This window comes from Dendrobates tinctorius, unplaced genomic scaffold, assembly GCF_039654945.1.
Source record: "Dendrobates tinctorius isolate UK_male_01 unplaced genomic scaffold, ASM3965494v1 ptg000143l, whole genome shotgun sequence".
Lineage (NCBI taxonomy): Eukaryota > Metazoa > Chordata > Amphibia > Anura > Dendrobatidae > Dendrobates > Dendrobates tinctorius.
Genome location: NW_027361810.1, coordinates 7,733,373 through 7,805,461, shown reverse-complemented (window position 1 = coordinate 7,805,461; position 72,089 = coordinate 7,733,373). Strand labels below are relative to the sequence as shown.

Genomic DNA, 72,089 nt, shown 5'->3' with positions numbered 1-72,089 from the left:
CCGGAGATTCGGGGGATGCTAATGACACATCCCTACCCCCAGAACCAGAAGCCCCTGCATCGACAGCCCCCTGCACAGTAACCACCAACTGTTGCTGGGTCTGGGCCATCGTGCGTTGTTCCACATTGAGCTTATGGAACATTTGGGTCAGGTGCTTGACCTGATCAGCCAAGGCTTGTATGGGATCCATGAGGATAACACACACTTTTTTTTTTTTTTTTTTTCCTTCAGGAAAAAAAAAAAAAAAAACACTGAAAGGGTCAGTTATAATGTCAAGAGACACCGCACTACACTTGCTCATAGAGCCAGTGCGCGTGTCCTGAGTACAGAAGCAGTGCTAAACGAGGTACAGGAGGGATAAACAGACGGGAGGTCAGACAAAGCCAAAGGTCATACACAAGATCACAGTACAGTACCAGGGATGAGACAGAGCGGATAATCAGGGCCAAGCAGAGATCAAAACCAAACAGACATAGGAGGTACCAGGCAGAATCCAAAGCGATATCCAGAGAACAGACCGAGTCATACACAGAGAATCAAGCAACCAGAACACAGCACAAACACACTCAGGGGTCACCACACAATGCCAAGGGCAAGAGTATAACTGACAGGGATGGGAGCGTCCTGAGGCTATAAGAAGCCTCCCCCAGAACCAGGGAGAGGCCACAATCATAGCCCCAGGTGTGCAGGTAAGCCTGCATCGGGATCACAACCTTTAACCCCAGAAATGCCAGTCATCAGCACTGGTTCCAAACATTAACCCCACGTGTGCGAGTCAAACCCGCACTGAGATCATGACACACTCCATTCGTATGCAGAAGTTGCAGCGATTGCTCCACCTTCCCAACCACCGCCTCATTATCGACATTGCAACAAGGTGGAACTCCACCCTGCACATGGTTGAGCGGCTGTGCGAACAGAGGCAGACCATAATGCATTTGTGGGAGGATACACGGCCAGGCACTTTGAGAGCAGACATGGAGTTGACAGGTGTGCAGTGGTCGAAGCTGAGAGACCTCTGTAAAGTCCTTCAGTGTTTTGAGGAATGCACACGGCTGGTAAGCGCAGACGACGCCATCCTAAGCATGAGCATCCCACTTATGCGTCTGCTCATGCAAACTTTGACGCACCTTAAGGAGCAGGCGTCTGCAGCCAATGTTGATGAGGAGGAAGAGGAGGAGGGAATCCTTGATGACATTCAGCCATTGTCTGCTCAGGGACCTCTCCTGGACGAGGTGGAGGAAGAGGAGGAGGAGGAGGAGGATGATGGGGATGATTACTTAGGGGAGGAGGATGCATCTCGTGGGGCAAGTGAAAATGTTGGCGTGGCAAGGTCTGGTACAGGGTTTGTGCGTGACTGGAGGGATGTGGATTTGCCAGAAAGTGCTCCACCAACCAGCACTCGCAGTGCATCATTGACACCGGGAACATTGGCCCACATGTCAGATTATGCCTTGCAGATCCTAAAAAGGGACCCCCGCATTGCCAAAATGATGAACGATGACGACTACTGGTTGGCCAGAATCCTGGATCCACGCTATAAAGGCAAATTACAAAACATCATGCCACACGAGAACCTTGACCTAATATTGGCTAATAAACAAGCATCTCTGGTAAATCGGTTGCTTGAGGCATTCCCAGCACACAGCAGCGGTGATGGTTCTCACACGAGCCGTACGGGCCGGGGGCAGCTTGGCAGAGGTGTTCGTGGTGCACACAGCAGAAGTGGCGTTGGAGACAGGGGTTTCATGACAATGTTGTGGACTGATTTTTCAAGTACCGCTCACACAACTGGTAATACTGCATCGATGGAAAGTGACAGGAGACAGCAGTTGTCAACTATGGTTACAAACTACTTTTCCTCCCATATCGATGTTCTCCCACACAGGTCATTCCCCTTTGACTATTGGGCCGCTAAACTGGACACCTGGCCTGAATTGGCACAATATGCCTTACAGGAGCTCGCTTGCCCAGCTGCAAGTGTGCTATCGGAAAGAGTCTTCAGTGCAGCTGGATCAATCCTGACAGAAAAAAGGACCCGTCTGTCAACCCAAAATGTGGATGATCTAACCTTCATTAAAATGAACCATGCATGGGTTTCCAAGGATTTTGTCCCACCTTCCCCTGATGACACATAGGGTGACAGAAAAATGGCTTGCTTTGGTCCTCCTCTTCCTGGGACTTGAACAATTTTGCCTTTTGCATCAGCTGAATGTCCAACATCAACATATGCCACTTTCTAAAACTCCCTAACAGTGCTGCCTTCCCCCCCCATGGCCGGGGTCACCACCTAGCGCACGAAACCGTGCGAGTGCTGTTGCCCTGGACAGGTGGGTAGGCCGACTCTTGGGCGCGGGCACTGGCACAGGGTCCCTCACAGTGCAATCAAGTGTCTCTGACGGTGGTGGTGGCCTGACACCGTCTGAGCCTGCCTCCTGATATATAGAGATATATTTTGAATACACTATGCTATCCATACATGTTATCCGGGGATACGGTACCCTTTCTCACCTTTGTGCAATCACGTGTAATCCATACTGGGCCTGACACCGTCTGAGCCTGCCTCCTGATCTGTAGACATATATTTTGAATGTGTACACTATGCTATCCATACATGTTATCCGGGGACACGGTACCCTTTCTCACCTTTGTGCAATCACGTGTAATCCATACTGTGCCTGACACCGTCTGAGCCTGCCTCCTGATCTATAGACATATATGTTGAATGTGTACACTATGCTATCCATACATGTTATCCGGGGATACGGTACCCTTTCTCACCTTTGTGCAATCACGTGTAATCCATACTGGGCCTGACACCGTCTGAGCCTGCCTCCTGATCTGTAGACATATATTTTTAATGTGTACACTATGCTATCCATACATGTTATCCGGGGATACGGTACCCTTTCTCACCTTTGTGCAATCACGTGTAATCCATAAAGTGCCTGACACCGTCTGAGCCTGCCTCCTGATCTATAGACATATATTTTGAATGTGTACACTATGCTATCCATACATGTTATCCGGGGATACGGTACCCTTTCTCACCTTTGTGCAATCACGTGTAATCCATACTGGGCCTGACACCGTCTGAGCCTGCCTCCTGATCTGTAGACATATATTTTGAATGTGTACACTATGCTATCCATACATGTTATCCGGGGATACGGTAACCTTTCTCACCTTTGTGCAATCACGTGTAATCCATACTGTGCCTGACACCGTCTGAGCCTGCCTCCTGATCTATAGACATATATTTTGAATGTGTACACTATGCTATCCATACATGTTATCCGGGGATACGGTACCCTTTCTCACCTTTGTGCAATCACGTGTAATCCATACTGTGCCTGACACCGTCTGAGCCTGCCTCCTGATCTATAGACATATATTTTGAATGTGTACACTATGCTATCCATACATGGTATCCGGGGATACGGTACCCTTTCTCACCTTTGTGCAATCATGTGTAATCCATACTGGGCCTGACACCGTCTGAGCCTGCCTCCTGATGTATAGACATATATTTTGAATGTGTACACTATGCTATCCATACATGTTATCCGGGGATACGGTACCCTTTCTCACCTTTGTGCAGTCACGTGTAATCCATACTGGGCCTGAGAACGGCTGGCGAGCTGTTAAGCAAGCTACAGCACCTGTGGTTTGCACACGTAAGTTTTTCATTTTTTCAGGAATAACGGTTAGGCCTAATTCCGGAATTGCGGTTGACCTGCACTTACTGGGAAATCATCGTTCGCGGGAAATAATTGTAATCCCAGATCCCCATCACTAACGTTGTTCAGCGGGTTATCTGCACCTGTAAGCGACAAACGCTGGCCTTTTCAGTGTAGCGCACATGCAGCCACGGACATGTAAGGGCATGACACACCAGTTATTGGCCAATGTCACGTGCCAGAGCCTCACGTGTCCCTCTAGTAAGCCGGACTCGGACCGCGGGGCATGACGGAGTCTCGTTCGTTAACGGAATTAAGCTTGCAATGTGTGCATCTTTTTTTGTTGCTTGATGGTTGAGGTTGCCCATGTTGAGTCAAATTACGCCGTAGGCTCCACTCCTGGTGGTGCCCTTCTGGACATTCCTTTAAGGTTCAGCTTTGCAACCATACTGCCCACGTAAAACAAACACTTTGCCTTCATGAACGCTGTTTGGAGGGTCGTGACTCGTGGGAATAACGCCGCCCAATCAGTTAACCTGCTAGAGAGATCCTTCGTTGCTCCCAAGCATGACATCACACTCCCTAGGAGGAAGGTAATGCCACTGTGGTGACCGTACTCCTGGGGGCGACAGAAGTGCACTGATGCCCAGCCACTGCTCGATGAATCTGCTGGTACATTGACCCAGACCACTACATTCCCCTCGCACGCTACACGGCCTGAATCTGACCCTGATGAAACTCAGGTTACCCTTCCCATATACAGTTCCATCTTACACGGTGACAAAGAGGAAGCTGCAGATGAAAGTGCAGGTTCGGCCCACTCGCCATCAGACACACCACCGTACTATCAGGGGCCCTGTGCCAGAGCCGTCGCCAACGAGTGGGCCCCCCCTGCTTGCTCAGGATCACAGCACTTGCAAAGTTGAAATGCTGTGCAGTGAGATGGAAGATGGGGACGACGAGGAGTCCAGACAAGTACAGGGATTCCCTAGCGAGGAGACTTATTTGATTGTTTTCAATGTTGGGACAGCAATTTTTGGGGAGCACTATACTCTGGAGAATGATAGATGGGGCCCACCATACACTGGAACATTCCAAAGGTGGACATCAGACACTGGAGCAGCATTTACAGGGCCCATTATACACTAGAGCATTAGAAATGGGGCCCATTATGTTTGGAGCATTATTTGGGCCCATAAGACAGTGGAGCTTCATCCATGGGGACCAACATATACTGTAGCATTATGTGGAGCTCATCATATACTGTTTCAAACATTATATGGGACCAATGATTCTGTATGGAGAAATAGATGGGCCTTGTCATGAGATGTAAAAAGTGAAGTATTTTTCATTGTACTATACCGCTATTTCTCTGCCGTATCGGAGCATGATGAGTTGTGGTATGTGTTAAAGGGGCGCTCTTTTGCCCAGGGCACATGAAAACCTTGAGCCAGCCCCCCCCCACAACTTTAGCCAAATAACCCCCATTTTTCAGTGCGTAACTTGTATTATGAAGTTAATTAAGGTTGACAAGCTTAAGTAAGAAGAATTTATGCTTTTGGCATTCAAATGGGCACTGTAGGTGAGTTTCCTGTCCTCCTCTCACTGCCGACTTTAATTCCCCATTGACTTACATTGGGTGTCGTGTTTCAGTTGGACCCCGACCTTTCCCTATAGTCGGCCGATTTTGCTCGACCCGACTTTTGGAAAAGTCGGGTTTCATGAAACGAAACTCGACCCTAAAAAAGCAAAAGTCTTTTTTGCGGTGCAGCTCTACTGCTGCCACTTTTGAATAGACTTTATCTCTGCTACCTGCAATTAACCTCTTCCCGTAATTAACCTCTCAGATGACAAACTTGTCCCAGCTCCACAATCCAGATGTGAGAATCAGCAGGCGACTTACCGTTACTTGGGGGCGGAAAGTTTCAGTAACGCACCTGTTTCATGGTGAAGGAAGAGAGCAGGATCGTCTGACAACTATTAGCACATGGATCAAGAAATGTCAGTTCTCATTTACACATCCAGGACTCATTGCTCTGTAATACGCTTTTGCGTCGAATGGATTTTTAGGACATGTTCATATGATGCATTTTTGCCATTGTTTTTTCTGCATGTTTTTCAACGGTAAAAACCCCCCAGCACTATAGAATAACAGAACAGCAACTGCGATTTCTGACATCTCAAGCACATACTGCTTATTTTTTCCTTGAGGATTGAGCCCCCTGTAAAAGAAGAGGATAACAGACCAAATTCAGTGGGACTTTCCTTTTCTCCTCTTCATGTCCAGGGAACACAGAATGTTTATTGGTCATTGATACTTTTCTCCTTTGCTTGATGGTTGCTACGCTGAAGAGTCACAGAATCTTGCCAGTTCCACTGCAGACATACTGGTGTGCAACCCATAACCCACACCGAAGAAAACCTCTAATAAGAGTGGAACCCGGGTCACTGTGCAATCTGTACAGCAGGTGCCACATCGCAGGACCGCGTTAGGCCTCTCTCACACATCTGTCTCTCTCCCTCTCTCACTCTAACTATCTCTCTCACTCTCTATCTCTTTCACTCTCTATCACTCTCACTCTCTCCCTCTCTGTCACTCTCACTCTCTCCCTCTCTGTCACTCTCACACTCTCCCTCTCTGTCACTCTCACACTCTCCCTCTCTAACTCTCTCTCCCTCTCTAACTCTCTCTGTCACTCTCACTCCCTCTCTCTCCCTCCCTCTCTCCATCTCTCCCTCTCACTCTCTCTCACTCTCACTCTCTCTCACTCTCTCTCACTCCTAAAACTGAGCATGCCCGGAATAATTTCTATTCCCTACAATTGCTGCAACGGATCCGTCAAAAAAGGATCCGGCGTATCGGTTTTTCACAATCTGCGCAGGATCCATTTTTTTAACATTTTGACAGATTGCTACTGATTCTAAAAAACTGATGTGTGAAAGAAGCCTTACTTCAACTCCTCCACTTAGAACAACTGCTTCCAAATTCCCCCAGTATGCCTCCGTCTGCACGAATAATCCCACCAGTTCCCTTCATCTGAGGCGTCTGGAGAACTAAAAAATATTATTGCATCACTTTGTTACTTCTTTGAGATTACTTTACACTTCGAAAGCTCTTTCTGTAGCTGCCAAGATGCCATCACCTTCATAAATGATCCCTCCTGCACTCCTCATCCCAGGACTGGTCGGGGCACTAATTATACTATTGCATCACCTTGTTAATATTTAGCTCTGACAACTGGGTTCCTTCAACTGGGAACGTTCTTCATGCTGCTTTTAGGCTATGTGCACACGCTGCAGATTCACTTGCGTTTTTTTCTGTGCGGATCCGCAGGTAAAATGACCTGCGGTTTATCTGCGGATTGGCCAGCGGTTTTCCCCTGCGGTTTGACACCTGGACAATGGAATAGGTGGCAAACCGCTGCGGAATCCGCAGAAAGAATTGACATGGCTATTATTTCTGCGGATTCAAAACCGCAGCTTTTCTGCAGTGAAAAAACCACAGCATGTGCACTGCGGATTGTAAATCCCATAGACTTACATGGTACTGTACACTGTGGAACTGCTGCGGATCTGCAGAGGCCAAAACCGCAGCAGGATCCACAGCAGAATCCGCAGCGTGTGCACATAGTCTTAAGATTCCACCATAAATGATCCACTAATGCAATAAAATGATTACATTGTATCACTTCTTTACAACTCGGCTTTCTTATGAGACTGGGCCCCATAATGCACCCAACTCATAGTTTGAGGTTTTCTTCTCTTGGCTCAACAGAACAGGTAAAATTTGTTTTGTAAGTTCTGCAGTTTTCTGATCAAGTCTTATCAGGGACATCTGGGCAGCAGTCTGAACACGCCCGAGCGCAGAGCGCACTGCAGTCAGGCGTATCAAATCTTTGAAACTATAACTTAGCTGAGCCATAACATCACGACAGACTGCGATTCCTGCAGCGATAACACCGAGTTCAATGCAGCAAATGATGTAGGGCTGAACGGAATTCCAGAGAGATGATATATAGAGTTTACAGGATATTTATAGAAGGAATTCTGCCCCTGAAGATTACAGAAAAAATCACTGTGAAATGAGAAAAGCAAACAAATGTTATCACCAATCGAGGCAGCATTGATCTACCGCCACTACATTATGTAAAGGGGAAAAGTACTGAATGATACATGAAGCGTACAGCTCACAGATGTATCAAGAAGATCAGTAGAAAATTATTATTTTATTATATATACGGTATATTATTTTAGGTAATTTCTGTGTTATGGCGCCTAAACAAATCAGAGAGTTTTGAGACTTCAGATCTCTCCAGCGCTTTGTTTCCAGCCATTTCTGGTGGCTTCTGAAGTATTGTTGGGGTATTTGTCCTGCTGGAAAATCCATGACCTAGGATGTAAAACCAGCTTTCTGACATTGGGCAAAACATTGTCACCCAAAATCCTTTGCTAATCTTCAGATTTCATGATGCCTTGCACACAGTGAGGGCCCCCAGTGCAAAAGGCAGGAAAACAACCTCAAAACATCGATGAGCCTCCACCGTATTGGACTGTAGGTACTGTGTTCTTTTCTTTATACGCCTCATTATGCTTTTGGTAAACAGATTGATGTGCTTTACCAAAAAGCTCTATCATGGTCTCATCTGTCCACAGGATGTTTTCCCAGAAGGATTTTGGCTTTCTCAAGTACATTTTGGCAAACTGCAGTCTAGCTTTTCTATGTCTCTGTGTCAACAGTGGCGTCCTCCTGGATCTCCTACCATAACGTTTCATTTCATTCAATTGTGGAAGAATTTATTGATCTTTAGGTATACTATGGCCATGCGCCATATTTTATGGCATTGATCTCCTGCCCTTAGGGTTTGCGATTCTCATCTAGGGTTACTATATATGATTTTGGTTCTGTTCTATCTTCGCATATTATTGTGAACCTTTAACCCTTATACATCTTTGGGATTCTTTGTTTTCCCTCATGAGCCATATTTTGGAAGGTTTTTTGATTCGTATATTTAATATTATATCCCATGTATGCCTTGTTTCAATTTGTGCTTTTAGCAGGTAACCCTGAGTGGTTTTAACCTTATGTGTTTATTTGTGTTTTAATATCACCTTTTTTTCACGATTGTGTGTCAATAATGTTTTTTCATATGTTTTTTACTCAATTTGGTGTAGTGTGCATACTTACAGTAGTGCTTTCCTTCTTTTCTCCTTTGCAACTTCATTACTACTGGTTTTGCACCTCCCTTGATTGATCATCTTATTTAGTGCGCCTGGATCCATCTCATTACCTGAATAGTTCGCAAAGACACTGATGAACCCTGAGCTTATGGGACAGCTTGAATTTCTTTAGAACTCGACTGGGGCTGCTTATCCACTCTCTGGGTCATCCTGCTTTGCAACTTTTCATCAATTTTTTTTGCTGTCCCCATCCAGGGAGATTATCTGCAAAAATAAGGGTTGTAAACTTCTTTATAATGTCGTACACTATGGAAAAAGGAAACAGATCTCTGGGGATAGCGTGAGATTATTTATATTGTTCAACAATCTCGGTTCTCAAGTACGGATTAGCGGATCCATGGAAGTTTGAGTTCTGGTACCTGACCCAAACTTTAGTCCAAAGTTCAGTTCGGGAACCAAAACATTACTCGAAATTGAACCTGAACCCGAACCCCATTAAAATGTACGGGGACCCAAACTTTGGAGCTGTAAAATTTCTTTCTCAAGGAACAGTATTAAACTAGTTATATTCTTGTACATAGGGGCAGTATTATAGTAGTTATATATTTGTATATAGGGAGCAGTATTATAGTAGTTATATTCGTGCACACAGGAGCAGTATTATAGTAGTTATATTCTTGTACATAGGGAGCAGTAATATAGTAGTTATATTCTTGTACATAGGAGCAGTATTATAGTAGTTATATACTTGTACATGAGGGCAGTATTATAGTAGTTATATTCTTGTACATAGGAGCAGTATTATAGTAGTTATATTCTTGTACATAGGAGCAGTATTATAGTAGTTATATTCTTGTACATAGAAGCAGTATTATAGTAGTTATATTCTTGTATATAGGGGGCAGTATTATAGTAGTAATATTCTTGTACATAGGGGGCAGTATTATAGTAGTTATATTCTTATACATAGGGGCAGTATTATAGTAGTTATATTCATGTATATAGGGGCAGTATTATAGTAGTTATATTCTTGTACATAGGAGCAGTATCATAGTAGTTATATTCATGTATATAGGGGCAGTATTATAGTAGTTATATTCTTGTACATAGGGGGCAGTATTATAGTAGTTATATTCATGTATATAGGGGCAGTATTATAGTAGTTATATTCTTGTACATAGGAGCAGTATTATAGTAGTTATATTCATGTATATAGGGGCAGTATTATAGTAGTTATATTCTTGTACATAGGAAGCAGTATTATAGTAGTTATATTCTTGTACATAGGGGGCAGTATTATAGTAGTTATATTATTGTACATAGAAGCAGTATTATAGTAGTTATATTATTGTACATAGAAGCAGTATTATAGTAGTTATATTCTTGTATATAGGGGCAGTATTATAGTAGTTATATTCTTGTACATAGGGGGCAGTATTATAGTAGTTATATTCTTGTACATAGGGGCAGTATTATAGTAGTTATATTCATGTATATAGGGGCAGTATTATAGTAGTTATATTCTTGTACATAGGAGCAGTATCATAGTAGTTATATTCATGTATATAGGGGCAGTATTATAGTAGTTATATTCTTGTACATAGGGGGCAGTATTATAGTAGTTATATTCATGTATATAGGGGCAGTATTATAGTAGTTATATTCTTGTACATAGGAGCAGTATTATAGTAGTTATATTCATGTATATAGGGGCAGTATTATAGTAGTTATATTCTTGTACATAGGAAGCAGTATTATAGTAGTTATATTCTTGTACATAGGGGGCAGTATTATAGTAGTTATATTATTGTACATAGAAGCAGTATTATAGTAGTTATATTATTGTACATAGAAGCAGTATTATAGTAGTTATATTCTTGTATATAGGGGGCAGTATTATAGTAGTTATATTCTTGTACATAGGGGCAGTATTATAGTAGTTATATTCTTGTACATAGGAGCAGTATCATAGCAGTTATATTAATGTATATAGGGGCAGTATTATAGTAGTTATATTCTTGTACATAGGGGGCAGTATTATAGTAGTTATATTCATGTATATAGGGGCAGTATTATAGTAGTTATATTCTTGTACATAGGAATCACTATTATGGTAGTTATATTCTTGTACATAGGAGCAGTATTATAGGAGTTATATTCAAGTACATAGGAGCAGTATTATAGGAGTTATGTTCTTGTACATAGGGGGCAGTATTATAGTAGTTATATTCTTGTACATAGAGGCAGTATTATAGTAGTTATATTCTTGTACATAGAGGCAGTATTATAGTAGTTATATTCTTGTACATAGGGACAGTATTATAGTAGTTATATTCTTGTACATAGGGGCAGTATTATATTAGTTACATTCTTGTACATAGGGACAGTATTATATGTTATATTCTTGTACATAGGGGCAGTATTATAGTAGTTATATTCTTGTACATAGGAGCAGTATCATAGTAGTTATATTCATGTATATAGGGGCAGTATTATAGTAGTTATATTCTTGTACATAGGGGGCAGTATTATAGTAGTTATATTCATGTATATAGGGGCAGTATTATAGTAGTTATATTCTTGTACATAGGAGCAGTATTATAGTAGTTATATTCATGTATATAGGGGCAGTATTATAGTAGTTATATTCTTGTACATAGGAAGCAGTATTATAGTAGTTATATTCTTGTACATAGGGGGCAGTATTATAGTAGTTATATTATTGTACATAGAAGCAGTATTATAGTAGTTATATTATTGTACATAGAAGCAGTATTATAGTAGTTATATTATTGTACATAGAAGCAGTATTATAGTAGTTATATTCTTGTATATAGGGGGCAGTATTATAGTAGTTATATTCTTGTACATAGGGGGCAGTATTATAGTAGTTATATTCTTGTACATGGGGGCAGTATTATAGTAGTTATATTCATGTATATAGGGGCAGTATTATAGTAGTTATATTCTTGTACATAGGAGCAGTATCATAGTAGTTATATTCATGTATATAGGGGCAGTATTATAGTAGTTATATTCTTGTACATAGGGGGCAGTATTATAGTAGTTATATTCATGTATATAGGGGCAGTATTATAGTAGTTATATTCTTGTACATAGGAGCAGTATTATAGTAGTTATATTCATGTATATAGGGGCAGTATTATAGTAGTTATATTCTTGTACATAGGAAGCAGTATTATAGTAGTTATATTCTTGTACATAGGGGCAGTATTATAGTAGTTATATTATTGTACATAGAAGCAGTATTATAGTAGTTATATTATTGTACATAGAAGCAGTATTATAGTAGTTATATTCTTGTATATAGGGGGCAGTATTATAGTAGATATATTCTTGTACATAGGGGCAGTATTATAGTAGTTATATTCTTGTACATAGGAGCAGTATCATAGTAGTTATATTCATGTATATAGGGGCAGTATTATAGTAGTTATATTCTTGTACATAGGGGCAGTATTATATTAGTTACATTCTTGTACATAGGGACAGTATTATATGTTATATTCTTGTACATAGGGGCAGTATTATAGTAGTTATTATAGTAGTTATATTCTTGTACATAGGAGCAGTATTATAGTAGTGATATTCTTGTACATAGGAGCAGTATTATAGTAGTTATATTCTTGTACATAGGAGGCAGTATTATAGTAGTAATATTCTTGTACATAGGGGGCAGTATTATAGTAGTTATATTCTTGTACATAGGACCAGTATTATAGTAGTTATATTTTGTACATAGGAGCAGTATTATAGTAGTTATATTCTTGTACATAGGGGCAGTATTATAGTAGTTATATTCCTGTACATAGGGGCAGTATTATAGTAGTTATGTTCTTGAACATAGGAGCAGTAATATAGTAGTTATATTCTTGTACATAGGGGCAGTATTATAGTAGTTATATTCTGGTACATAGGGGCAGTATTATAGTAGTTATATTCCTGTACATAGGGGCAGTATTATAGTAGTTATATTATTGTACATAGAAGCAGTATTATAGTAGTTATATTATTGTACATAGGGGCAGTATTATAGTAGTTATATTCTTGTACATAGGAGCAGTATCATAGTAGTTATATTCATGTATATATGGGCAGTATTATAGTAGTTATATTCTTGTACATAGGACCAGTATTATAGTAGTTATATTCTTGTACATAGGAGCAGTATTATAGTAGTTATATTCTTGTACATAGGGGCAGTATTATAGTAGTTATATTCTGGTACATAGGGGCAGTATTATAGTTGTTATATTCCTCTACATAGGGGCAGTATTATAGTAGTTATATTCTTGAACATAGGAGCAGTATTATAGGAGTTATATTCAAGTACATAGGAGCAGTATTATAGGAGTTATGTTCTTGTACATAGGGGGCAGTATTATAGTAGTTATATTCTTGTACATAGAGGCAGTATTATAGTAGTTATATTCTTGTACATAGAGGCAGTATTATAGTAGTTATATTCTTGTACATAGGGGCAGTATTATAGTAGTTATATTCTTGTACATAGGGGCAGTATTATATTAGTTACATTCTTGTACATAGGGACAGTATTATATGTTATATTCTTGTACATAGGGGCAGTATTATAGTAGTTATATTCTTGTACATAGGAGCAGTATCATAGTAGTTATATTCATGTATATAGGGGCAGTATTATAGTAGTTATATTCTTGTACATAGGGGGCAGTATTATAGTAGTTATATTCATGTATATAGGGGCAGTATTATAGTAGTTATATTCTTGTACATAGGAGCAGTATTATAGTAGTTATATTCATGTATATAGGGGCAGTATTATAGTAGTTATATTCTTGTACATAGGAAGCAGTATTATAGTAGTTATATTCTTGTACATAGGGGCAGTATTATAGTAGTTATATTATTGTACATAGAAGCAGTATTATAGTAGTTATATTATTGTACATAGAAGCAGTATTATAGTAGTTATATTATTGTACATAGAAGCAGTATTATAGTAGTTATATTCTTGTATATAGGGGGCAGTATTATAGTAGTTATATTCTTGTACATAGGGGGCAGTATTATAGTAGTTATATTCTTGTACATGGGGCAGTATTATAGTAGTTATATTCATGTATATAGGGGCAGTATTATAGTAGTTATATTCTTGTACATAGGAGCAGTATCATAGTAGTTATATTCATGTATATAGGGGCAGTATTATAGTAGTTATATTCTTGTACATAGGGGGCAGTATTATAGTAGTTATATTCATGTATATAGGGGCAGTATTATAGTAGTTATATTCTTGTACATAGGAGCAGTATTATAGTAGTTATATTCATGTATATAGGGGCAGTATTATAGTAGTTATATTCTTGTACATAGGAAGCAGTATTATAGTAGTTATATTCTTGTACATAGGGGCAGTATTATAGTAGTTATATTATTGTACATAGAAGCAGTATTATAGTAGTTATATTATTGTACATAGAAGCAGTATTATAGTAGTTATATTCTTGTATATAGGGGGCAGTATTATAGTAGTTATATTCTTGTACATAGGGGCAGTATTATAGTAGTTATATTCTTGTACATAGGAGCAGTATCATAGTAGTTATATTCATGTATATAGGGGCAGTATTATAGTAGTTATATTCTTGTACATAGGGGCAGTATTATATTAGTTACATTCTTGTACATAGGGACAGTATTATATGTTATATTCTTGTACATAGGGGCAGTATTATAGTAGTTATTATAGTAGTTATATTCTTGTACATAGGAGCAGTATTATAGTAGTGATATTCTTGTACATAGGAGCAGTATTATAGTAGTTATATTCTTGTACATAGGAGGCAGTATTATAGTAGTAATATTCTTGTACATAGGGGGCAGTATTATAGTAGTTATATTCTTGTACATAGGACCAGTATTATAGTAGTTATATTTTGTACATAGGAGCAGTATTATAGTAGTTATATTCTTGTACATAGGGGCAGTATTATAGTAGTTATATTCTGGTACATAGGGGCAGTATTATAGTAGTTATATTCCTGTACATAGGGGCAGTATTATAGTAGTTATGTTCTTGAACATAGGAGCAGTAATATAGTAGTTATATTCTTGTACATAGGGGCAGTATTATAGTAGTTATATTCTGGTACATAGGGGCAGTATTATAGTAGTTATATTCCTGTACATAGGGGCAGTATTATAGTAGTTATATTCTTGTACATAGGACCAGTATTATAGTAGTTATATTCTTGTACATAGGAGCAGTATTATAGTAGTTATATTCTTGTACATAGGGGCAGTATTATAGTAGTTATATTCTGGTACATAGGGGCAGTATTATAGTTGTTATATTCCTCTACATAGGGGCAGTATTATAGTAGTTATATTCTTGAACATAGGAGCAGTATTATAGGAGTTATATTCAAGTACATAGGAGCAGTATTATAGGAGTTATGTTCTTGTACATAGGGGGCAGTATTATAGTAGTTATATTCTTGTACATAGAGGCAGTATTATAGTAGTTATATTCTTGTACATAGAGGCAGTATTATAGTAGTTATATTCTTGTACATAGGGGCAGTATTATAGTAGTTATATTCTTGTACATAGGGGCAGTATTATATTAGTTACATTCTTGTACATAGGGACAGTATTATATGTTATATTCTTGTACATAGGGGCAGTATTATAGTAGTTATATTCTTGTACATAGGAGCAGTATCATAGTAGTTATATTCATGTATATAGGGGCAGTATTATAGTAGTTATATTCTTGTACATAGGGGGCAGTATTATAGTAGTTATATTCATGTATATAGGGGCAGTATTATAGTAGTTATATTCTTGTACATAGGAGCAGTATTATAGTAGTTATATTCATGTATATAGGGGCAGTATTATAGTAGTTATATTCTTGTACATAGGAAGCAGTATTATAGTAGTTATATTCTTGTACATAGGGGCAGTATTATAGTAGTTATATTATTGTACATAGAAGCAGTATTATAGTAGTTATATTATTGTACATAGAAGCAGTATTATAGTAGTTATATTCTTGTATATAGGGGGCAGTATTATAGTAGTTATATTCTTGTACATAGGGGGCAGTATTATAGTAGTTATATTCTTGTACATGGGGCAGTATTATAGTAGTTATATTCATGTATATAGGGGCAGTATTATAGTAGTTATATTCTTGTACATAGGAGCAGTATCATAGTAGTTATATTCATGTATATAGGGGCAGTATTTTAGTAGTTATATTCTTGTACATAGGGGGCAGTATTATAGTAGTTATATTCATGTATATAGGGGCAGTATTATAGTAGTTATATTCTTGTACATAGGAGCAGTATTATAGTAGTTATATTCATGTATATAGGGGCAGTATTATAGTAGTTATATTCTTGTACATAGGAAGCAGTATTATAGTAGTTATATTCTTGTACATAGGGGGCAGTATTATAGTAGTTATATTATTGTACATAGAAGCAGTATTATAGTAGTTATATTATTGTACATAGAAGCAGTATTATAGTAGTTATATTCTTGTATATAGGGGGCAGTATTATAGTAGTTATATTCTTGTACATAGGGGCAGTATTATAGTAGTTATATTCTTGTACATAGGAGCAGTATCATAGTAGTTATATTCATGTATATAGGGGCAGTATTATAGTAGTTATATTCTTGTACATAGGGGCAGTATTATATTAGTTACATTCTTGTACATAGGGACAGTATTATATGTTATATTCTTGTACATAGGGGCAGTATTATAGTAGTTATTATAGTAGTTATATTCTTGTACATAGGAGCAGTATTATAGTAGTGATATTCTTGTACATAGGAGCAGTATTATAGTAGTTATATTCTTGTACATAGGAGGCAGTATTATAGTAGTAATATTCTTGTACATAGGGGGCAGTATTATAGTAGTTATATTCTTGTACATAGGACCAGTATTATAGTAGTTATATTTTGTACATAGGAGCAGTATTATAGTAGTTATATTCTTGTACATAGGGGCAGTATTATAGTAGTTATATTCTGGTACATAGGGGCAGTATTATAGTAGTTATATTCCTGTACATAGGGGCAGTATTATAGTAGTTATGTTCTTGAACATAGGAGCAGTAATATAGTAGTTATATTCTTGTACATAGGGGCAGTATTATAGTAGTTATATTCTAGTACATAGGGGCAGTATTATAGTAGTTATATTCCTGTACATAGGGGCAGTATTATAGTAGTTATATTATTGTACATAGAAGCAGTATTATAGTAGTTATATTATTGTACATAGGGGCAGTATTATAGTAGTTATATTCTTGTACATAGGAGCAGTATCATAGTAGTTATATTCATGTATATATGGGCAGTATTATAGTAGTTATATTCTTGTACATAGGACCAGTATTATAGTAGTTATATTCTTGTACATAGGAGCAGTATTATAGTAGTTATATTCTTGTACATAGGGGCAGTATTATAGTAGTTATATTCTGGTACATAGGGGCAGTATTATGGTTGTTATATTCCTCTACATAGGGGCAGTATTATAGTAGTTATATTCTTGAACATAGGAGCAGTAATATAGTAGTTATATTCTTGTACATAGAAGCAGTAATATAGTAGTTATATTCTTGTACATAGGGGGCAGTATTATAGTAGTTATATTCTTGTACATAGGGGGCAGTATTATAGTAGTTATATTCTTGTACATAGGACCAGTATTATAGTAGTTATATTCTTGTACATAGGAGCAGTATTATAGTAGTTATATTCTGGTACATAGGGGCAGTATTATAGTTGTTATATTCCTCTACATAGGGGCAGTATTATAGTAGTTATATTCTTGAACATAGGAGCAGTAATATAGTAGTTATATTCTTGTACATAGGAGCAGTAATATAGTAGTTATATTCTTGTACATAGCGGGCAGTATTATAGTAGTTATATTCTTGTACATAGGGGGCAGTATTATAGTAGTTATATTCCTGTACATAGGGGCAGTATTACAGTAGTTATATTCTTGAACATAGGAGCAGTATTATAGTAGTTATAGTCTTGTACATAGGGGCAGTATGATAGTAGTTATACTCTTGTTCTTAGGGAGCAGTATTATAGTAGTCTTATTCTTTTACATAGGGGGCAGTATTATAATAGTTATCTTGTTATATCTAGGGAGCATTATTAATTATACACTTTCCTTAGGGTGCAGTATTATAGTATTTTTGATTATTTTATGTGCAGGTCAGTTTATTTTTGTCCATTGCTCACAGTTTCCCTCTTGTTAATTATGTCACTTATTATACGTCAGGTTTTGCCCAGATCGCCTGCTTTGTCTTTGCTCTTCGTGCTTTCTGTTATTTCACTCATTATGCTCACAAGTCGACGTCTTTATTAAGGACTGGATAAAGTTTTCATTAGAGTGAATTTTTTATAGTGATTTTTCTCCAGATAGGACCTTGGAGGCAGCACGGTGGCTCAGTGGTTAGAACTGCAGCCTGGAGTCCTGGGTTCGAATCCCACCAAGGACAACATCTGCAAGGAGTTTGTATGTTCTCCCCATGTTTGTGTGGGTTTCCTCTGGGTACTCCGGTTTCCTCCCACACTTCAAAGACATACTGATAGGGAATGTAGATTGTGAGCCCCATCGGGGACAGTGATGATAATGTGTGCAAACTTTAAAGCGCTGCGGAATATGTTAGCGCTATATAAAGATTATTATTATATTTAGAGCATTTAGTTGATTGACATTTTATGCTCTATTGCCGTTATTATCAGCTTTGATTGGAGTTGTAATCTCATGTGATTATTTTGGACTAATCTTGCGGTTTTGGGCAGTTTATTAGCGATAGATCTTCGTGTCTCTCATTGAGTGATTTCCTGCAAAGTTCAGCTGATACAAAATAATTACAATCTGACCGATTCCTCCAGTTTGTGATTTTGGCGCCGCGACCTTGAGAACGAACTTTCTGTGTACAAAGAACATTCTCGCTGATAACTTTCACTTTTTCACACATTTTCTTTGTTTTTATGTTGTCGCTGGTAACACAATTAGTAGCGAGTGACGAAATATTACAGAGGAGCTGGAAATCATGACTGGCCGCAAAAACACCTATAGGTGACCCTAGTAAAGGTTCTTGTACGTTCCATCTCCTTACAAACTACCAGAGTTTGCTGCTTCTTCCTGATGTTTTTTCTCTTCCCACTCGCTTCTTGGTGTGCACCAATCTGAGCCATTTCTGCTCCATTTTTCACAATATGCAATCTCATGGACAGAAAAATAAGCTGCAGCTGCATCTCCCTCCTCCGTCTCCTTTCTGGTTCCTAATTACTAGTTTTTTGTAGACTGACAAACAGAGATGAGAAAATCGATTCAGTGTGAATGGAATTTATCTTGGATTTAAAAAAAAAAAAATACTATAATCTGAACTTTTTAGCAATTCAGTTTTGGCCACCATTTTGCTGGATTTCACCCACATACTTATCCCTTCACTGCCGATCCTATAATAGGCTCATTTGTATTTTTCTTCTATTTAATTTCTTCCATAGAAATGTTAGAACTGGAAGGGACCTCCGGGTCGTCGTGTCCAACCCCCTTCTCAATGCAGGACTCACTAAACCATCCCAGTCAGATGTCTGTCCAGCCTCTGTTTGAAGACTTCCATTGACGGAGAACTCACCACCTCTCGTGGCAGCCTGTTCAACTCATTGATCACTCTAACTGTCAAAAAGTCTTTTCTAATATCTAATCTGTGTCTCCTCCCATTCAGTTTCATTCCATTGCTTCTCATGTTTCCATGTACAAATAAGAATAGTGATGATGCCTCAACACTGTGACAGCCTTCAGGTATTTGTAGACAACTATTAAGTCTCCTCTCAGTCTTCTTCTTTGCGGCTAAACACACCCAAATCCTGCAACCAGTCCTCATAGGACATACTTTGCAGTCCGCTCACCATCCTTGTCGCTCTTCTCTGAACTTGCTCCAGCTTGTTGATGTCTTTTTTTTTTTTTTAGAAAGTGGTGCCTAGAACTGGACACAGTATCCAGATGAGGACTGACCAAAGAGGAGTAGAGGGCAATAATGGCTTCATGTGATCTAGACTCTATGCTTCTCTTAATACATCCTAGAACTGTGTTTGCCTTTCTTGGTGCTGCATCACACTGTTGACTCATGTGCAATCTGTGATCCATTAGTATACCCAAGTCTTTTTCACACGTGCTGTTGCTTAGTTCTATTCCTCCCATTCTGTAGATGTAATTTTAGTTTTTCTTGCCCAGATGTAGAATCTTGCATTTCTCCCTGTATAAATACATTTCTATTAGTCGCTGCCCATTGTCCACACTTATCTAGATCCTTCTGAATCCTTTCTCTGTCTTCTCTAGTGTTAGCTATCCTTCCTAGCTTTGTGTTGTCTGCAAATTTGATTAGTTTACCTTCAGTTCCGATATCTAGATAATTTATAAAAATATTGAACAATAGTTTTTCATTTACTAGGACCCACATGACTACGGGTGGCACAACACGCGTTTATGAACACCGGTAAAGTATGTGGTACCATGACACCATGGAGTCATAGGAGACACAGCAGGAAAGTACCAGAGCCGATCATAGGACCGTCAGCAGGACAGGTACGGGAGGGCCGAGGAGAGGTGAATATAAGAATTTTTTTAAAACCTTTTAACCTCTTTAATTTTTATTGATGTAAATTAATTTTCCTTAATGAAAAAAACAAAATTTCCCCAAACTGAATTTTGGGAGATTTGCTTAACTCTACTTAAAACGTGTTTTTTTTTTTTTAAATATTTGCAAAATGCCTTAGGCGGAAAAGTGAAAGGCGGCTGGAAGGTGAGGAAGATGATGACTGATACGGAAAGTCATACATTCTCCATTAGGGTAAAGACCACATTGGAAGCAAACTGCTAGGTTATCAGTAGGACACGCCATCAGTTTCTTATCAGTGTGGACCCCACTAATTCTTACACTGGGGGCTCCAGCCGTACATTCATTCTCAGGATCAGCGGTGATTCCTGGAGTATGGACTGGACGCCCACCAATCAAAACGCCATGGTGTAGGAAAGCCCCTTTGAATATTGCTCACTTGACATCTTTGCTTTCAGGACCATTGGGGGATCCCAGTGGTTGGACCCCAAAAATTAGCCTTTTAGTGTAAATAGTTTGGGCTTTTTTGTATGTCAGGGGCAGGTAAATATTCTGCAAACACGTCTTCCCACGCAAAGGCATAGAAATGGAAAAAATATTAGGAATTTGAGGCAGATGTTTCCACTTCTTAACTTCTTTCATAGCTGGACTCTTAATTGCTCCTCGTAAGAGGACGGCATCCGCGGGCCCCTCCAAATGTCAGAAGGAACAAAGGTTTAATAAAGCTTCAGGCCCATGAAACGTTTTTTGGCCTCTGGTCCAGGGCTCTGATCTCCAGATGTGTTCTCGCTGTTGGACGCGGCGCAGCGCTGCTCGCACACAATAGTAACGTCGCCCCTCGCGGTGTAACTGACAAATGGCGCATTTAATAACACTGTGGCACGAGTGCTGACTGCAATGCCAACCTCAAATTACAAGTGTGGACAAAGTGAAATAACACGTAATCAAACCACATGGTGCCGAGAGAGCGGCCAAGAGGAGACTCGCAGCGGGTGAACCATGATGGATCCCCCAAAATAAATGCTATTTTCTCAGTGTTTGCTCAGGATCCGTTTATGTTTCCAGGAGTCTCGTGCTCTGAGGTTCTAACATTAAATGGAGCAGAAATGAACGTCGCACGATGCAAAAATCCACCATTGTGTACGCCCGCTTGTAACACAGGCCGTATGGAAGAATTATAATGCTATGCACTCGTGTACGCTCACTGCATCCACACACACATGCACACTCACTGCACGCTAACATCTACTACCTACCTCCATACACAACACATAATGCCAGCAGAAATATGCACTGTACATACAGACAGGGCCGGCTCCAGGTTTTCGTGGGTCCCAGGTGAAAGAGTCTAAGTGGACCCCATTAACACATATCACAATTCATGATACATAGATCCGAGAAATATAGATACAGTAGAATGCCAAATATTTCACTGACTTCTCACATTACATGAGTGATATCAATAGCTCAGAAACCTGACAGTATAGACCTCCATACAGTATAATGGGCACCATATATTGCTCCATACAGTATTATGGGCACCACATAGTCCTCCATACAGTATTATGGGCACCACATAGTCCTCCATACAGTATTATGGGCCCCACATAGTTCTCCATCCAGTATTATGAGCACCACATAGACCTCCATCCAGTATTATGAGCACCACATAGACCTCCATACAGTATTATGGGCACCACATAGACCTCCATACAGTATTATGGGCACTACATAGACCTCCATACAGTATTATGGGCACCACATAGTCCTCCATACAGTATTATGGGCACCACATAGTCCTCCATACAGTAATATGGGCACCACATAGTCCTCCATACAGTATTATGGGTGTCACATAGTCCTCCATATAGTATTATAGGGTCACATAGTCCTCCATACAGTATTATGGGCACCACATAGTCCTCCATACAGTATTATGGGCACCACATAGTTCTCAATACACTATAATGGGCACCATATATTGCTCCATACAGAATAATGAGCCCCATATATTGCTCCATACAGAATAATGAGCCCCATATAATGTTATATACAGAATAATGAGCCCCATTTACTGATCCATACAGAATAATGAGCCCCATATATTGCTCCATACAGAATAATGAGCCCCATATAAGGCTCCATACAGAATTTTGAGCCCCATGTATTGCTCCATACAGAATAATGAGCCCCATATATTGCTCCGTACAGTATAATGGCCCCATATAATACTCAATACAGAATAATGAGCCCCATATAATGCTCCATACAGAATTTTGAGCTCCATGTATTGCTCCATATAGAATAATGAGCCCCATATAAAGCTCCACACAGAATAATAAGCTCCATATATTGCTCCATATAAAATAATGAGCCCCATATAGTGCTTAATACTGAATAATGAGCCCGATATAATGTTCCATACAGTATATGATGGTCCCCATATATTTCTCCAAACATTAAAAAAATGAAATCCTCCCCTCCCCTCGCTGGCTGCTGCTCTGCTCAGGACTCTTAGCGTCGCTGTCTTCCGGCTCTCTGCACCGTGACTGATCAGGCAGAAGACGCACACTAGTCATCACACCCTCTGACGTGAACATCACAGTCAGGAGACGTGGAAGACGCCGCAGTGGTGGAGTGAGGAGAGGTAAGTATCGCAAGCGGGGGGCACACTCGTGGGCGCTGGCACCGGGCTGCCAGAGCGCTCCATTGTCAGCCGACGGTGAGTGGGTCCCCTGCCTGCTCAGGGCCCCGGCACTTGCATGGGTGCGCCGGGTGCTGACACCAACCCTGCATACAGACACAGATGCATCCCCTGAGTAGGCATGCTCGCATATGAATACTCAGTGTATGTATGCACACATACCCACACTCAACATATAAGTAAATGTACAGACACCAATTATATAAATGCTCACACTCACTATACAGTCATGGCCAAAAGTGTTGGCACTCTTGAAATTGTTCCCTAAAATGACTGATTTTCAAGGACTGCGTTAATTCCACATTTTATACTAACAATGAGGAGCCATGGAGGAATGGAATTTCTGTCTATGGGGCTGATTTGGGAGCCCCCTTCTTCGTTGTGTCCATCGCAGCTGCGTTATCTGCATCTATGGTATTTTTATGCCCTTGCACCAATGTAACCTACAATGTTTCAGACATTTTCACTTTTAAAAAAACAGTAGAATAATTTCCCACAACCCGGCCGAGCTCTTCCCTCTTCCTCTCCATTGTCCGATGTCAGCCCTTTTGATATATGGATCTGTTTTGCTTGCGGTGGGTACTCCATCCTGCCAGAATACCAATGTTGTGGTTAACATCTAGAAAGTCTTGGAAGGAAGAAATGCTGGATAATTAGTACGTGGTCAGGTCCAGGTCACCAGGCGGGCAGCTCACTCAGTTCACCCATTGGCTCAACTAATCGGTATCATCTACCTGCCAATGATTGCATTAAATCCAGCTCTGGAGGATAATAAAGCCCGAGACCCGGGACACAGTATCTGAATTTCTGGAAAGGGCCAGATTTGCAGCTGCTCTGGCACCATTGGCTACAGACCGTGACATCTCCGAGGTGCACTCATTGCAAAGATGGGGTGCCATTTCCAAGGTGCACTCATTACAGAGATGGGGTGCCATTTCGGGGTGCACTTATTGCTGAGATGGGGTGCCATCTCTGAGGTGCACTCATTGCAAAGATGGGATCCCATCTCCGAGGTGTACTCATTGCAAAGATGGGATGCCATCTCCGAGGTGCACTCATTGTAAAGATGGGATGCCATCTCCGAGGTGCACTCATTGCAAAGATGGGATGCCATCTCCGAGGTGCACTCATTGCAGAGATGGGATGCCATCTCCGAGGAGCACTCATTACAGAGATGGGGTGCCATCTCCGGGGTGCACTCATTACAGAGATGGGGTGCCATCTCCGGGGTGCACTCATTACAGAGATGGGGTGCCATCTCCGGGGTGCACTCATTACAGAGATGGGGTGCCATCTCCGGGGTGCACTCATTACAGAGATGGGGTGCCATCTCCGGGGTGCACTCATTACAGAGATGGGGTGCCATCTCCGGGGTGCACTCATTGCAGAGATGGGATGCCATCTCCAGGGTGCACTCATTGCAGAGATGGGGTGCCATCTCCGGGGTGCACTCATTACAGAGATGGGGTGCCATCTCCGGGGTGCACTCATTACAGAGATGGGGTGCCATCTCCGGGGTGCACTCATTACAGAGATGGGGTGCCATCTCCGAGGTGCACTCATTACAGAGATGGGGTGCCATCTCCGGGGTGCACTCATTGCAGAGATGGGGTGCCATCTCCAGGGTGCACTCATTGCAGAGATGGGGTGCCATCTCCGAGGTGCACTCATTGCGGAGATGGGATGCCATCTCCGGGGTGCACTCATTGCTGAGATGGGATGCCATCTCTGGGGTGCAGTCATTACAGAGATGGGATGCCATCTCCGGGGTGCACTCATTGCAGAGATGGGATGCCATCTCCGGGGTGCACTCATTACAGAGATGGGGTGCCATCTCAGGGGTGCACTCATTACAGAGATGGGATGCCATCTCCGGGTGCACTCATTACAGAGATGGGGTGCCATCTCCGGGTGCACTCATTGCTGATATGGGGTGCCATCTCCGGGTGCACTCATTGCTAATATGGGGTGCCATCTCCGGGTGCACTAATTGCTGAGATGGGATGCCATCTCCGGGGTGCACTCATTGCTGAGATGGGGTGCCATCTCCGGGTGCACTCATTGCTGAGATGGGGTGCCATCTCCGGGTGCACTCATTGCTGAGATGGGGTGCCATCTCCGGGTGCACTCATTGCTGAGATGGGGTGCCATCTCCGGGTGCACTCATTGCTGAGATGGGGTGCCATCTCCGGGTTCACTCATTGCTGAGATGGGATGCCATCTCCAGGGTGCACTCATTGCAGAGATGGGGTGCCATCTCCGGGGTGCACTCATTACAGAGATGGGGTGCCATCTCCGGGGCGCACTCATTACAGAGATGGGGTGCCATCTCCGGGGTGCACTCATTACAGAGATGGGGTGCCATCTCTGGGGTGCACGCATTGCAGAGATGGGATGCCATCTCCGGAGTGCAGACGGGTTGCACTCGCCACCAGAGAGCTATTATTGTAATGGGGGCAACCACCACTAGGGGAGGAAGATGGAGGGTCCTAACGGGCATACAGTGGGTGAAATAAGTACTGAACGTGTCACCAATTTTCTAAGTTAATCTATTTCTGAAGGTGCTATTGACATGAAATTCTCCCCAGATAGTAACAACCCGTTCAATCTACACTGGAAAGAAATCACCAAAGATGTCCATAACTTTTGTGTAATAATGATAAATGACACAGGGAAAAGGTATTGAACACGTTACTGAAATCTAATTAACTTTGCACAAAAGCCTTTGCTGGTGATGAAACATCAAGACGCCTCCTGTATGGAGAAACTAGTCGCAGGCATTGCTCAGGTGTGATTTTGTCCCATTCTTCCATACAAACACTTTGTACATTCTGAAGCTTCTGTGGCTCCTTCTTTGACCTCAGAGCTTTAGTTCCTTCCGGTGATTTTCTCTTGGATTCAGGCCCGGTAATCGGCTCGGCCGTTCTAGCAGATTTATTTTCTTTCTCTGAAACCAATAGAGAGTTTCCTTGGTCGCATGTTTGGGATCATTGTCTTGCTGAAATGTTCACCCTTGTTTCATCTTCATCATCCTGATAGATGGCAGCAGATTTTTATCCAGAATGTCTTGGTACATTTGTCCATTCATCCTTCCTTCAATCAATCACTTGAAGTTTGTCAGTGTCGTATTCTGAAAAACAGCACAACACCATGATGTTCCCACCTCCAAACTTCACTGTTGGTATGGTGTTTTTAGGGAAATATACAGTGCCTTTTGGCCTCCAAACATGGTGTGTATTATGGCATCCAAAGAGTTCAATTTTTGTCCCATCTGACTAGATTATATTAGTATTACTACGAAATATGTGTTATTTAAATACACTTTTGCTTTTTACTTATTTAGTTACAGCAGGGTTTTTGCTCATTTTGTCTCTTGTAGGTTTTGTATGCCTTATGGCCAATGTGAACATGCGTTTATGTGCTACATGTATACCAACCCTAACCAAGTTCAATTTTTGTGTTTATGCTGCAAAATAGCCTGACACTGTGATGCCCCCACCTCCAAGCTTCACTGTTGGTATGGTGTTTCTGAGGTGATATGCATAGCCTTTTGGTCTTCAAACATGGATTATGGCACCCAAAGAGTTCACTTTTGGTCTCATCTGACCAGATTATATTCTCCCAGTATTTCACAGACTTGTTTAAATGTTATGGAGCAAACTGTAAATGCGCTTGAATATACTTTTTGTTCAACAATAGAATCTTGTGTGGTGAGTGTGCATACAGGCCAAGGAGGTTGTGTTGTGAGTGTGCATACAGGCCATGGAGGCTGTGTGTTGAGCGTGCATACATTTTCTTTGAACAATTGTACCTGCTGATTCCAGGTCTCTCTGTAGTACTCCACAGGTGTCCTTGGCCAGGGTCGGACTGGGGTGTGTAGGGCCCACCAAGGGAATTTTAGGGGCCCACCTACAGTAATGTACAACTCAACATTTAGGCTTTGAGACTGCAGAATTACACCATGGGTTCTTTTGCCGTATATCCCACGCCAAATCTGCATCATTTCAGCATCCTAATTCTACTAAAAGCTGCACCGTTGCTCCTATGCTGCAGATCTTTCCGCACTACGATTCATTTAATCCTTTAGGGCCGCAGGCCTGTTTTCACCTTAATGCCCAGGCCATTTTTTTGCAAATCTGACCTGTGTTACTTTGAAGTTAAAAAGTGACCCCATTTTGGAATCTACACCCCCAAGGATTGACGTAGGGGGTATAGTGATCACTTTGTCCCAACAAGCGTTCCATGGTAGATGCTACACAGCCCAGCCAATCGAAGCGTTCGTATCTGCAGGGGGGGCTAAAATTCGCCCGGACCAGCCAGGCAGCGTTGCTGCCTGCTGGTCTTAGCAGCGAAGGCCTCACGGTACCCGTGCGATTAGCTGCGGGGACCGACGGAACCCCTCGCCGTACATTAGTACAATAGTGGACATTTTAATTTAGAGACTTGGAAAAAAGATGTCTGAACACAAGGATGTCAGCGCCATCACCGCACATACAAGAACCAAACAGAAGAATCCAGAAGAGGGATCATTATTGGCAATGGCAGGCCTGGCATAGCATACAGTACACCACATATCCCTACATACAGTATTATGGGCACCGCATAGTCCTCCATACAGAATTATGGGCACCGCATAGTCCTTCATACAGAATTATGGGGCACCACGTATCTCTCCAAACAAAATTATGGGCACCACATAGTCCTCCATACAGAATTATGGGACACCATGTAGTCCTCCATACAGAATTATGGGCACCACATAGGCCTCCATACAGAATTATGGGACACCACGTATCTTTCCATACAAAATTATGGGCACCACATAGTCCTCCATACAGATTTATGAGACACCACATAGTCCTCCATGCAGTATTACGGGCACCACATAGTCCTCCATACAGAAATATGGACACCACATAGTCCTCCATGCAGTATTACGGGCACCACATAGTCCTCCATACAGAATTACGGGCACCGCATAGTCCTCCATACAGTATTACGGGCACCGCATAGTCCTCCATACAGTATTACGGGCACCACATAGTCCTCCATACAGTATTACGGGCACCGCATAGTCCTCCATACAGTATTATGGGCACCGCATAGTCCTCCATACAGTATTACGGGCACCGCATAGTCCTCCATACAGTATTATGGGCACCGCATAGTCCTCCATACAGTATTATGGGCACCGCATAGTCTTCCATACAGTATTATGGGCACCGAATAGTCCTCCATACAGTATTACGGGCACCGCATAGTCCTCCATACAGTATTATGGGCACCGCATAGTCCTCCATACAGTATTACGGGCACCGCATAGTCCTCCATACAGTATTACGGGCACCGCATAGTCTTCCATACAGTATTATTGGCACCATATAGGCCTCCATACAGTATTATTGGCACCACATAGGCCTCCATACAGAATTATAACATTTCATTACTGATCCTGAGCTACCTGCTGTATTACTTTCCAGAGCTGTAGTTCACATCCGTCTCTCCCCTTTGGGATGATAGAATGTACAGCTGCAGGAGCAGCGCTCCCCGTGACATAGGAGTATTACAGCTCCAGGCTGTGTAACCTGTGCATTTACCCTCCCACCCCCTGTAATTACTCAGCGCTCCCTCCTGTGCTCCTCCGGTTGGTGCACGGCTTGTAGGAATGACTGTATAATCCTGGGACCTTATAAGATGAGAATTTCACAACCCGACTAGCGCTCAGAAAACGCCCAGCGGAGATTCAGGCAGCGAAACCTTCATGCAGGATTATCCAGCCAACCAGACATGGATTTGCAGTCAGTTCACCAGCCTCATCAGGTCCGCTAATGCAGGCACATTGGAATGTGAATTCTGCTGATAGATTTCCTTGAAGTTATACTGACACTGACGGCCATTTCTTGTGTACAGCGCAAAACATATTGTGGCCTGTACAAAACTCAGGTGCATGCAGAGCGTAGCGGCACAGAGAAGAGAGCGTTGGCACAGGCAGAGAAAGAGAAGAGAGCGGCGGCACAGGCAGAGGAAGGGTATGTGCACACGTTGCAGATTTGGATGCGAATCCGCAGCAGTTTTCCATGCGGTGTACAGTACCATGTTATCCCATGGAAAACCAAATCCGCTGTGCACATGCTGCGGAAAATTCTACGCAGATTTGTTGCAGTTTATTTTCTGCAGCATGTCACTTCTTTGTACGGAATCCGCAGCGTTTTTACACCCATTCCATTATAGGAATATGCAGGTGTAAAAACGCAGGCGAAATCCGCACAAAATCTGCACTAAATCTGCAGGTAAAGCACAGGTCATTTTACCTGCGGATTCAGCCAAATCCGCAGCACAATCCACAACGTGTGCACATACCCAAAGAGAAGAGAGCGGCGGCAGGGAAAGGGCAGAGCGCAGCTGAGGGGACAGGGCAGAGCGCAGGGACAGGGCAGAGTGCAGCTGAGGGGACAGGGCAGAGTGCAGGGACAGGGCAGAGCGCAGCTGAGGGGACAGGGCAGAGCGCAGGGACAGGGCAGAGTGCAGCTGAGGGGACAGGGCAGAGCGCGGGGACAGGGCAGAGCACAGGGACAGGGCAGGGCAGAGCACAGGAACAGGACAGGGCAGAGCGCAGGGACAGGACTAGGTGACGCCATATTATGTAGGATATGTAAATTGAAACAGGCGGGGGATTAGTTATAAAAGGAGGGTGAAGCTAGGGTAAGAGGGCATGTATCCATATTGAATATTTGCCCATGGCAGCATAAATTGTGCTCAGCTTTCTCAGCTTTAGGTATTCTGAAAATGCGTATGTCTAATAAATGAGATGTGACAATAGGCGCTTATGTGGTGTACAGGAGTCTGTTATTCTGCAGCGTGTAAGTTGCAGGCACTGACAGAAAAGTTAGGCGGTGCTCACGTCTGTCCAGACCTTCCACATATCTGTACTGTTTTTCAGTCATGCAAATGGAAACAGAGGGGACAGAGGCACTCACCACCTCTTCTAGCATGTCTCTTGCAGCCCCAGGCCGGTGCTTATTCCATCTTCAATCTCACCGCTGTTCTACTTCCTGCTTTCAGCGTCCACGTGGTTCACCTGAGCCGCTCATTACATATGCGCATATGTAATGAGCCGCTCATTACTTATGCGCATAGGTAATGAGCGGCCGCTGAATACAGGAAGATAGAACATCGCTGAGATTGAAGATGGAATAAGCACAGGGGGCTGCAAGAGACATGCTAGGAGAGGTGACTGTGATTCACAGGTACCAGCAGCTGGGCCGTGAGCGGGCTTGTTCAGTGACATTCATGGTCGGGCGGGGCCCACCGAGGGATCCAACGGTACCTCGGTGGGCCAGTCCGAGCCTGTCCTTGGCTCTTGGACAACTCTTATAAGTCATTTCACTCATTTGTCCGAAATATTACGGGGAGCATCTGGTCATGCCCGGTTTATGGTGAAATTACGTTTGTTCCATTTCTGGATTATGGCCCCAGCAGTGCTCACTGGAACCTTCAGTAGTTTAGAAATTCTTCTGTAACCAATGCCATCAGGATGTTTTACAACAATGAGGTTGTGAAGGTCTTGAGACAGCTCACTGGTTTTACTCAAAATGTGATGTTTTTTGTCTGGCACCATAGGAATGAGACACCTTTTTATTAGCCATCAAATGAACCAGCTGATATTATTTGTCACTAAGTGGCAGGATTGTTTTCTAATTATTGCTAGATTTCATCCGGTGTCAGGACTTTCCAGTGCTTTTTGTTCACCTCTTTCTTCATGTGTTCAATACTTTTTCTCTGTGTCATTTCTCATTATAACACATAATTTATGGACATCTATGGTGACTTCTTTGCCTGTGTGGATTTCATGGGTTGTTAGTGACATCTGGGGAGAATTTCATGTCAATAGCACCTTCAGTAATAGATTTACTTAGAAAATTGGTGACTTGTTCAGTACTTATTTCACCCGCTGCATGTAGCACCATCTCTCACCTCATCCGGCTTTATTAATCAGATTTTTATAAAAAGACATTTTGATGTAGAGCATCCCTATCGCCTTAAATTGAGGAGACAGACTGTAGTTGGAGCATACGGTGTATACAGAATCACAATGTTATCTAAGGACACCAGACGTATCCAGATAGCATGGAATCCCCTGCCCTGACACACGTCATTTTACCATCCAAGTTACAAATTCTTGCAGACAAACATCTCTGTTTTTCTGGGACCTTCCTCGCTGACCCTAATTAATCCATAGCTTAACCAGTCCCATCATTTTAGCGCTAAGAATAGTTCCCAGAGCCACACGCTGCAGCCGCACAGACGCTCTTTGTGGGCTTTCATTTTTGTTTATTGTGTTTTGCTGGTAACAACTAAACCAAAAATGCCAACTCTGCCTCAAAGGGCAAAGTCATTTCAGGATAAATCAATAGTATAAACAAATAGAAGAAACTTTATAATATATTTCATTAGAGAAATCTTTCCCCTCTTATGAGCCCCTTCTCTTACCGCTGTCTCCTGCACTCATGATTTATTTACACTGAAAACTGAAAATCTTTCTAAGGCCTCGTTAACACGTCCTGGTGATTCCTGGTGAGGAAAAACCAATACTGGTGAGATCCGTAGTCCGTGTCTGTATGTACGTATGTGACATCAATGTGACATGTACCAGCGCCTGGGAAAAAAGCAGTACAGTTCGCGCTGATCCCATTGCCACTTGGTCTCCCTGAGATTTGCGACCAGGCAAATATGATGAGAGTTGTATTCAGCACCCACTGTGTCCATCCTGTGGAAAATAAAGAATTAAATTAAAGAAAGGAGTGGGCTCCCGCACAATTTTCATAACCAGCAAAGGGAAAGTCGACAGCTGGGGGCTGATGTTAATAATCTGGGACAAGGGACAATATCCCAAAAGGTTCCCAGGCTATTAATAACAGTTCACAGCTGTCTGTTTAGCCTTTCCTGGTGAATTTATTGGGGACCCCAGAGAAAAATGAAGTAGCGTCCCCCTATAAATTCAAACCAGCAAAGGCTAAACAGACAGACGGTAGCATCATAATTGGTGGAGGAAGGTTGAACGTGATGGACCGAGGTCTTTTTTCATCCTATGTAACTATCATAGCAGCTAATCTGCACCCATTAGCTAAGAAACAACTAAAAATTAGAGAATAAAGTGAATAACTAGCAAAAGTAATATAATTACCAGAAATATTATCAGAATAAACTAACTATTTATGGTCATTATAGCTATTGTTCAGAAAAACAACCAGTGTTTTTACAGCAGAGCTGTATCAGTGTGCAAGCAACAGAGCTGTGTGTAGTAGAGCTGTGTGTGCAGTCTGCAACTGCACCTAGAATTACAGAGATCACTTCATGCAGGCCGTAGTCATCATAAGTACTGTGAGAACTCAGCAGAGAGGAGATTATCTATCTATCTATCTATCTATCTATCTATCTATCTATCTATCTATCTATCTATCTTCTCAGGGATGTTATTCTGTGTAACGCCATATCAGCATGGGTTTATGAGGAATCGCTCCTGTCACACCAATCTAATCAGCTTTTATGAAGAGGTAAGCTATAGACTGGACCAAGGTGAGTCTTTGGACGCGGTATAACTTGATTTTTCCAAAGTGTTTGATACCGTGCCACACAAGAGGTTGGTACACAGAATGAGAATGCTGGGTCTGGGGGAAAATCTAAAAATATTAATAATCTTTATTTATATAGCGCCAACATATTCTGCAGCGCTTTACAGTTTAACAGTTCCAAACATGTCATAAGTAACAACGTTAACAATACAACAATTAAAGCAAAATAAGCCGCCCCTGCTGGTGAGAGCTTACAATCTACAATGAGGTGAGGGAGATACAGAGTACAGGTGTGTATATACAATGGTGTATTTACAATGAAGGTCCAGCCATCTTGAGGGAGTGAGGGATGGATGGAGATAGTGAATGGGCTACACACACACACTTACACATAGAATGACGTTGATTAGTGAATGTGATAGGCCGCTCTGAACAGATGTGTTTTGAGGGAGCGCCTGAAACTGTGCAAATTGTGGTTAGTCCTAAATTCTTGGGGTAGAGCATTCCAGAGTATTGGCGCAGCGTGGGAGAAGTCTTGGAGTCGGGAGTGGGAGGTACGGATTAGGGCAGAGGTTAGTCGAGAGTCGTTTGCAGAGCACAGCGGTTGGTTAGGCCGATAGACAGAAATGAGGGAGGAGATGTAGGGGGGTGCTGCATGTGGAGAGCTTTGTGGGTGAGAACAAGTACTTTGAATTGGACCCTATAATGAATGGGCAGCCAGTGTAAGGACTGGCGAAGAGTGGACATGTCCGAGTACCGATTATCCAGATAGATGACCCTGGCTGCTGCATTAAGGATGGACTGGAGAGGGGATAGTCGAGTAACGGCGAGGCCAATTAATAGAGCGTTGCAGTAGTCTAGGCGGGAGTGGATCAAGGTGACAGTGAGGGTTTTTGTTGTTTCCATGGTGAGAAAAGGGCGGATTCTAGAGATGTTCTTTAGGTGTAAGCGGCAAGAGCGGGCAAGAGATTGTATATGGGATGTGAAGGAGAGATTGGTGTCAAACATAACAACCAGACAGCGCGCCTGCTGCCGGGGTGTTATTGTGGTACCACCCACGGAGAAGGAAATGTCAGATTTAGGGAGGTTAGTAGACGGCGGGAGCAGAAGTTCAGTTTTGGAGAGGTTGAGTTTCAGATAGAGAGCGGACATGATGTTGGAGACTGCAGACAGAAGTCAGTGGCGTTCTGTAGTACAGCGGGGGTAAGGTCGGGGGAAGACGTGTATAGTTGTGTGTCATCAGCATAAAGATGGTACTGAAAGCCAAATCTGCTGATGGTCTGTCCAATTGGGGCCGTATAGAGAGAGAAGAGAAGGGGGCCAAGGACTGAGCCCTGAGGTACCCCAACAGCAAGAGGAAGAGGAGATGACATGGAGCCAGAGAACAAAACACTGAAGGAGCGGTCAGAAAGATAGGAAGAGAACCAGGAGAGAGCGGTGTCCTTAATGCCTAGTGACTGGAGCCTAGAGAGTAGGAGATGGTGGTCAACAGTGTCGAAAGCAGCAGAAAGGTCAAGAAGAATGAGCAGAGAGTGGTCACCGTTACATTTTGCTGTCAGAAGGTCACTGGTCACTTTGATGAGTGCAGTTTCAGTCGAATGTAGGGGGCGGAAGCCGGACGGTGACGGGTCTAGGAGGGAGTGAGTAGAGAGGTAACGGGTAAGGCGGGAGTAGACTAGGTGCTCCAAAAGTTTAGAGATGAAGGGGAGATTGGAGACTGGTCTGTAGTTGTTTCTGTAGGATGGGTTGAGAGCGGGTTTCTGTGTAAATGTGTGTAAATGGGTAAGTAACTGGCTGAGTGACAGAAAGCAGAGGGGGGTTATAAATGGTATATTCTCTAACAGGGTCGCTGTGACCAGTGGGGACCGCAGGGGTCGGTGTTGGGACCTGTTCTCTTCAACATATTTATTAATGATCTGAAGCTGAAAAGAGGAGGAAGAAGCCGATCATATAGTCCAAAGATAAATAGTTTATTTATTGAATACAGGTAAAAATAACTGGACAATAAGCAATGAAGGATTAAAATTAGACAAATGCTAAAAGAGACGCACAACACAGGGATATACAAAAAAGGTCCGCTCAGATGTCAAAATTATAAGAAAAAATACTAAAGATAATATACACACAAATGCACAAAAATAGATATAGATGAACCAGTAGCAAATTGAGTAAAGTGCTAAGGCTAGTTTCACAAATGCGGATGGAGGAGCTGCGGACTTCCTCCGTGAAGCTCCGCCCCCTGCCGTACCTCCTCCAGTCAGCTCCGCCTATGGCCGCATACTTCTGCATGCGGCCTGTGTACCTATCTTTAGCATTGGGTACGCAGGTCGTGCAGCTGTATGCGGAAGTATGCGTTTTGACGATGCAGCGAACAAAACAAATTCCAACATGCTGCGTTCGGCGCAGGTCGCCGCACGATCAAAACGACGCTTGCGGAGGCATCCGCATACAGCGGCACGACCTGCGTACCCAAAGCTAAAGATAGGGTACGAAGGCCGCATGCAGAAGTATGAGGCCGTAAGCGGAGCTGACTGGAGGAGGCGTGGCAGGGGGCGGAGCTTCACGGAGGAAGTCCACAGCCCTCCACAGCTCCTCCGTCCGCAAATGTGAAACCAGCCTAAGTGCAATGTAGCAAAGGATCAACAATGAAAACAGTGTTGTATATGAAGAAAAAAAAATAAAAAAATCCAAATACCAAGTGGTGCCAAAAAATGATAATGCTATGTAATAAATAATGTTGCTATAACATTGGAAACTGTGTATGACATAAGGGGATTAAAGCGACATGATAGCAGCACTAGGTGGAAGTGTATAATAACGTGCTATGAAAACATAAAAGAATTTGCAAAACAGTAAGACCCCTGACGAAGGCAGCGTGCCGAAACGTGCGTTGGGGTGGACGCCATCCAGGAGCTAACGTGCCACACTACCCTGCAAGTGATTGCCTACCTTGGTCTTACTATTTTGCACATTCTAACTATGTTACTATCTAGGAATCCAAGAAGCAGGAACAGCACACCAGTTTTTCAGAGTGAACAAGAGCTGTTTATTTAGGAAATAAGTGCGATGATTCGGTTCAAAAAGCGAACCTTTTCCAAGCAGTGAACATGTGTCAGATGCCAAGTATTTATAGGTTGCACAAAATTTACAATTGTTAACAAAATAAAAGTGAATAAAACAGAACCCCCTAACATAGAGAGTATTGTGGTGTAGTGACCACTGTGTCTGCTAGGGGGCACTGTGTGGATGTCCCAAGAGAGAGGATAAGTGGCAGAATTCTGAAAGACCGTTATGTATCTCAAGGTGGGTGGCCTTGAGATGGAGACTGATGTGTGTTGATCAGCAGTGATATTGCTGAAGTGCTGTGTCAATGTGTCAGGGAGAAGCCTCCAGGTAACTGGGGAGACGGGCGGGCCCAGTTATAAAACAATCATAGTCCCTTCGGTTTATTCAGCATCATAAACCATCACAGCAACAGAAAACAGCATATAATCAGCATAGCGTCCATTACAGAGTTTCCTGTTGTGAGTTCATTCTCTGGTTCACCAGTTGTGAGTTCTCCTTCCAGACTCCCTCTGGTGGTAACAGGAGGTAGTGAGGCTGATTTGATCGGTGGAGATCTACCACCTGAGAATGAGGATGACGATTGGACCTCAGGAGTCTCAGATTGGATTTAAGACAGCCTACGCCCTATTCAGTTGCTGGTGATTCCTTCTGGCTTGTCAGCTCTTGGTTTTCAGCTCTGTTCCAGTCATCTAAAGCTAAGTTTTTCTGCTAATGTTCACACTTGATTTTGTTGTTCTATTCAGTTGTTTGTGTGGTCTGCCAGCCCCGGCTGGGGGCTGTGCTGAATTTCCACTCTTATTTATCAGTATTTTGCCAATTTTCTTTTTGTCCCTTACTAGTTTGGCCTCTTTTTGCTCTGTCTCAGAATATTTCAGAGTGCTGATATAGTGGGAGAAGTCTAGTGACTTCAGGGTTAATTTTGCTATCAGAAGTGTTGGACATTATTTTTGTAGGTTTTTTTGCAGGTTGCAGACAGTGTCTTTCCTTTCCTTTCTAGTTAGTTTGTGCCCCATCGTTTGCTCAGCCTATCTAGCTGCCTGTGTTTGTGCTTTCATCTTGTTTCACCGTCAATACATGTGTGGGGGCTGTCTATTCCTTTGGGGTCTGCTTTGGGGCAGTTAGTTTTCCCCTTTACATGCTTCAGGCTTATTTAGTCCTCCGGCTGTGATGAAGCGTCTAGGAACATCGTAGGTACGCTCCACGGCTGCTGCTAGTTGTGTGGTAGGATCAGGGATCTGCAATCTGCTTAGTTACCAACCTCTCTGGTTTTCTGTGACTGTTTCTCCTTGGTGACCCATTCATAACAGTTTCCCTCTGTTATCCTGTAGTCATATAAGTTATACACTGTTCAATGTGCAGGCTTCCGAGCACCAAGTTATCTCACCCTGTCAGGGTTTCATCATGCTGCTTCACCATGCTGCACACATTCATTCCCTCCAGTGAACTATCAGGCACACGTCGCCATTACTAGCAGCCACTTCACAGGCTGTTAGCCAGGAAGCCCCATCTCAGCGGGACCTTCCACACTGGACCAACCGCTACCTCACAATTGGTGGAGGTATGCAGGCATTATTGTAGCCTTGTTGCTAGGAGCAACGGAAGAGGACTGGAAAGTTTTGGTTGCTAAGGGCAACGGTTTCCAAAAAGCGCATGTTGCAGTGCTGGCAATGCTGAGCCAGGAGGGCTGACGGTTGTGAAAGCCATATGATATACTGACAGCAGGTCAGGAGAAAGAGACTGGTGATTGCTAGGGTGCCTCTGCAGAGAAGAGGAACCCGAGGACCTGTGTGGCCGACACAGGTAACGGACAGGTGTTCGTGTTGTACTGACCTGGTCAGTGAGAAAGGTCCTGGAGGGTCAGTGTTGGGATGTTCTGGGAGAAGAATTGGATCCCTGGAGCTCGTGGTATGACCTTGGACCTGGTGAGGTGTGAGTGTTGGCCAGTCTCAGGCGGAGACGGATGTCCTGAAGAGCACCCGCTGAGCCCTGGACCTGGTGAGGCCAGTGTGTTGGGAAACCCTGGGAGGAGGGTGAAGAGCGCCCGATGTGCCCTGTGTGTTGGATGGTCTCAGGAGGAGATGGAACGTCATGAATAGCACACAGACACGACACATGAGTTTTGTGTGTTTTTTTTTTCTTCTTTTCTTGACTCAGCCTGCGGTGGCTCAGTGGGAGTCAAGAAGGTGACAAGTGGCTTGCTGTAACTTGGTGGCGTTACGAAGGGGACAAGTGGCTTCCGGTAACTCGGTGGGGTTCCGAAGGGGACAAGCGGCTTCCTGTAACTTGCGGGGGTACGAAGAGGACACCAGCAGCGGTGTGTGAACAGCAGCCGGTGGTGTCAGTGATCAGTGACAGCAGGAGCTGTGGTGGTGCCAGCAAGCACTTGTGTGGTATCGTAAGAGACACAAACTGTGTGGTGTGAACTGTGCTCTGAGAAGACCGGTATAACGGACATGGGGAGATCCCGAAAGGGGGTGGAGTCCCAGAAGTGGGCAGTGACCCAAATTGGGGTTGTAGCCCAAAAGGGGGTGGAGTCCCAAATTGGGGTGGTAACCCAAAAAGAGGTGGAGTCCCAGAGGGGGCGGTGACCCAAATTGGGGTGGTAACCCAAAAAGGGGTGGAGTCCCAGGAGGGGGCGGCGACCCAAAGTGGGGTGGTGGGCCAGAAAGGGGCTGAGTTTGAAGAAATTATAGCACTGGGTACCTCAGTGGGTATGTCTGGGGAACTGCAGTGTGTGTGTATGACTTGGTCAGAATGTAGGATATCCTTTCCAGATAGTAACGATGGGCCGCAGGTGTGTACTGTGATGATGCGCCGGAAAAGAGTCTCTGGTCGGCTGGACTCAAAGAGTCAGGTGACTCTGACAGGAACTTCGCTCACTTTCTGGCTGACCGAGAAAATGGTCCAGGTTCGCTGTAAACATGGGGTCATGGTGATCTATGCGGTAGACAGAGTAATGTTTGACCCGTCCCATAGCGTTGAGTGCCAAGTGGGCGGTATACCACCAGACTTAGTCTATGCCTTGGAGAGGGGCCGGGACTTTGTTTTGTTTAATGATGTATGGTCGGACAATGGAGACGTTTAAACTCTGGGGCCAGCAGATATTGAGACGGTGACGGCTCCTGACATGGATAGGTCAGAGGTAGAACTGACCGGAAGAAAAGGTACATCTGCCCAACGTATGGACCTGACGTCTCGTGACATGACGGATGGTGGGCTGGGAGATGAGACGACTGGACTAGACACACAGTCAGAGGGTGACTGGAGGGTTCACTCGACTGATAGGGCTGACCCAGTGGTATCCATTGAAGATATAATTAGAGAAGTGGTGGAGCGACACGTGATGGCCAAAAAAGAACAAGACCATGAGATACAGTTGATAAAAGAGACAGTGGAAGAACATCTCGAACGAGAAAGGGTCCTGAGACAAATGGCCGAGCACAGGGTGGAGGGGCTCGAGAAAGAAGTCTTGGAGCTCAGAGGTCACCTGTCAACGTGGCAAAACGTGAACAAGACCCTTAGGGAAGAGATGGAAGAACTCAGAGGAGTAGTAAAAGGTCTTCGGCAGGAGAGGAAGTTGGACGAAGACTTACCGCGGGTGAGCGCGAGTGATAACAAGACGGAACTGCCATTATCCATCTTGGCAAAGGGTCGTGAAGAAATAAAATCTTGTGAAGTTGGTGAGCAACGAACGGAAGAAGACAGTCACCCAGTCGGGTCAACTGTAGCGAGGGAAGTGTCCGTGGTATAGCCAGAGTCTTCTGTCCAGAAAGAGAGCAAGACCACGACCTTCAAATCTGCCTGTGCGGAGGAAGGTGTACATGAGGCTTTCAAAGAGGCGGTCAAGGCGTGTAAGGTGCACTGGGTACCTGAGACTCAGCAGTTGGTGATATCAGCCAGAGAAGATACTGCAAACCGGGTAGCTGTCCTGAAAGAGATGCATTTACAATGTCTCCACACCAAACAGCTGGTCAGGCGGAGTAATATGAAGGCTGCTCGACGCCAAGAGTTAGCGAAGGAGGCTATGGATCGGCTGGGTTTGCGGAAAGATGTGGTTCCGGTACCCAAAGGGCTGATTGGGAGAATCATTGGAAGATTCGGGAAGGTAATGCAAGACCTTGTAAATATCTCTGGTGTGGTGAGGGTGAGGATCCCTCCTGATGATGAAGACCAGGTATCCAGTGAAGAGGGTAGGATTCCCATCATGGTGGTTGGCTCCGTGAAGAGCCTGAGAGACATTCAGATGCTCGTGGAGTATCGAGTGGGGTACCTGCAAGAGATTGAGCAGTTGAGGCTGGACCGTCGGTGAATCAATAAAGAGGTACGGAATACCAGGTGGCGGCCGCCTTCAACCCAAGATGTAAGGACCCGAACGGTTCCTCCAAGAAGTGACATGGCAGATGGCCGAAGAGTGTCAGCAAGTGGTAGTTCAACTGGCAGGATGACGTTGAGAGACCATAGTTCCTGTGAGACGCTGAATGAGTCAGACTCAGGCCAGGCAGTGGGCATAACTAAGACTTATGACCGTACTGACCGGGGGAGCTGTTCGGGGAATGGAACAAAGGGAGAGGAATGTGGTGACTAAACAGTGTCTGATGACGCAGACAGGCTGTAACTGGAGGGCCAAAGATCAGGGCCGGTATTCTGACCGCTGGGGGCGGGGGAGGCCTAACGTAGAGATGAGGCTGTATGACAGATGGAGACGGCTCTCTTGACCTGTGGGGCAAGGTGTAATGAGTGCCCGGTCTCGAGATCCTGGTGTAATGTTGTGTGTTCAACCCCACAAGTTTGAACAGAGGGGGGATGTATGTGGTGTAGTGACCACTGTGTCCGCTAGGGGGCGCTGTGTGGATGTCCCAAGAGAGAGGATGAGGGGCAGAATCCTGAAGGACTGTTATGTATCTCAAGGTGGGTGGCCTTGAGATGGAGGCTGATGTGTGTGTTGATCAGCAGTGATATTGCTGAAGTGCTGTGTCAATGTGTCAGGGAGAAGTCTCCACGTAACTGGGGAGACGGGCGGATCCAGTTACCTACAAACCCACCCTGGGGGTGTGTTTAAGGACGCTGTTGCATAGTGTCTGTGAATGGTTCAAGGACCTGTTATGAGGTCATAGCCATGTGACCCGGTGGGCATGGCTACGGACCATATATGGTGGCCAGGGTAGGTCACATGTGGTGAATGCTGGTGGGTCGCCCTCGCACACCCAGGGCAGCGGGGTACTCGGTATCGGGCCGGTTTCGAGGCAGGAATGTGTCACAGCAGCGGTGACCCAGTCCATGGCCCTGGGCGCCCAATATCAATGGCGGTGATGTTAATGGTGTTAAAGTTTATATGAATAGTTCGTGACGCCACCCGTGGTGTTTGGCAAGTAAGATGGTAAGCCAACGCTGCATGCAGATCCGCTGGGACTGATGGTGTGGTGCAGCAGAGATGGTATAGCTCCCAGGTGGAGCTGTAGTCCCAGGGCAGTGTAGGTGCAATGGATGAGGAGAGGCGCAGAATGGTATAGATGTTGTTACTCAGGTGTAGTGGTGCTGGAATAACTGGAGGACACCAGAGTATGCGGTTCCAAAGCTTTACTCACTGTTTGCAGTTCACACAACTGCCTGCTTCCGTACCGTGTTCTCCAGGTCAGGGCTCCAGCCAACCTCCAGGCAGGATAGGATTCTCCCTTCCACACTCCGCCAACATGTACCTTCCTGAACGACTCCTCCAATGCGCCTTTAGGGGCGAAGCACTCCAGTACTTAGTTACCCTGGAATGCCTCTCTCTAGGTGTTCCTAGTCTTTACTTGTATGACAGACAGCTGTAGCCTGCTTCGGGGACTCCTCTCTGCGTCCCGGCTCACCATCCAGTTGCTGTCGTGTCCCAAGTCTATGATGGGAGCAAAGCGTTAGCGGCTCACTACTCCTCCGGTGTCTGTTGCCGGACATAAAGATCCAATCAACCTCGGGGACCGGGCCCCGGCCTTTGTGCTCTCTCTCTTTCTCAACCTGCTTCCCACCGTCCTTCTATTCTCCTTCGTTCCGATCTGTTCTCTCTCCCTCTTATGGAAGGTTAGGTTATCAATCTTATCAGTCTCTTTCTCTGGTCTTTCTCGTGCCAGCAGCCCAGATCACTGGGACCTGCTGCAGCACGTCCCTCAGACACCCATCTTCTCTCTCCTCCAACCATCTAACCACTAACTTTCACTCTTCCCACTCTTTTGTATCATCTCTCTCCACCCGCCTCCCCAGCACATCTCGTGTTACGAAGCAGGGTTCCACGAGGGGTGCTCTGCTAAGCCTCAGCATAAAGCTGTTAGGTGGCCCCACTGAACTATCCTGTGTGTGGAATGCAGGTGTGGAACGTGGTCAGGAGTTCCCAGCCTACCTGGATGGTGGGGCACTACACCTTAGGAGAAGGTGCAGTACCTCTGTGGCGACTGAAGCCTCAGGGGCGCCACACTGGGACTTGGTTGGTCCAGTGTGGAAGGTCCCGCTGATATGGCTGTGAGTAATGGCGACGTGTGCCTGTTAGTTCCCTGGAGGGAATGAATGTGTGCAGCATGGTGAAGCAGCATGAGGAAACCCTGACAGGGTGAGATTACTTGGGGCTAGGAAGCCTGCGCATTGAACAGTGCATAACTTATATGACTACAGGATAACAGAGGGAAACTCTGTAATGGACGCAATGCTGATTATATGATGTTTTCTGTTGCTGTGATGGTTTATGATGCTGAATAAACCGAAGGAACTATGATTGTTTTATAAAAAACCCGTGCCGGATCTGGTTTTGTGGCTGCAAGCGAGTGATCCCCTACGTGAATGACAGCGCTACCTCACAGTATATAAAAAGTGCCAAGTGCCATTCAAGTTCATATAGATACAGTAAAGTGCAATATATTCTCATCAGTGTGATGGTTTGCATACAGTACACATTATAATATTAATTAGTGATTAGTGTCCAGATGCATAAGATTATTAAAATAATCAGCCCAATGGCTTACCCCATAAGCATATGAAAAGATGTGCTGGCCGGCATCCTGCGGCATCAAAACGCGCATGACAGGAAGGAAAACAGAAAACAAAAAGCGTTTCATAGCGCATGCGCAGTAAGAATCCAGATTACTTGAACGCCATCTTCATTCAGGGCGAATATGCGTTCAGAGAGAGAAAAGTCGCACCTGCGCAGCAGCAATGCACAAGAACGTGCCGTTTTCACAATGAGCAAAGAAGCATTATACAAACAGATGGGATATGACGAGAAATAGTAACATAATATAACATTCCTTATATGATAAAAAGCATCAAGAAAGATTGTGCTGATATATTATATTAGAACATTAACCCCATGTAAGGTGGATGAACGCAGGTGTAAACAGGTGCACCCAAACAGGCAAGAACACCCCCCATTTGCTGGGGTTGGTAACGCTCCGTGAGAAGATGAGGGAGACACAGAACCTCGTCACAGGTCCGTATCTCGACCCCCAGACTCCAAATGGTATATAAATCTTCTATCCTGACTTGTCTTATTGACATCCTCTCTCTTTTCTCCTTTTTTTACAGACTGGAGTTTTGTCCCATGACTTGCCCCATTAATAACACTGACAAACAGCGGCACTATTGTTCTGGATTTTTCTATGAAGGATTTTACATTTGGGATTATTTTCTGAGAATTGTAAAAATATTCCCCTGTCATGGTTGGCTCTGAATTATTTGGTGTCTAAAGAGGGAAGCATTACACCCATTTGGAGTTTTGGGGTTGAGATACGGACCTCTGACGAGGTTCTGTGTCTCCCTCATCTTCTCATGGCTTGATAAAGGCTCTGCATGAGCCGAAACGTCGCCAACCATGTGGGTCTGAAATAAGCTAATTATGCAAATTGTCTCTTCAGAGAGGAAGAGGACTAGAACTCTAGTGCCACCTATTGGAGGTAGCAATCCTAAAAGTCAATGTTGACCCTTTAACGAGCCTTGTTACATGACTTAAGATAAATTGGATATCGGTCTGAAATAAAAAACATTTTTTCTATTTTCTTACAATGGAGTGCTGCCTTCAATTTTTTCATGTATCTATATATCTATTATCTATCAATCTATTATTTATCTATTATCTATCTTCTATCAATTATCTATTATCTATATATATCTCTCTATTATCTATCAATCTATTATTTATCTATTATCTATCTTCTATCAATTATCTATTATCTATATATCTCTCTATTATCTATCTACATGTTGCATTTCGTTGCAGTTGGCTCAGCGCTGAAATGACGCAATCGGAGGCATCCGCATACACTCGCATGGCCTGTGTACCCAATGTTAAAGATAGGTATGCAGGACACATGCAGACGTAGGCGGAGCTGAATGGAAGAGGTACGGCAGTGGGTGGGGCTTAATGGAGGAACCACGCAGCCCTCCGCAGCTCTGCCCAACGCCAGTGTGAAACCAGCGTAAGTGATTTGTCTTCCAACCATTTCTCATGGCTTAAAAGGAATCTGTCACCAGAAGTTGCAGGCCTATGTAAATGTCCTTGGTCCGGTCTAATGGGCGGTGTTTCTTCTTCTCCACCCCATCCGTGGCCTCAGTCCGCGCTCTTCTCCGGTATTCTTCTCCATCGTTCGCACGTGTGCAAAGCAATCTTGCTTCACGCACGCGCCGTATGCTTTGCCTAACTGCGGGCAAAGCCGAAAATCATTACTGCGCATGCGCCGGTACACTATGTCCCAGAACACAGCAAAATATTTTCCGGACATAGTGCACCGGTGCATGCGCAGTAATGATTTTCGGCTTAGCCCGCAGTTGGGGAAAGCATACTGCGCGTGTGCGAAGCAAGATTGCTTTGCGCACGCGTGAACTATGGAGTTGACCTTCTCTAATACCGGCAAAGATCGCAGACGGGGGCCACGGATGGGGTGGAGAAAGAAGAATTGAAATACTGCCCATCGGACCGGACACAGGCCATTTACATAGGCATCCAACTTCCGGTGACAGATTCCCTTAGTGAAGCAGAGCGACTCCCTTTCTACTTTCGGACAGAATGTAGTGGCATTGCAACTTGTATTTTAAAAACTTAAAAAAAAAAATATTACAACAAGACATTTGTGCATGGGGTGGACGGGGTGACGTCTCCTGTTCTCTGAAATATATTGAGCGGGGTGAAGAGTTTCCGGATAATTCTGATTTACGGTAGATTATGAGCCGTCCTACGTGAATGTCCTGGAATACGTCAGCTGCTAATTCTAATAAATACAGGCTATTGTGTAGTAAGAGAAGCTTTAAGAACATCCAGACTGTTTACACTTTATTCCTGCTCACTTTTCTGTGCTCGTTTCAGGAAATGTTGTAGCTGACACTCTCTAAATCAACACCTTGCTCTCTCCAAGAATCCACTACAAAGTAACCAGATGGACATCACCTTCCGTGGGGAACCGCCTGGACCCCTCACTCCTGGTTTTATGGTTCATTCGGACCTCTCTCATGTGGTTGTGATCCACGTCCTGTAATTCTCTGCACGGCCGAAAAACCATTCATTACAAATAAATAGGATTTCATTACAGGGGATGACGAGGAAAGCAATGCTGTCCATAGATAAATCATGTCATGCCTGCCGTGTGATGTCACTGCTCAGCATGTGCTAGGAACATCAGGGGTGGAGAGATCAGTGATCTCATTATTATCACAGACCGGATTACTATGGCAGATAACAGGTGTGTATAGATCCCACAGGATCCACCATTGTCCAATCACTGGTGGTGTGAAGGAGAGAATGGCTAATGAAATCAATTATTAACCTTACATAAACCAGTTCAGATATGATGCGACAAAATGGCGTCTATATCCGGGAACGTCCTGGAAGGAATCCATGGAATGTGAAAGTGGAGACACTGAAGACCATATATGGAGTGGAGTTGGCATGGATCTATCATAGACTGACACCATAGTTGTTTTCCTGTCTGTTACACGATTCTTTGTTCTACTAATAACATTCAGCTGTGTGCCAGCTTTTGCTGAGAGAGGAGCACATATCTGACTTCTGTGTGTCCGATATATTCTTTCCGCTAAGCATGCACTCGGCTCATATTGAGGTCAGGAACAGGCAATCACTAAAGGTCTCACCTTAAGACATCACCCTCACTGTGTCACCTCAGCTCTTCTGCTCCTGACACAAAGCACACTCACTACTCTCCCCATAGTAGTTAATAGGTGGCTTTCCTGAAAGAGAATTAATTTCCCTTTAAATTCTTGGATATTTCTATCTTCAGAAAATGACCCGTTGCTTATATCAGGTTTATGTGCTGTGACATCATCTATTGTGTTATCTACTGTATATAGAGGTGGTATCAGTCATTATACAGAATGAGGAGGTGAGCTGTGACATCCACTATTGTGTTATCTACTGTATATAGAGGTGTTAACAGTCATTATACAGGAGGAGGGGGTGAGCTGTGACATCAACTATTGTGAACGGTGGATCCTATGTTACCTACTGTATATAAAGGTGTTATCAGTCATTCTACAGAATAAGGAGGTGAGCTGTGACATCCCCTATTGTAAATGGTGGATCCTACAGTATGCTATCTGCTGTATATAGAGGTGTTATCAGTCATTGTACAGGAGGAGGAGGTGAGCTGTGACATCACCTATTGTGACCGGTGGATCCTATGTTATCTGCTGTATATAGAGGTGTTATCAGTCATTCTACCGAATGAGGAGGTGAGCTGTGACACCACCTATTGTAAATGGTGGATCCTGTGCTATCTACTGTATATAGAGGTGTTATCAGTCATTGTACAGGAGGAGGAGGTGAGCTGTGACATCACCATTTGTGAATGGTGGATCCTGTGTTATCAGCTGTATATTGAGGTGCTATCAGTCACTGTACAGGAGGGGGAGGTGAGCGGTGACATCACCTATTGTGAATGATGGATGATCCTGTGATATCTACAGTATATAGAGGAGACTTGTAGTGATACGTCACTGTATAGGAGGAGGAGGTGAGCTGTGACATCACCATTTGTGAATGGTGGATCCTGTGTAATTCTGCCTCTGGTGATATGATGAGCAAAAGGAAAACTGTTCCTGAAAGGACAGGAAGGATGAGTTTAAACGTGATCAATGTTAAACTAGCAGGATTGCTAGAATTTTTAAATAAACATCATGTTTGTAAATATTATGTCTTATTGAGCTGTAGGAGTGAATGTAGTGAGCAATGTATGAACTGTACTGCGGACGTTCTGACTGCAGAAAGATATTTCTATTATCTGCCTCTGGATTTATAGGACTGGCGCTGCCCTTCACTGTGATCCGGAGGAAATGAAGAGTTCTCTCCCCGGCCCTCGCGTGCCCATCACATACTGAGAAGTGACAAGAAGTGTGAGCCTTTGACTTTCAATCCATGTAAGAAACAGATGAAAATGATATGACTTCACCTAGTATAACTATCACACGATGTAAGCCATACATTAAAGCATTGACTCCTATAAGAAGATGCCTGAGGTCCTGCACCCTTCCTTGTGGCCTGTATATAGGACATATATATATATACTCGTGCTGTAGCCTTATGGCTGTAGTTTCTGCTCAGTATCGTGTGTCTATAACGATGGGTTCAGTGCTGTAGCAAGAGGGACGGTAAGAAAACCTCCCGGAGACGCTTCCAGCCCAATGATGGTATTTTCCTTGCGGTTTGCGATCGGGTCGGAGCCGTGGAGCAGGATTATATTGGTTGTGACAGGTCGGTGAAGAGAAGATCAGGGGTTTGGGCGACCAAACAATTACAGCTAATAGAAGCCTGAAACGCTTCGAAAGATGATTCACCCCAACCGAAAAATGCCCAAGCTACCATAGTGGGCTTCCGACACCTGAATTGATCCGATATTGGAACGCCCGGCACAGGGGTTCACAAACTTGTTCTTACCCATGGATTACTTTGGTATCAAAACATAAAATGCAAATACGTCCCACGATAACAGCAGGCAGCTCTTCTGAAATACTCTGTGCTGCTGAGGGACCCAGATACCTCTGGTAATTCACTGGGTTGAAGGTTCTGCTTCAGATCGCATAAATTAGATTTTTTTGTTCCATGAAACTAATTTTTTCTCCCTTTTCTTGCAAAAATCGTATTTGCATCCACAAGATCACCGACTATAAAAATCTCAACAAGGTACAAAACTTGGTAAATGGTTTTCTAGTATTCACCCTCACTTACAGCCTGCTTAACACTCCACAGCTGCATTCATAGTTCTGCTAGTCCTTAACTGCTTTGCTAAGCTCCTATAATGCAGAGGTCGCTATCCAGAATACATTAATGACACCTCATCGTCACAGAGCATACACTCAGGGGCGTACAATCATGGGGCCCCATAGCAGAAATACTAATTCGGCCCCTCCACCCCAAAAAAATATTTGGCGGGGTCACAGAGGAGCATATCTCACAACTTAGAAGCCTTTACAAAGTAATTTTCCTCCTTCTGAAACCCTAGATTCCCCTTTCGTTGCATCCATAAAGTATGTTGTCAACAAAAGTGCCCCCAAACACTATGATACCCCCAGTGTGAATAGCTACACAGTACCCTCCACATGCACAGTATGATAACCCTGTTGTACCCCAACTCGACTCCCACAGCAAAGTATGGTGATCCCATCACAGTATCATCCCCAAACTGTGACCTTCACACAGCCTTCCACAAACCTTCACATTATATAATTGCTTGCATACAGTATAATGGCCTCGGCATAGCCCTCCATAAAGTATAAAGGCTCCCACATAGCCCTCCAAGTATTATAATGCCCCCACACAGACCTTCTTATATTATAATGGCCACCGCATAGCCCTCTGTACAGTATAATAGCCCTCACATTACCCTCCATATAGCATAATGCGCCCCATAATACTTCATATAGTATAATGCACTCTCCATAGTCTTTGATATAGTATAATACACTCCCCATAATCCTCCATGTAATATAATGCACTATCCATAGTCCTCCATGCAGTATAATGCACTCCTCATAGTCCTCCATACAGAATAATGTACTTCCCATAGTCCTCTGTACAGTATAATGCACTTGCCGTAGTCCTCCATACAGTATAATGCACTCCCCATATCTTCCATATAGTATAATGCATCCCCCATAGTCCTCCATATAGTATAATGAACTCCCATAGTCCTCCATAGGAACCCCCATAGCCCTCCACATAGTATAATGAACTCCCATAGTCATCCGTATAGTATAATGCACCCCCATAGTCCTACATATAATATAATTCACTCTCCATAGTCCTCCATATAGTGTAATGCACTCCTCATAGTCCTCTACATAGTACAATGCTTTTGCCATAGTCCTCCATATAATATAATGAACTCCCCATAGTCCTCCATGCATTATAACGCACTCCCCATATTGCGCCATACAGTATTATGGCCACCACAATTAAAAAAAATGCAATATTCACCTCCCTTTTTTGTTCCCCTGCTGCTTTGGTCTCTGCAGCAAGAGTTCTGAAGTGCCGCACATCTCAGCGCAGTGGGCGTCATGCAGTGACGTCATTGCGCCCACTGCAATGAGATGTTAGATAACGAGGAAGAATGATGGCGGAGGAAGCGTAAGCTAATGCTGCCTCTTTCATCATTACTTTCAACTGTATCGGCATCATTGAAGTGCGATGACAGGCATAGGTCCCCTTGGCCCGCTGGCCCCATAACAGTCATGCTGCTTTTGGCTGAACACCACTGTACACAAGGAGGAAACAATTTGGGTTTTATACATAATCTCACTTAGGAATAGTCGTGGATCAGTAATGTAATGTGTGTACACAGTGACTACACCAGCAGAATAGTGAGTGCAGCTCTGGAGTATAATACAGGATGTAACTCAGGATCAGTAATGTAATGTATGTACACAGTGACTGCACCAGCAGAATAGTGAGTGCAGCTCTGGAGTATACTACAGGATGTAACTCAGGATCAGTAATGTATTGTATGTACACAGTGACTGCACCAGCAGAATAGTGAGTGCAGCTCTGGAGTATACTACAGGATGTAACTCAGGATCAGTAATGTAATGTATGTACACAGTGACTGCACCAGCAGAATAGTGAGTGCAGCTCTGGAGTATAATACAGGATGTATCTCAGGATCAGTAATGTATGTACACAGTGACTGCACAAGCAGAATAGTGAGTGCAGCTCTGGAGTATAATACAGGATGTAACTCAGGATCAGTAATGTAATGTATGTACACAGTGACTACACCAGCAGAATAGTGAGTGCAACTCTGGAGTATAATACAGGATGTAACTCAGGATCAGTAATGTAATGTATGTACACAGTGATTACACCAGCAGAATAGTGAGTGCAGCTCTGGAGTATAATACAGGATGTAACTCAGGATCAGTAATGTAATGTATGTACACAGTGACTGCACCAGCAGAATAGTGAGTGCAGCTCTGGAGTATACTACAGGATGTAACTCAGGATCAGTAATGTATTGTATGTACACAGTGACAGCACCAGCAGAATAGTGAGTGCAGCTCTGGAGTATAATACAGGATGTATCTCAGGATCAGTAATGTAATGTATGTACACAGTGACTGCACAAGCAGAATAGTGAGTGCAGCTCTGGGGTATAATGCAGGATGTAACTCAGGATCAGTAATGTAATGTATGTACACAGTGACTACACCAGCAGAATAGTGAGTGCAGCTCTGGGGTATAATACAGGATGTAACTCAGGATCAGTAATGTAATGTATGTACACAGTGACTGCACCAGCAGAATAGTGAGTGCAGCTCTGGAGTATAATACAGGATGTAACTCAAATCAGTAATGTATGCACACAGTGACTGCACCATCAGAATAGTGAGTGCAGCTCTGGAGTATAATACAGGATGCAACTCAGGATCAGTAATGTAATGTATGTACACAGTGACTGCACCAGCAGACTAGAGAGTGCAGCTCTGGGGTATAACACAGGATGTAACTCAGGATCAGTAATGTAATGTATGTACACAGTGACTGCACCAGCAGAATAGTGAGTGCAGCTCTGGAGTATAATACAGGATGTAACTCAGGATCAGTACAGGATCAGTAATGTAATGTATGTACACAGTGACTGCACCAGCAGAATAGTGAGTGCAGCTCTGGAGTATAATACAGGATGCAACTCAGGATCAGTAATGTAATGTATGTACACAGTGACTGCACCAGCAGAATAGTGAGTGCAGCTCTGGAGTATAATACAGGATGCAACTCAGGATCAGTAATGTAATATATGTACATAGTGACTGCACCAGCAGAATAGAGAGTGCAGCTCTGGGGTATAACACAGGATGTAACTCAGGATCAGTAATGTAATGTATGTACACAGTGACTGCACCAGCAGAATAGTGAGTGCAGCTCTGGAGTATAATACAGGATGTAACTCAGGATCAGTAATGTAATGTATGTACACAGTGACTGCACCAGCAGAATAGTGAGTGCAGCTCTGGGGTATAACACAGGATGTAACTCAGGATCAGTAATGTAATGTATGTACACAGTGACTGCACCAGCAGAATAGTGAGTGCAGCTCTGGAGTAAAATACAGGATGCAACGCAGGATCAGTAATGTAATGTATGTACACAGTGACTGCACCAGCAGAATAGTGAGCGCCGCTCTGGGAAAAAATACAGGATGTAACTCAGGATCAGTACAGGACAACTAATGTAACATTTATACACAGTGACTGCACTTAAAATTTGAAGACTACAGCTCTGGAGTATAATGCAAGTGAATATACATCTAAGATTTAGTCTTCTAATTTTTATGTACCTTGATCACTTAATTGCTGTTTTCTGCCTGTTTAGCACTACTTAGTCTTGAGTATCCGATGTACTTTATTTAATGAATTTGACTCTATTGATGTCAGTTTAAATATCAATAAACAAAAAATTATGCAGATTTTACATTTAATATGAAAAATGTAACAACTAAAATATATGTGAACGCCGGCTGCAATATACACAATATACTCTAGAGGGAGCTCTTACCCCGTCATATGAAGTTTCCTTTTCTGCTGTGTCATTACTTTTCTGAGTGCAGCTCTTGCAGGCTCCTGGCGCAGAACTCCACAGACCCTTCACTGGGAGACTCCACCACCTCTCAATGCAATAATTCACATTAAAAATGTAAACCCCTTTTACATGAATCTTCAATTGCATGAATGTCTCATAACGGCACCAGATCTTCATCATTCACTGCTCCCCTCACCGACTTTGAGGTGTTCAGGGTTTCATTACCCTCTCGGTTTTTTCCTATCCCAGTTATTATTATTATTTATTTATATAGCGCCATTGGTTCCATACAAATTACAGATATCACTTACAGTAAACAAACAATCACAGACTGATACAGAGGGGAGAGGACCCTGCCCTTTCGGGCTTACATGCTACAGGATGGTGAGGAAGGAGACAGTAGGTTGAGGGGTTGTAGCAGCTCCAGTGATGGTGAGGCAGTAGCTCCAGTAGTGGTGAGGAGGTAGCGGGGTCATTGCAGGCTGTAGGCTTTCCTGAAGAGGTGGGTTTTCAGGTTCCGTCTGAAGGATCCGATTGTGGTTGATAGTCGGACGTGTTGGGGCAAAGAGTTCCAGAGAATAGGGGATATTCGGGAGAAGTCTTGGAGGTGGTTGGGTGAAGAGCGAATAAGTGTGGAGGAGAGAAGGAGGTCTTGGGAGGATCGAAGATTACATGAGGGAAGGTATCGGGAGATTAGTTCAGAGACATATGGGGGAGACAGGTTATAGATGGCCTTGAAGGTCAGTATTAGTAATTTGAACTGGATACGCTGAGAGAATGGGAGCCAGTGAAGAGATTTGCAGAGGGGAGAAGCAGAGGAGTAGCGAGGAGAGAGATGAATTAGTCAGGCAGCAGAGTTAAGGATGGACTGGAGAGGTGCGAGGGTGTTAGCGGGGAGACCACAGAAAAGGATGTTGCAGTAGTCGAGGCGGGAGATGATGAGGGCATGCACAAGCATTTTAGTAGAGTGAGGGTTGAGGAAAGGATGGATTCTGGAAATATTTTTGAGCTGGAGGCGACAGGAGGTGGAGAGAGCTTGGATGTGTGTTTTGAAGGACAGGGCAGAGTCAAGGGTTACTCCGAGGCAGCGGACTTCTGGTATGGGGGAAAGTGTGATGTTGTTAATTGTGATAGGTCAGGTAAGGAAGATCTGTGAGATGAGGGAAAGATGATCAATTTAGTTTTGTCCACATTGAGTTTTAGGAAGCGAGAGGAGAAGAAGGAGGATATGGCTGATAGACACTCCGGGATTCAGGACAGCAGAGAGGTGACGTCTGGGCCTGCGAGGTAGATCTGAGTGTCGTCAGCATAAAGGTGGTACTGGAATCCGTGGGACTTTATGAGTTGCCCCAGACCAAGTGTATAGATTGAGAAGAGTAGGGGTCCTAGAACAGAGCCTTGGGGGACTCCAACAGAGAGAGGGAGGGATGAGGAGGTAGTGTGGGAGTGGGAGATGCTGAATGTGCAGCCAGGGCTGCCACTAGGAATTTTGGGGCCCCATACTGGCAAAATTTTCAGGGCCCCCTTGAGACTCCACCCCTCAAACTGTCCACAGCCCCACCGCTCTCTCTTAGAAAAATTCCACTTCTCACCAATCACACATTAACAGTTCCCATCTCCAGATCACACACATAGCCAGCAGCTCTTGTTATGACCAAAAGATTTTTTAAATCTGCCACCACAAGGTAGACTCTTTTGGCTGAGCCCTACTCTACTCTAACCTATTAAACATTTGCTAAAATATCCAATACAATTTAGGTATATTTTTTTATTTATTTTTCAATTTTTAAAATGACCAATAATATCACATCCAAAGGGACAAATACCACCACACCATGCCCAGACACCATATTACCACCACATGGTGACCAATAATACCACATACAAGGAACGAATACAGCCATACCTGTTGTGAGTTCATTTTCCCCTATCTTTCTGTCTGTGTTAGTGTTTTCATCTTGCTTCACCGTCATTATATGTTGGGGGCTGCCTTTTGCTTTGGGGTCTGCTCTGGGGCAGTTTAGATTTCCCCTTTCTTTCTTTAGGCCTATTTAATTCTCCGGCTGTGATCGAGGGGTCTAGGGCAACGTAGGAACCCCCCACGGCTACTGCTAGTTGTGTTGATAGGTTCAGGGGTCTGCAATCCGATAGCTGCCAACTTCTCTGGTTTTCTGGACTTAGCTAGCATTTCTGTTTTTGCCTCCTACGGTGACTCAATCATAACACATACCATGTCCAGACCACATATTACCACCAGTGACAGAATAATAGCACATACAAGGGACAAATACCACCACACCATGACCAGACCACATATTACCAGCACATGGTGACTGGATACTACAATACTGATCATTAATAAAAAAACATATTACTATCACCATAAGTGCCATTATACACAGGAGATCTGTACTTAGTATGTACTGTCTGTGTACACGTAATACAGTGATCACCAGTGACATTATACACAGGAACTCTGTATTTAGTGTCAGTGTACAGGTAATACAGTGATCACTGGTGACATTGTACAAAGGCACTCTGTATATAGTGTATAGTGTCATTGTACAGGTAACACAAACTCACCAGTGATGTCTCTAGGTGAAGTCCTTCATCTTTGCTTTTCATCTTTCATCCAGCACAGATCGCCATCACGTCTTCCAGCCAGGGCTCGTCTCTGCAGGAAATAACACAGTTATCTAGAGCTCCACTTGCAGAACACATTACTTAATTTTTTTCCCAACTTCTACACTACACCAGATGAAGAAAAAAAGGCGACATAGTGTCGCTCTGCACAGTAACAGAACCTCCCCTCATTTAAAACAGTATCCTCAAAAAAATAAAATAAATACATCATTGCAGTAATAATATCCCTTAATTAGCCCCTATGGTAATAATATCCCCCATCCTGGCTCCAGCCATATTTTCTCTCATCCTGCCCTCATGAGTATCCATTCTGCCCCCACATGATCTCCAGATCCTGCCCCATCTGTCTACATCGTATCCATCCGGCCCCATGATCCTGCACCATGTGTCTCCCATCCTGCCCCCTGTGTCTCACATTCTGCCCCCTCCTGTGTCTCACTGTCACATTCTGCCCCCTCCTGTGTCTCACTGTCAATTCTGCCCCCTCCTGTGTCTCACTGTCACATTCTGCCCCCGTGCCTCACATTCTGTCCCCTCCTGTTTCACTGTCACATTCTGTCCCGTGTCTCACTGTCACATTCTGCACCCTCCTGTGTCTCACTGTCACATTCTTCCCCTTCTTGTGTCTTACTGTCACATTATGCCCCCATGTCCATTCTGACCCCGTGTCTCACATTCTGCCCCATGGTCATTCTTCCCCCTCATGTGTCTCACTGTCACATTCTGCCCCCTCCTGTGTCTCAATGTCCCATTCTGCCCCCTCCTGTGTCTTACTGTCACATTCTACCCCCATGTCTGCATACTGCCCCCATGTCTTGAATTCTGCCCTAACGTTCTGCATTCTGCCCTCATGTCTCACATTCTGCCCCATGTCCATTCTGCCCCATGTCTTGCATTCTGCCCCCTCATGTGTCTTACCGTCACATTCTACCCCCATGTCTGCATACTGCCCCCATGTCTTGCATTCTGCCCTAACGTTCTGCATTCTGCCCTCATGTCTCACATTCTGCCCCATGTCTCGCATTCTGCCCCCTCCTGTGTCTCACTGTCATATTCTGCCTGCCCCATGTCTTGAATTCTGCCCCCATGTCTTGCATTCTGCCCCCATCATGTGTGCATTCTGCATCCATGTGTGCATTCTGCCCCCATGTCTTGCATTCTGCCCTCATGTCTTGCTTTCTGCCCCCATCATGTCTGCATTCTGCCCCCATGTCTCGTATTCTGCCCCCATGTCTGCATTCTGCCCCCATGTCTCACATTTTGCCCCATGTCTTGCATTCTACCCCATGTCTTGCATTTTGCCCCCGTGTCTAGATATTTGCCCCTGTGTGTCTCCAATCCTGCGCCCTGTCTCCATATTTGCCCGTGTCTCCAATCCTGCCCCCTGTCTCCATATTTGCCCGTGTGTCTCCAATCCTGCGCCCTGTCTCCGTATTTGCCCCTGTGCGTCTCCAATCCTGCGCCGTCTCCATATTTGCCCCTGTGTGACTACAATCCTGCCGCTGTCTCCATATTTGCCCCTGTATGTCTCCAATCCTGCCCCGTCTCCACATTTGCTCTTGTGTGACTCCAATCCTGCCCCGTCTCCATATTTGCCCCTGTATGTCTCCAATCCTGCCCCCTGTCTCCATATTTGCCCCTGTGTGTCTCCAATCCTGCCCCCTGTCTCCATATTTGCCCCTGTGTGACTCCAATCCTGCCCCCTGACTCCATATTTGCCCCTGTGTGCCTCCAATCCTGCCCCCGTGTCTCAATTCTGCCAGGGATACATACCGCCCCTTTCAAAAATAAAAACTTTCTTCTTACCTGACCTCGATCCTGTGCTGAAGATGGAGCTGCTGCTGTGTGAGCTGAAAGGACCTGTGGTGACGTCATCGTCATGTGATCAGGGGGCAGAGCTGATCAATGCTGAAGGCCTGTGATAATGATGACGTCACCACAGGTCCTTCAGCTCTTCTCTATCTTTCAGATGTCGGGCGCTGTGGCGGCTCTGCTGATGTGTGCCTGCCCGGCGCCCCTATGACGCACAGCACTTGGGGCCCGATGACTGGCAGCACAGGAGCGGGGCCCCTGATCTGCGGGCCCCCTTCTGTACTGCTGTTCATCGGGCCCCATACAGCAGTAAGGGCTGTCATGCCCTGATGGCGGCCCTGTGTGCAGCTGGAGAGATATGAGGAGATCCAGGGTAGGGCGAGGCCTTTGATGCCGAAGGAGAGGATCTGTAGTAGGAGGCAGTGGTCAACTGTGTCAAATGCAGAGGACAGACCTAGAAGCAGGAGTATAGAGTATTGTCCGTTTGATTTGGCTGTATGTAGGTCGTTAGTAATTTTGGTCAGGGCTGTCTCAGTGGAGTGATGGGGGCGGAAACCAGATTGTAGATTGTCAAAGAGCAAGTTAGATGAGAGGTGGGAGGAAAGTTCAGTGTGGACGTGCTGCTCCAGGAGTTTGGAAGTGAATGGGAATAGCGATTTTTGTTGATAGTTGGGTCGAGGGTTAACTTTTTAAGGATAGGCGTGATTGTGGCATGCTTGAAAGCAGAAGGGAAGGTACCGGACATTAGCGATAAGTTGAAGAGGTGGGTTAGGAATGGGATAAGTGTGGTGGTGAGGATGGGGAGGAGGTGGGATGGGATGGGGTCGAGAGCACAGGTGGTGGTGAGGTGCGATTTGGAGAGGAGACTATTAAGCTCCCCTTCAGTGATGTTGGAGAGGGAGGTTATATCAAACCCTCACAGTATATCATGTTCATATTTATAATGCTTGCAGGCAGTCAGAAAATAAATCCGCTTGTTAAAATGCCGTGTTGCCCCTAAATGAACTGTAGTAATAAACTTCACATAATACTTGCAATGTTTATTTTACTTCACTACTGAGTTATATCATTTGTAACTTCCAGCGACGTCCAGAGCTGCGCTCATAATGCAGCTGGCTTCTTCAGACTAGCTGTTATCAAGCATTATAACTGGCTCCTCTGTGAGATCATTGTCTGTATAGGTCATGTTCTGGAGCGGGATGGAGGATACAATGTGTTGACACTTGGATCTGAGACTGCGATTGCAGCTTTGGATGTGATTGGAGTATAAGGCTTGATTTAGATTAAATATCAGTAAAAAGAAGCAAATTTTTCTGAAATGTAATATTAAGGATTTGCACATGAGGGAGAGGAGCGCTCTGGCTCCTATGTCAGTGCTAGGATGAGCCTCATCAGCAGGAACATTAATCATTGGGTCATGGGGAGACCACGTCGTGACATCGCCTTAAATTCCATTTATCCTTTTCTTAGTCTTTAATGGAGGCGATGGCATCGGTAATTAATAACACTGAAGTCTTGCACTTACCTTGAGTGCAGACTCGTCCTGTATAGGGCGGATCAGGTACAGATGGACCATATGTTCCTACTTTAATAACTTGGAATAAGTACAAGACTCAGCAAGATTCTCATCAGTAGCAGAAATAATCCCGGTTTTCTCTCCTTTTATCATTCTTTCTACACAGTCACAGTTTTCTCCAACACCCATATTGCGAGGGCAGCAGCGGGGCAGCAAAATGGTGATTTCAACTTAATGAGAAATTCTTCACATACAGCCAGTACGCTGGATGCTCTCAGGCTGAGTGATTTAATAGGACCTTAACTGGTCCCAAATGCAAGTTTTGGAGGTGCTGTGTACACTTCAAGCATACCCTGTCATGACATGCGAAATACACTATTTGTGGCCATTATATGACATATACTTCAGATTTCATCAGTTTATCACTCTGCAGACTCTAGCTCTAATTTTCAGTTGTCTTTGAGTTATTGGGTGGAGACCAGCTGCTATGATGTCTCCCAGAGAAAATCAGACATGAGGGATTCCGGCTCTATCTCTATGTAGCACATGTTCACAAGCACCAGCAAGGAGGCCATTATACTGTGAAACGTAACTGTGAGTTCACTACTGTGACTAAATAAAAACTTGAAAGCAACAGCATGGAGGACAGTATATAGCTGTATTGAGCAGTGTACCTGTACATCCAGCTCTGGTGTGAGATAAATCTTTATAAGAAAGCAGCAGCAAGGAGGACATTATACTGTGAACTGTAACTGAGTTCACTACTGTGGCAAGATAAAAACTTGAAAGCAGAAGCATAGAGGACAGTATATAGCTGTACTGAGCATTGTACCTGTACATCCAGCTCTGGTGTGAGCTAAACCTTTATAAGAAAGCAGCAGCAAGGAGGACATTATACAACAGCATGAAGACATGTAGTTGTGTAGCCAGGTCTGGGGTGAGTTAAAACCCTTACTAGAAGCAGCAAAATAGAGGACATTATATTGCATCTCTGAGCAGAGTAGCTGTGTATTCAGCTCTGGGGTGAGATAAAGCATTTATCAGAAAACAGCTGCACGTAGAATATAACTACGCTTTATAATGTAAGGATGAATCTGAACAGCTGACACTTGAAATTCATAGCTCCCTGTACTGTGACTGTGGCCTGCGCTGGAGACAGACCACCATGTAGTGTATGGAACGGTGGTGTACTCCGTGCAATGATTCCTTACAAAGTTAGATAAAGCAGAGCTGCAGTGTAAAGCATAAGGAGCCAACCTGGGGATCTGATGACACTGGAGCTGAACTCTCCTACTAAATATTGAGGTCAATCTGGAGTCACCGATTATAGCTGCCTCCTAGTGAAGCTACAAGGGCTCCAGCTCTGTAATGGTAGTGATCCTCCAGCGGTTGTGAATTCCCTCTAATAAATCCCTATAAGAAGAAGTTACAAAAGTACAAAAAAGAAAACAAATGATACAAAATTCCGAGAACTGAAACTTCTGAGAGTTTTAGGGTGAAGGGCTGTTTCATATGTGGACTTCTGTCCTGCAGTCTGTTCTGTAAGACTAATGAGATCGTAAGATATAATTTGCCATCTATATGCCGGTGATACAGTAACGTACAGCGCTCCCCTCCCCGTCACAGCTCCCTCTTTCATCTGTAACATTACACATCGACTTATATCCATTTATTTCTGGACATTATCCAATAATCTGAAATGAAATCCAGTCGAGACGGCATTAATCATGTGCTGTAATCTCCCTGCTCTCCAGACTCCTCTCTAACAACTGATCACAGAGCAATCCCAGGTTCAGATCTGGAGAAGAAATTGCCTTTACAGGGTTCATTTACTTACGTCCCTACAGACAGAGGGCTGCGGCTCTTTACATTCACATATTTCCCAAGTGAATTACCATATCTACGTGTATATGTGGATATATAGCGTCATTTATAATACCCCACAGCTGCACTCACTATTCTGCTGGTGCAGTCACTGTGTACATACATTACATTACTGATCCTGAGTTACATCCTGTATTATACCCCACAGCTGCACTCACTATTCTGCTGGTGCAGTCACTGTGCACATACATTACATTACTGATCCTGAGTTACATCCTGTATTATACTCCAGAGCTGCACTCACTATTCTGCTGGTGCAGTCACTGTGTACATACATTACATTACTGATCCTGAGTTACCTCCTGTATTATACCCCAGAGCTGCACTCACTATTCTGCTGGTGCAGTCACTGTGTACATACATTACATTACTGATCCTGACTTAACTCCTGTATCTCTTTTATTATAAAAATATCAAAAACACAATACATAATACATAAGACAGACAAAAACAACATTCCAGAACTAAAAAACAAGACAAAACCATACAGAAACATACAACGCCTGTGCAAAACTTGCAATGTCCTTTGTGGTCCTCAAGCTTTCCAGCTTGGAAGGCCCCCAGCAGGAACTCTCCAACAACACTATACAATTTAAAAAATAAAAAACCCCAGATATAATCCATTCATCCTCATGCATACCCGTTCACACCCCATTCACATTCCCCACCCATACCTACATACAAATAACTAAAGAAATACTTCCGGCCCATACTGCCTCAAAACTAGCTTTAGCCATTAACTTGGCAAAAAGAACTGCCACCGAGCTTACCACCCCTATCCTTTTTTTTTTTTTTTTTTAAATTTTTTTTTTTATATATTTTTTTTTTTTTTTTTTTTTTTTTAATTTAATTTCCCCCCCCCCCACCTTTTTTCCTCACCACAGGTCCATATACGTCCATGGCCTATCACTCCACAAGGTCCATAAAAGTTCGTGGCCTTATCACATCTACTTGAGGAGCACGAAAGTTTTATGCCCCTCAAGAAAAAAAACCCTCCACCATTTGCCTCCGATGTGCTCCAGCATGCCTTTTTCCTCCATGGTCCATCTCCACTTGCCACTTCCCTTTGACTTGGGGTCCTTTGGTTTTTTTCACTCTCACCTCCCCCATTCACCCCCCTCCCAACCTCACTATACCCTCCCATGCCCTCTAACTAAAAGAAAATAATAACACATACACATAATAACATACAATACAATATAACACATAATACACCAATTAAATATAATGTCATAACATCCTATTCATCATTACTAAATACACCATACCCTTCAAAACTTTTCTTACAGGCCTAAGTTCAGTGTCTGCAAGCCCAATATCCATCAATGCTCTATGTTTCCAAAACAAAAGACTAGAGTGGCATGCTTTAGCCCTCCACCAGGAAAAGGAGTTCTCGAGGCCCCGTCCCTCACTAACTCATTCACCCTGTCCCTCAACAACTAAGACTGTCCCTGCTTCTGTCCCTAAAGAAACTGTCCCTATCTGTCCCTTCCTGTCCCTACTCTACCTAACTTATCATAACTAACTCTCTATCTGTCCCTCAGTGCCTGTCCCTCCCTGTCCCTATCTGCCTCTACTTCTGTCCCTAACACACCCAGTGAAACTTATGCTATCCCTACCCTCATTCACATGGAGCTAGCTCTCCCTTGAGTGCGTTTTTAAAAGGAGAGGCCTCTCCAAAGCCAAGAGGCCTTCCTCACACCCAACCTTTCAAACTCCAAAGAACGGACCTTCACCAGGTCACCCAAGATGTTTCCTACCACCTCATCCCTTGGGAGGGTTTTTTTCCGCGTCGAAACTAGGCACCGTGCATTCCAAGTGTAGAACCTAACCACTACACTGACTAGGAATAAAGTGCATGGGTCCCGGCCACCCAGGGATCTGAATGCTCCATAGGCCCACTCAGCGTAGGAGAGGGACGCCAGCCGCGGCCAACGTATGGAAGCACCCACCCTGTTGTACACCTCTGCATTAAAGGGACACTGAAGCAGGAAGTGCTCCATGCTTTCCAGCACGTCGCCACACTCCTCACGGGGACAACCCCGATCATCGGATTTCCTGCACTTCAAGTTATCCTTTATATACAGCCTCCCGTGGAAGCAACGCCAGGTCAAGTCCCAAAACTTCATGGGGATCCGCTTAGAATTTAAAAGCCCCAGCCCGACCTCCAGATCCCGGCCTGGGCAATCCTTAAGGGCCAGGGGCTTCTGGAAATGGGTCAACAGGACCCTCCTGTCAAGGCATTGCCTCGACATGGTCCTGATTTCCCACATTCCCAGACCCCACCGGCGGATCACCTTCAGAACCGGGGTAGCGTAAGCCGGGAGATGCCCATGAGGTGTGCGTAGGTCCTTCACCTGCCCTCCTGTCTCCCATTCCTGGAAGAAAGGCCAAAGCCAACCCTTGCAGGAGACTACCCACGGAGGAGCCCTCTCTAGCCAGAGGTTGGAGATGTTAGTCTTAAGAAAGGTGTTTACTAGAAACACCACCGGGTTGACCATACCCAACCCGCCTAGTCTCCTCGTACGGTATGTAACCTCCCTCTTGATTAGGTTAAGCCTATTCCCCCATAACAATTGGAAGAACAGGCTATAGACCCGTGTCCAGAGAGGTTCCGGCAAGATGCACACACTGCCCAGGTATATTAATAAAGGCAGCAGAAAGCCTTTAGCCAGGGCAACCCTTTCCCTCAGGGTTAAAGACCAACCCTTCCATTGGTCCACCTTTTGGGCGGCGATCTTAAGTCTGCCCTCCCAATTTTGCTGGGGGTAATCCCCGGGGCCAAAATCGATGCCTAGAATTTTGGCGGTGGCCTGGGGCCCTGGAAGGGTGCCCGGGAGACCAAACCTGGGATCTCCCCCTCCCAGCCAGAGACTTTCACACTTATCCCGGTTGATCATGGACCCGGATGCCTCCGAGTAGCGCACTACCTCCGACATGACCCAATCCGCCTCCCCTCTCGAGGACACGAAAAGGGAAACATCATCAGCATACGCCACCACCCTCAGAGAGGACCCAGAGCCCGCCTGGTCCATCCCGACTCCCGCCAATGGTCCACGATCTACCCTCCTTAGGAAGGGATCGATTGCGAACACATATAAAAGCGGGCTCAGCGGACAGCCCTGACGGACCCCAGAACCCACCTCAAAAGGGCGACCTGACCAACCGTTCACCAGCGGAAAAGTCTCAGCCCCTTGGTACAAACCATTTTACAACCCTCCCAGGCAGACCATACCTCAAAAGGACGGACCAGAGGTACTCGTGGTTGACCCGGTCAAAAGCTTTCGCTTGATCTAATGACAGCAGGTACCCCTTCCAGTGACCTGCCCTACCCTGCTCCACTGCCTCTCGGACACCGAGCACAGCACTAAAAGTACTGCGGCCTGGAACAGAGCAATGCTGGGCCCCTGACAGGAGCCGGGGTGCAAACTTCACCAGCCGATTAAACAGCACCTTGGCCAGAACCTTCCGGTCCGTATCGAGAAGCGCTATGGGATGCCAATTCTCGATACGGGACGGATCCTTACCCTTTGACAGAATAATGAGGGCTGACTTCCTCATTGAGTCGGGAAGAGTGCCCGAGGAGAGACACTCATTAAATTCCCCTGTCAAGAGGGGGACCAAGGAGTCCCTAAAAGTCTTATAGAACTCGGATGTTAAGCCATCCGGACCTGGCGATTTCTTGGGCCGAAGCCCATCAATGGCCAGTCTCACTTCCTCTTCCCTGATTTCTTCTGCCAAAACACCAAGAGAGGGATCACCCCCTGGCTCAGGGATGGTTTCAGCCAGGAAAGCCGACATCCTGTCCCGATCCAGATCCTTCTTTTCCAAGAGGTGTGAGTAGAAGGATCTGACCACCTCCAGGATCCCTGATTTGGATCTGTTCAGGGACCCTGTACTGTCGATCAGTCCTGTCACCATCTTACAATTCACTGACATCTTACAGTTTCTGTAAGGGTCGGGCGAGCGGTACTTCCCGAAGTCCCTCTCAAAAACTAAAGATGTGTGTCTATCATACTGACACCTGTTGAGCAAAGATTTCACTCTCGAGATTTCCTCACGGTCACCTCCAGTCGAGACAAGCTGCTCGAGTTTCCTCCCCAGGGCCTGGTACAAGCGGTGCCTGTTCAGACTCCTGAGGCTCGAGAGCTGACGGAAGAACCCCGCCACCCGCTTTTTGAAGATCTCCCACCACTCTGACTTACTACTACAGAGATCCAACAGCGGTACCTGGCTCTGAAGAAAATCCTCGAAGGATTGTCTCACCTCCGCTTCTTCCAGCAGGGACGCTTCCACAGCCCTCTTCCCATCCGATGAGTCTCTGCAACATTCAGAGAAAAGAAAATTAGACAGTGATTGGAGAACTCCACCTCAACGGCGGACACAGCAGAAAAGATGGCGTCCTCCTTAAAAAAAAACCTGTCTATTCTAGACCTACTGCTACCCCTATGGTAGGTGAAACCCCCGTGACCTGGGGTGTGCCAGATGTGGACATCCACCAGGCGAGCTTCACTGGCTATGCTATTCAACGCGACGCTATCATAAGCCAGGCGATCTCCGGGACCCCCCCGGTCACGGGACCTCGTAATGGTGTTAAAGTCCCCACCGAAAACCACCTGCCGGCTCGTAAAAAGAAAGGGCTTGATCCTCAGGAAGAGACATTTGCGGTCCCACTTGGATTGTGGGCCGTAGATGTTGATGAGCCGGAGCTCTTGTCCCCTCATGAAGACATCTAGGATCAGGCACCTCCCCATTTCCAACTCAGTAACCCGTCGGCATTCAACAGCTGCAGTCTTAAAAAGGACTGCCACCCCGCTATACGGCTCGGCCGCAAGGGACCAGTATGAGGGCCCGCACCTCCACTCCCTCCGTGCTTTATAGATGGCCCCCATGTCTGTTAGTCTGGTCTCTTGCAAGAATAAAATTTCTGCCTCAATCCGGGAGAAAAAATCAAAGGCCGTGAAGCGAGCCGCATCTGACATTAATGGACGCCAGCGTCAACGGGGCGAGTTCAGCCATCATGGGTGATCGAGCTGGATGGCCAGTTTCTTCCCTGCCCCGCTATCACCTCCACCTGGGGAGGGGTCAGACACCTTCCTTTTCAGGGAAGCTCCCGACGTGTCCATCCCACCCCCCCCGGTGTCCTTGACCCCCCGGGTGGGGTCGCCTTGCGGTTCCAGGTCTGTCCCCCCCTCAGGAGGAACAGTGCCCCCTGAGGGACGGACTCCGCCATCCCCTGAAGGACCCTCCGGTGTTGCCCCCGGCCCAGCACCCTCGTCTGGCGGCTCATCATCTGAACCTCCGAGGGCGCTGAACCGGTTGGAGAGTCTGATCAGAGGGGGGTCAGCGGGCCCTTCCGTGTGCACCCTGGTCATCGGGGGCGGGGGAGACTTTGAAGGCTTGTCAGCTTTCTTCCCCCCCGTTTTGCGCTTGGCACGCCTGGTTTTGCCACCTGATGCTGTAGGCTGCTCTCTGACATCCTCGTCGACACTTTCATTACGAGAGGAGTCGTCTGAGTCAGCCGCTTTCTCCTCTCTCTCCATCCTCCTGATCTCCTCACTCACCGCTCTCTCCCCCAGGGCCTCAGAGGCTTTGGCCACGGGCCTGGAGGGAGGAGCAGGCATCACCCCGGTTGCCCGAGGCTCCACCTGTCCCCTACCTCCCTGACGCTTTTCCTGCCTCCGCTGGTACGCGGGGCCCCTTGCAGCATTGCCCTTCCTCACTGGCCCCTCAGCCCTTCCTCCTCCGCCACCACCTGTCACAGCAGAAGAAGTGCCACCGGGGGTTGCCCCCCCACGGTCTCCCCCCACCGGGCCTGCGGCGGCATTAGGGAGTGAGGGCAGCGGCTGAGAGGGTGACCTAGGTCACCACACAGGTGGCACCGAATATCCTTACACAAGGCGGCCAGGTGACCTACCCCACCACACAACGCGCACTTCTGCACCTTGCAGTTGGCGCTGAAGTGGGTGGGGTCGCCGCACTTGTGGCAGACCTTCGGTTGCCCCTGGTAGAAGACCAGGATCCTGTCCCTTCCCAGGAATGCCGAGGAAGGGATGTGGGTGACCGTGCCGCCGGAAACCTTCAATTTAACCATAAAGGTCCAGCCTCCCGACCAGATGCCGAATTCGTCCCTGTTCTTTTTTGGGACCTCGGTGACCTCCCCGTAACGGGAAAGCCACGTCATGATGTCCACGCCTGCGAGTGACTCGTTACATGTAACCACGGTCACTCGCTTGACGGAATTTTGGCGAGACACCGCTTGAGCCACGAAGTCTCGCCATCCGGGCTCTTCTCGCACCAGCTCGTAATTCGACAAGAAGAGCTCAAGCCCCTCTGGCCGCACGAAGCTGACGTCGAAGAAGCGGGATGCCGAAGGATGTATCAGGGCAAAGATGTCATTTGCCCCGAAGCCCATCCTAAGGAGGAGCTCCACCACCTTGCTCCTAGGTGGACAGGCTTCACTGCCCCCCCACCTAAGACGGACCACATTCCTTCTTGGCGGCCCCTGCCCGGCTGTGGGGAGAGACCAAACAGTCCCTCCCTCCCTTTGATTTTGGAAGGCGGCAAGGCCGTGTCTCTCTATCCAGAAAGACAAGTCCACTGTCCTCCCCTCTACCACTATCGACCTTTCTCCCCTTTTGAGAGCCTCCAGGAAACGGCGGTGCGAAACGCAGTCCCTGGAGCCCGGAGGCGAGGAGACCCCCCCAGGACCACCCCGACCCCCAGCCGCGGCCCCCGCATAATTGCGTTGAGGTCTCGCGGCCGGAGGGGCAGACGGGCCAGCCCTCCCACCACTACCACCACTTGTGCCAGCACCCTCATTCGTCCTCCCAGTCACTCTTTTATTATTTGCATTCACCCCAGCATTCACTCCAGCACAGTCACCCACATTCACAGTAGCACTCTCTCCCTCATCCATGTCACTCATATCACCATTCACTTCAGCAAACATCTCCTCAAATATGTCCACTCCGCTTTCGTACTCACTCTCACTCGAACAATTGGTGTTCATAGCAACAATATTTACATTATTTACATTTCCTGAACTAGTGCAGTTCCTCTCTTTGCCTGCTGGGGGCCCTGAGCTCTCTTGCTGGGAGCTACTCCAGCTCCTGTCCAGGAGCGCTGCTGCCCCTTTAAATGCCTCAGTGCTGATGACATCATGCACTCTGCCCTGGCTGGGACTAGGAGCAACAGTAGCTCCTGGTTTCAGCTCCATTTTTTTTCCTTTTACTGAGGTTTCATTACTCTGGGCAGGGACGGCCACTGGCACCGCTCCCTGCCCTGCACTTTTCTTCACCCCCGCCGCCGGCTTGCCAGGGAGCGCCAGAGTCCCCGCACCCTCAGATGAAGGTAGGTGGGCCGGGGACCCCGACAACTCCCCGCCAGCTTTTGGGGGCAGCACAGCATTACTTGGAAGGGTGGGCGGGACAAAGGGCAGTGGGCCCGCCGTGGCCACGCCTCCCCGCCAGTCGCAGCCACCCCAGGCAGAGCCGCGGCCCCTTGCGAGGCCACGGCCCCCCCGGGTGATGCGAGCACAGCGGGCGGAGCCGTGACCACCGAGGCCACGCCCCCCCCGCCAGTCACAGCCACCACGGGCAGAGCAGCGACCCCTTGCGAGGCCACGCCCCCCCGGGTGACGCAGACGCAGCTGGTGGGACGACGGCTGAGGAGGACATGCCCCCCCCACACGCCACAGCCTTTGCAGGCCGGGCAACACTCGGGGAGGCCAAGCCCCCCTCACGGACCACCGCCGCCACCGTATGCCCACCACTTGAGACAGGCAAGGCCGGCCACTCCCCCTCGTCGCCCAGCGGCGGCGGAGCCCCCTGCACGGACCCCTTTTTGGGTCGACGTGCCGGAGACCCCGCTCTCACCACAGGCGCCGACATGGGAGCGACCAGCACTTTGCACTGCCTCAGCTGCTGCTTGATGTTCTGTTCGCCCTTCCTAGGCTTCTGGACCCCCACTAGCGATCCAGACTTAGCGGATCCGTACGTGGGGGGCCCAGAAGCCCCAGCACTCGCCGCCGGAGATGCGGCCCTGGCTGTACCAACTTTACCTGGTGCCAGGCCAGCCCCCCCTGCCACCGAGGGCTGAGCCTGGACACCACCACCACAACCAGCACTGACCTCCATGTCGCTGCCCTGGTCTGAACTGTCACCAGATGCGACAGTCAGGTCACAACAGTCATATCTCTCCCCGCTCCCTCGCTGCGGACCCACCACAGGGCCCGAGCCGGGGTGGGTAGCGGGTTCCACACAGCGGGACAGAGGGGCCCCGGGAAGAGGAGCAAAAACCAGTTGTTCCTCCACGCCTTCAGAGGCCTTACGCCTGCGCCTCCTGTTTCTCCTCTTCCCGGTTGCCTCATCCTCTGGGCAGACTTCATACCCAAACAACAGCGTGCCAAACCGTGCTGGGGATTCCGTCTGCCGTACTTGTTTAAGGATGAGGCAGCCCCCCTCAGAACAACTCCCGCTCCCTCCATCCTCCCCCTCGCTCCCGATTTCCTCCGCGTTACTGGAGTCCAGCGGGAGGGCCACCTGCTCAGGGGCTATCCCACTGTATGTTACCTGGCTCACGCTGGTGTCCGCCAGGTCTTCAGGTGGAGGTGGCCCGGGTGTGGTGTGGGCGCCATCTTGCTCTTCCTCCTCCTCGCTTTCCTCCACCTGGGTGGGGACTCCTGACCCCCCAGGAGACCCACCGGCCATGGCCCTGAACTGGTCCTCGTTCTGCAGCTTCTCCTGGAAGGGGCCGCTGCCGGCCATGATGGTACTTCGCCGGTCCTCCAGGGCCCGAATCTCCCCTTTCAGCCGCTTGACCGTGGCGGTGACCTCCGCTCTCTTTGAGGCAGGGAGCCTGTTTTTACTGATGACCCGGGCTCCCTCCAACTCCCCCGGAGTCTCCTGAGCTGCTTGCCGGCCTCCTCGTACTCGGAGAAGTGGGCATGAATGCGGGAGGCGTAGGTGGTAGCTGGCTCTCCCGCAACCTTGGAGCCCTAGATGTTAAGGGGGGGCCCCGCCTCACCTCTGCCGGCTGCTGCACCTCCGGGGGAAGGGCCCGCCACAGCCTTCACTTCGGGGGTCCCAGACCCTGGAGCCTTGCGGCCCCCTGGGGTCCGCTTTTTCCCCATCCCTGGGACTGGCTGGCTGTGCCTTGGGCCTCCTGGTGGTGGATGAGGCCCCCCACCCCCAGCTGGCTTGACGGAGGGTGGGAGCCAGGGGCACAGCCCCGGCGCTCAGTCCCAAGGGAGTCCTCTTTCCTGGGAAGGGGGCAGATGGAAAGTCCTTGCAGGAAAAAAAACCTCCCTTCCCAGGAGCTTAGCAAAACCCCAGCCTGCAGAGGCTCAGCTGCGACGCTCCTCCTCTTCTGGGGTGTGTCCAGAGCTGCACTCAGTATCCTGCTGGTGCAGTCACTGTGTACATACATCACATTGCTGATCCTGACTTAACTCCTGTATTATACTCCAGAGCTGCACTCACTATTTTGCTGGTGCAGTCACTGTGTACATACATTACATTACTGATCCTGACTTAACTCCTGTATTATACTCCAGAGCTGCACTCACTATTTTGCTGGTGCAGTCACTGTGTACATAAATTACTGATCATGAGTTACATCCTGTATTATACCCAGAGCTGCACTCACTATTCTGCTGGTACAGTCACTGTGTACATACATTACGGATCCTGAGTTACATCCTGTATTATGCTAAAGAGCTGCACTCACTATTCTGCTGGTGCAGTCACTATGTACATACATTACATTACTGATCCTGAGTTACACCCTGTATTATTCCCCAAGAGCTGCACTCACTATTCTGCTGGTGCAGTCACTGTGTACATACATTACATTACTGATCCTGCGTTACATCCTGTATTATACTCCAGAGCTGCACTCACTATTTTGCTGGTGCAGTCACTGTATACATACATTACATTACTGATCATGAGTTACATCCTGCATTATACCCAGAGCTGCACTCACTATTCTGCTGGTACAGTCACTGTGTACATACATTACATTACTGATCCTGAGTTACATCCTGTATTATGCTAAAGAGCTGCACTCACTATTCTGCTGGTGCAGTCACTATATACATACATTACTGATCCTGAGTTACACCCTGTATTATTCCCCAGAGCTGCACTCACTATTCTGCTGGTGCAGTCACTGTGTACATACATTACATTACTGATCCTGCGTTACATCCTGTATTATACTCCAGAGCTGCACTCACTATTCTGCTGGTGCAGTCACTGTGTACATACATTACTGATCCTGACTTACCTCCTGTATTATACTCCAGAGCTGCGCTCACTATTCTGCTGGTGCAGTCACTGTGTACATACATTACTGATCCTGAGTTACATCCTGTATTATACCCCAGAGCTGCACTCACTATTCTGCTGGTGCAGTCACTGTGTACATACATTACATTACTGATCCTGAGTTACATCCTGTGTTATACCCCAGAGCTGCACTCACTATTCTGCTGGTGCAGTCACTGTGTACATACATTACTGATCCTGAGTTACATCCTGTATTATACCCCAGAGCTGCACTCACTATTCTGCTGGTGCAGTCACTGTGTACATACATTACATTACTGATCCTGAGTTACATCCTGTATCTCTTTTATTATAAAAATATCAAAAACACAATACATAATACATAAGACAGACAAAAACAACATTCCAGAACTAAAAAACAAGACAAAACCATACAGAAACATACAACGCCTGTGCAAAACTTGCAATGTCCTTTGTGGTCCTCAAGCTTTCCAGCTTGGAAGGCCCCCAGCAGGAACTCTCCACCAACACTATACAATTTAAAAAATAAAAAACCCCAGATATAATCCATTCATCCTCATGCATACCCGTTCACGCCCCATTCACGTTTCCCACCCATACCTATATACAAATAACTAAAGAAATACTTCCGGCCCATACTGCCTCAAAACTAGCTTTAGCCATTAACTTGGCAAAAAGAACCGCCACCGAGCTTACCACCCCTATCCTCTTTTTTTTTTTTTTTAATTTTTTCCCCCCACCTTTTTTCCTCACCACAGGTCCATATACGTCCATGGCCTATCACTCCACAAGGTCCATAACAGTTCGTGGCCTATCACATCTACTTGAGGAGCACGAAAGTTTTATGCCCCTCAAGAAAAAAAAACCCTCCACCATTTGCCTCCGATGTGCTCCAGCATGCCTTCTTCCTCCATGGTCCATGGTATATCTCCACTTGCCACTTCCCTTGACTTGGGGTCCTTTGATTTTTCCATTCTCACCTCCCCCATTCACCCCCCTCCCAACCTCACTATACCCTCCCATGCCCTCTAACTAAAAGAAAATAATAACACATACACAACACATAATAACATACAATACAATACATAATACAATATAACACCAATTAAATATAATTAATTACTAAATACACCATACCCTTCAAAACGTTTCTTACAGGCCCAAGTTCAGTGCCTGCAAGCCCAATATCCATTAATGCTCTATGTTTCCAAAACAAAAGACTAGAGTGGCATGCTTTTAGCCCACCACCAGGAAAAGGAGTTCTTGAGGCCCCGTCCCTCACTAACTCATTCACCCTGTCCCTCAACAACTAAGACTGTCCCTACTTCTGTCCCTACTGAAACTGTCCCTATCTGTCCCTTCCTGTCCCTACTCCACCTAACTTATCATAACTAACTCTCTATCTGTCCCTCAGTGCCTGTCCCTCCCTGTCCCTATCTGCCCCTACTTCTATCCCTAACACACCCAGTGAAACTTATGCTATCCCTACCCTCATTCACACGGAGCTAGCCCTCCCTTGAGTGCGTTTTTAAAAGGAGAGGCCTCTCCAAAGCCAAGAGGCCTTCCTCACACCCAACCTTTCGAACTCCAAAGAACGGACCTTCACCAGGTCACCCAAGATGTTTCCTACCACCTCATCCCTTGGGAGGGTTTTTTTCCGCGTCGAAACTAGGCACAGTGCATTCCAAGTGTAGAACCTAACCACTACACTGACTAGGAATAAAGTGCACGGGTCCCGGCCACCCAGGGATCTGAACGCTCCATAGGCCCACTCAGCGTAGGAGAGGGACGCCAGCCGCGGCCAGCGTATGGAAGCACCCACCCTGTTGTACACCTCTGCATTAAAGGGACACTGAAGCAGGAAGTGCTCCATGCTTTCCAGCACGTCGCCACACTCCTCACGGGGACAACCCCGATCATCGGATTTCCTGCACTTCAAGTTATCCTTTACATACAGCCTCCCGTGGAAGCAACGCCAGGTCAAGTCCCAAAACGTCATGGGGA

The 72,089-nt window shown here is 45.4% G+C and overlaps 1 long non-coding RNA gene across 1 annotated transcript; it reads right to left on the bottom strand.

Annotated features, from left to right (window-relative positions):
- Positions 1–31,550: 31,550 nt before the first annotated feature.
- LOC141049181 (uncharacterized) lies at positions 31,551–55,116 on the bottom strand. Its single transcript, XR_012220272.1, has 2 exons — positions 54,501–55,116; positions 31,551–32,007 (listed from the first exon to the last, which is right to left on the bottom strand). It is a non-coding gene; the product is annotated as an uncharacterized lncRNA (long non-coding RNA).
- Positions 55,117–72,089: the final 16,973 nt, after the last annotated feature.